At 50.7% G+C, this 71,721-nt stretch overlaps 1 long non-coding RNA gene across 2 annotated transcripts; it reads right to left on the minus strand.

Annotated features, from left to right (window-relative positions):
* Nucleotides 1-5,032: 5,032 nt before the first annotated feature.
* LOC107521385 lies at nucleotides 5,033-55,818 on the minus strand. Of its 2 annotated transcripts, XR_004950026.1 has the most exons (5): nucleotides 55,663-55,818; nucleotides 55,251-55,427; nucleotides 44,570-44,681; nucleotides 24,031-24,130; nucleotides 5,033-6,323 (listed from the first exon to the last, which is right to left on the minus strand). It is a non-coding gene; the product is annotated as an uncharacterized LOC107521385 (long non-coding RNA). The 2 variants fall into 2 exon arrangements; XR_004950027.1 differs by lacking the exon at nucleotides 44,570-44,681.
* Nucleotides 55,819-71,721: the final 15,903 nt, after the last annotated feature.

Genomic DNA, 71,721 nt, shown 5'->3' on the forward strand with positions numbered 1-71,721 from the left:
CTGGCCCTTTATTGACACTTCCTCTTCGGGCCAATTTGGTTATGACTGCCTCGATGCAGTTGTCATCACATCTCCTGTGCTTGGAATTCATTGAGCTACTTGGATCCGTAGGTGGGTAGTTTTCATAGAACCTGGAAAATTGGGGGCCATATTTCTTGAAATGCCTTTCCTGTTTCCCTTCCTCCCCCCATTTCCAATTTTACTTCTGTTGGGTCAGCTGATGTTTTCCCACAGATCTACAAGTCTCTGTTCCTCCATTTTTTTTTTTTAATTCTTTTTTCTCCGCGTTTCATTTTGGATCGTTTCTATACTGTATCTTCAAATTCCTTAATCTTTTCTTCTGCATTGTCTAATCTCCTGTTAATCCAAAGTCTAATTTTTCATCTCACACACTGTAGTATTCATCTCTATAAGTTTAATTTGGGTCATTTGTATCTTCTGGGTCTCCACTTAACTTTTTAACATACAGAATACAGTTATAATAACAATTTTAATGTTCTTGTCCAAGTCTAACATCTGTATTTGGTTCTAGGTTCATTTTGATTGATTGATTGATCATGACAGTTCTCCTCATGACAGCTGTATTTTCCTGTTTCTTTGCATATCTGGTAATCTGTGATTAGATGCCAGACATTTTCGATTTTACCTCGTCGGGTGCTGGATTCTTTTTATGGCTAAAAATATTCTTGAGCTTTCTTATCATAACTTGAGGATGATATTAAGTTATTTGGAAAAAGCTGGTTCTTTCAGGTCTTGTTTTGATGATTTATTCGGTGGTTCTGGAGCAGAGTTCAGTCTAGGTCAAATGACCCCCACTACAGAGGCGAGACCTCTCTGAGGATTCCACCGATGCCTCATGAGGTCTGCATTTTCCCCGTCTGGCTGGTGGGAGCAGGTGCCGTTCCTGGTCTTGCACGCATACCCTGTGGGTATGCTTTTCCCCCACTTCAGGTAACTTCCTCACGTTTGTGTGCTGACTGTGGTCTGCTGAACCCTCCAGGAGAAACTTCCGCAGCGTTCTGATTCGCTCTGTGTGGCTCTCTGCCCTCCAGGGCTCTGCCCTGCACACTCCAGCCACCTTGGTCTCCCCACTCTCAGCTCTTGGTCCTCAACTCAGCAGGTCAGCCGGGCTCCCTCTGGGTCCCCCAACCTGTGCAGCAGCCTGGACGCTCTGCCAAAGCTGTAAGCTCGTTCAGGCTTCTCTCCTTCCCCCGGGGTCAGTGTCTTTACTGCCCGATATCCAGCGCCTTGAAAACTTTTGAGGTAGCTCTTATCTGGTTTGTATTTTTAGTTTTTGATTGTTTCAAGCATGAAGATAAATCCAGTGCCTGGGACTCCATCTTGCATGGAGGCACAGGTATCCAAAGAAATTGTTGTATCCATTTTGAGGATTACAGGTATAATTTACATATAATAAAATAAGCCCATTTTGGGTTTCCAGATAAATTTTCCCAATGTTAATGGGATGAGTCTCCACAGCACTTAGTTCTTTAAGTTCTTCATAGTCTAGATCGAGGATTTTGCCAGATACGCATGATAAATATTCTCTCCCATTCTTTGTCTCACCTTTTCATTTTCTTCCTAGTGTATTTTGAAAGGCGAGTTTATGTTTTCGATAAATCCCAAATTAATTTTTATAATTTTCGATTTGCATAGACGTGTCTTATCTAAGAACCTTTGCCTACTCCAAGGTCACAAGAGCTTTCCACTGTTTTCTCCCAAAGCTTTATTCTTTCAGAGTTTCGGTATTGGTCTATGCCCCACTTGGAGTTAATTTGTTGTATACATCATGTGACAGGAGTGTCATGTGGCTATCCAGTGGTCTTGGCACCATTTGTTGAAAAGTTTTTCTTTTCCCCCATTGAAATTTGGTATTTTTATCAGAACTCAACTGACCACATAACCCTGGTCTATTATGGGTATCCCCAAATCCTAAGCTCACTTATTAATTCTAGTAACTTTAAAAATAGGTTCTTTGGGATTTTCTTCTTACGTGATCAGTCACCTGTGAATACACATGGTTTTATTTCATCTCTTCCTATCTGTATGTCTTTTATCCCTTTTTTATTGCCTTTAAAGATCCCACAAAATGCCGAATAAAAATAGTGAGAGTGGACGTCTTCGCCCTGTTTCGCATCTAAAGAGGAGAACATTCGGTCTTTTACCATTAAGGATGACGCTGGCTGTAGAATTTTCAGAGAAGCTCCTTAGCAGGTTGAGGAACTTCCATTCCTAGTTTACTGAGAGTTTTACCATGAATAGTATTGGACTTTGTCAAACACTTTTTCTGAAGCTATTGAGGTTATCATAATAGTTTTTCACTCTGCTTTGTAAACATGGTAAATTACATTAAATTTTTTTTAAAGTTAAGCCAATCTTATATTTCTGCGGTAATCCCATTTGATCACAGTCCATTATCATGCATTCATTATATTGCCAGATTTTATTTCATATTTTATTAAAAATTTTTGCTTCTAAGTCATGACTTTCCTATAAAGACATCATTTGGGTTTGCTATTGAGCTAATACTAGACTAAAATGAGCTATTTTCATCTAGTTATTTTTCTGAGTTTGTGTAGGTTCGATATTAATTATTACTTAAATGTTTGCTATAATTCATCTAGGATGCCATACAAATTGGAATTGTTGTGAAAGTGTGTTATTACAAATTCAGTTAAAGTAATAGATATACAGCTATTCAGTTGTTTTATTTCCTCTTAACTTAGTTTTGATTACTTTTGTCTTTCAAGAAATATGTCCATTTCATCTAGTTGCAGAAGGTATGGCCTAAAGTTGTTCATTGCATTAACTGGTTATTCTTTTAATGTCTGTAGGATTTGTAGTGTATTCCCCTCTTTTACTCTTGATATTAGTAATTTGCATCTTTTCTTTATTAGTCTTGCTAAACCTCTATTAATTGATCATTTCAAAAGAGCCAGCTGTTGGTTGCATGGATTTTTCTCTATTGCTTTTTATGATTCCTATTTCATTTATTTTTGTTTTTACTTTTCTTATTTACTTTGGTTTCGATTTTCTCTTTTTTTTCCTCTAGATTAAAGTGGTAATTGATTTAGGATCTTTCTTCTTTGTTAATATAAACATTTTAAATGATAATTGTTGCCCCGACCAGTGTGCGTTAGCTGCATTTCACACATTATAATACATTGTGTTTAGATTTTCACACTTAAAAATATTTTTAATTGCCCCACTGTGATTTCTTTTTGTCTCATAGGTTATTCAGAAGCACGGGTGATGTTTAAAACTCTGACATTTCAGAGACTTTGAAGATTTTTCCTGTTACCGATTTATAATTTAATCTCGTTTTGATTAGAAAACATTCTGTATGTTTTCTTTCCTTTTTTAACTTAATGAGGTTTGCTTTATGACCCTGGATACAGTCCACCTTGGTGACTATTCTAAGTGTACCTCATGAGAATATGTGCTATAGATTTTGGGCACAGTGTTCTGGCAATTAGGTCAAGTTGGCTGATAGTGTTCTTTAAGTCTTCTCAATCTCTATTAATTTTCTGTTACTCTTTCTATCAATTACTGAGAGAAGAATGTCGAAATCTCCGACTGTAGTGTGACTCTGCCTATTTCTCTTTCCAATACTTTCGAAAGGTGCGCTTCATTTATTTGGAGGTTCTGTTAATAACTGTGCGTAGGTTTAAGATTTTTATGATGTCTTACCTAACCAACACTGCTGTCATTATGAAATACAAGCCTGTTGCTCCTTGTTCTGTGGCCTCCTCTGAACGGCACTACCACACTCAAGCTTTCTTATGATTTGGATTTGCGTGGCATATTTTTTTCATCCTTATATTTTTAACCCTCCGTGTCTTCATATCTAAGCTAAGTTTGTTAAAGAGAATATAGATGGGTGATCTTTATCAAAAAAAGAAGTTCAGTCTGATACTCTCTGTCTTTTAGTTAGAGGCCTTACAGCATTTCTATGTAATGTGCATATCAATTATATTATTGACATAATAATATAATTGCTCTGTGTCCCATTTATTTTTTGTTTTCTTCCTCTTTCCTGCTCTTTTGATTAATTTTATTTTAGCATTTTATTTCTTTTTGCACTGTAGACATATGAACGATACTTCTTTGTTTTACTCTTTTGGAGAAATGTTCTATAATTGGCAGTATGTATCTTTACACAGTCGCTTTCAAATAATATTATACTACTTGACATATAACCTAAGACTCTTATAAAGGTAAACTTTTATTTCTTACCTCCCTGTCCTCTGTGCTTTTGCTGTCATAAATTTTACTCCTATATATGTAATAAACCTCATAATTCGTTGTTGTTTCTTTGTTTTAGTCAATTATATTATTTATAAACAAATTTTAACATGAGAAAAATGTTTATATGTTCTCGCACATTTGCTATTTCCATCATTCTTCATAATTTTGTTTAGATCCGAGTTTCCATCTGGTATTGTCCTTCTTCTGCTTAAAGAACTTGCTTTCACATTTCTTACAGAGAAGGTCTGCTTGCCACAGATTCATACAGGTTTTGTTTGAGGTTTGCAGGCAAAATGCCTATTTCGACTTCATTTTTGAGATATATTTTCTTTGGTTATGCAATTCTGGCTTCACAGTGTTTTATATGGTTTTCTCTTAGCACTTAAAGATGCCATTCCGGTGTCTGTAACATGCATAATTTCTGATACGAAGTCTTTCCTAAGTGTTACCTCGTTCCCTTATATATAGAGTGTCTTTACCTCTGGCTGCTTTTATGTAACATAACAGGTGTGTGAACATAAGCAGCCCTAGGTATTTAAAACACATTAAAGATGCTCGCTAAGCAGAATAGGCCAGAAGAAGTCCGAATGGCCACCAAAAATGCTCGTTCTAGGGACAAAGGGATGAAGAGCGCGTCTCTTCTGAGAAGCCGGCCAGATCGAATACAGAGCTTTTTCACAGCCACTTTCAAATGTTATTACATTTATTCCTTAATATTCACATCATATTAATGTTGTCGACATTAATAATTAATATGATTGAGTATATTCTACGTAATCACACGTATGATGATGCATGCACGTATGTATGCATGCACGCACGTGGCGGTTCGCTAGCGCGTCCTTCGCACCTCGGTTGACATGCACGGATCTCTTTGCCAAGCATCGACTCCCAGGCTCCTCCTTCGGCAGCCCGGTACTCCAGGGCGCTCTGCCTGACACAACTAAACACGTGTAACTCTCACGCTCATAAAACGAGAGAAAAGAAAAGCGGCAAGCCGCCCCCTTACCTACCGGACACGGTCCAGGCTTTTCGGCTCGGCATCCGCGGTCCCCGTGAACGAGCCTCATCCGAGCTCCCCAGTCCGTCCGCTGCCGCTTCTCCATGACCCGGCACGGGTCGGCCTTGTTCCTCTACGGGAACCCGTGCTTTTCGTCGCTGCCAGTTTTGCCGAGGCCCCTCTTAACTTCTCTGCTTTCCAGGGAACTCGAGAGCTCATCCGGGTGGCAAACAGCGGGCGCGCGCCTCCGGCTCGGCCCTTGCCAGGCGGAGCCGTGAAGACTGGGTCACCGTCGGTCCCCTGAGAATGCGTGTTGTAGGAGGCAGGAACCATATCTTCTCAACGTGTGGCGCCTCAGCCTCCGGCCGGGCACAGGACCAGCGGTCAGTGAGCGTGGGAGGAAAAGGGGAAAGGAGAAGAGCTACGGACTGAACGTGTCCTCACCACAGCCCCCCAAATCCAGACGGTGAAGCCCTAACCCCCAGTGGTGACAAGGCTGGGCGAGGTCATGAGGGCGGAGGCTCCAAGATGGGACTCGTCCCTTACAGAGGGATGAAGAGGCCAGAGCGCTCTGTCTCCCCGGGTGCAGACGCAGCAGGAAGCCGGCTGTCTGCGAGCCGGGCAGGGAGCCCCCACCGGAGCCCGGCCGCGCTGGCGCCTTGATCTTGAACTTTCGGCCTTCGGACCTACGAGACACACACTTTTTCTTTACAGCCACCCAGTCTATGCTATTTGGTTATAGCAGCTTCGCTAAGGGTGTGTGTGTATGGGGGGAGGGGGCGGGGCACACGGGGTGCCACAAAAACGTCCCAGAGACCAAGCAGGGCGTATCCAAATGCACAACGTGATGGTCCACTGGCTCGTCTCTCATCAGGCCCCAAGTTCGTCAGAGATGAACCTGATCCCGTTCTGTAAGGCCGGCTTTGGGGAGACCACGTACCTGCACCCCCCGCAGTCTAGCCCTCGCTCCCCATGACCTGCAGAGACGTCTTCAGCCCGTGTGGCCTCAGAAGCTCCTGCTCTCAGCAGCTTGAATTGAGTCCAAGAGCAGAACAGGCAACCGTTGGCTCTGAATCTAGACGTGGCATTAAATAAGCATATGCAAAGAAAAAAAAATTATATAATATCTAGAAATCAGTCCAAGAAACAGGCTACAGTCTCAGCACCACGGTTCTCAAGTACAGCATGAGCCTGAGAACTAGCACATCCCTCTACCGCGGGCGTCCACATTCACAGCTAAAAGGTAAACCAATATTTGTGAGGGATTTCAGCTGTCACTCTAAACAAACAGCTCCTGGTAGAAACGATTTCCATCTCCCCGTTTCTCTCCACCTTTCTCGTTCAAGGGTCTCAGCCTTATCTTCAAAGAACAAAAATCTTAAATACCAGAATGATTCAAATGCTGCAGGTTGAAGACTGATAAAACGGCGCCAGGCGAAGGTGCTGGCGTCTCCCCAGGGCCCCCTGGGCACGTGCCCAGCTCCAACGAGACTCCACACACAGCGAGACCTGGTTTGTGGAAGGAGATGGAAGAATGTTCCGAATGTTAGAGGATCCACATATAAAGAGTTTCCGAGTGAGAAGGGAACTGGGACAGAAAGGCATCTGACTTTTTTTTTAAAGTGTGAGCGTCAGGGACGCTCCATCGATGTGCGATGACGAGGAAAGCACGTGCTGCCCTGGGCACCGGCGGAAACCCGCGGTGCGTCACGTGCTGCCCTGGGCGCCGGCGGAAACCCGCGGTGCGTCACGTGCTGCCCTGGGCGCCGGCGGAAACCCGTGGTGCGTCACGTGCTGCCCTGGGCGCCGGCGGAAACCCGCGGTGCGTCACGTGCTGCCCTGGGCGCCGGCGGAAACCCGCGGTGCGTCACGTGCTGCCCTGGGCGCCGGCGGAAACCCGCGGGGCGTCACGTGCTGCCCTGGGCGCCGGCGGAAACCCGCGGGGCGTCACGTGCTGCCCTGGGCGCCGGCGGAAACCCGCGGGGCGTCACGTGCTGCCCTGGGCGCCGGCGGAAACCCGCGGGGCGTCACGTGCTGCCCTGGGCGCCGGCGGAAACCCGTGGTGCGTCACGTGCTGCCCTGGGCGCCGGCGGAAACCCGCGGTGCGTCACGTGCTGCCCTGGGCACCGGCGGAAACCCGCGGTGCGTCACGTGCTGCCCTGGGCACCGGCGGAAACCCGCGGTGCGTCGTTACTCCCCCAGGCGCGTCTGTCCCTGCAGTCCTCGCTCGCGGGGACCCTGCTGGACCGGCCCTGTGTTAACAGCTCCCCTAAAAGGGAGGAGAATCGGCAAACAACATCTGACCAAAATGTGGTGTGGGATGATGACCTGCCATCATCAGATGGCCCCGGAAACAGGATGAAGCTGCCCGAGCGGAGGCCACGAAAGGCCTTGCCCACTGAGGCGCCTTCCGAGGGGGGAGGAGAGCGCCTGCATGCCTGTCGGCCTCCCGTGTGGGTCCAGCAGACTCTGCATTGTTGTAACGCGCTTTTTGAACATGTGCAAGAGAGAAAACTTGCATAACCCTTTGGACCAGTTTGCTAAGGAGAGCAGAAACCTCAAACGTCGACTTGCAGCTGATAACGACCAGACACTTCTTTGACAGGCTTCCCTTTGGAGGCTGGCCTCAGGACGGCCAGGCCGAGGCCCGTGGCAGGCTGGTCGTGCCCCAAGAGCCGCTGGTCTTCTCAGTGCTGTGAACTTCCTTAGAATCAGCGTTCGATCGTTTTGACCTTGAGGGTATCCAGCCGCGCCTCGGGTGAAACAAACCAGGCCTTCCACAAACTGTGTCCGATGCTCTTTACCAAAGTCTCGGCCTACGCTGTGCCAATCCCGAGGACTTCTTACATGATTTCAAAGTAAAGGATTTATATATAAAAAGATTAGGCGCATCACCCCTCTGCTTTCAAAGACGGGTACCAACTTTCACGGGCGGCAAGGGGCTTGCCCAGGGCAAGATCTCGGGCAGCGTGTCAGTCAGGGCTCGCTCGGCGATGCCGAGGAAAGACTGTCCCCAGTCTGAGTGACTCGTGGCAGCTCACATGTACTTCACGGGTGGCCTGGGAGCTCTGCTCTGAGTCAGCGTCATCCCGTCTCCATGGGACTGACCACGGCCCGCATCCGATCGCTGCAGGTCCCCGAGGAAAAGGGACGACATGGCCTGCGGTGTGCCAGCATTTCGTGCCGCTGCCTGCAAATGTCTGGCGTCACCCCTACTCGCATTCCACTGGGCACGGCCACCTCACAGTGGTTGGGAAAGGGCCATCCTACCAGGTGCTGGAGAGAGCCAGGACGCCACACCTGAGAGCAGGTGTCTCAGACCCAGAAACGGGACCCGTGCCAACTGGATCGCATGGCCAGCGTCCTTCCCACTACACCATGCAAAGCCTGCAGCCGCACTGTTGTTTTCAATTAGAAAGTTCAAATATGACACCTTTCAGCTCCTCTTTTTAAAAAGATTGAGGCATAGAGCCTACGTGACTCTTAACCCAAACCTGGCTTTACCTCATGTCCACAGCGTCCCTCAGAGAAGGACTGTCACGTAATATACTAGATACTCAGTTAAATCAGAATATCAAATAAACCCTAAAGAAGCTTAGGCTGTATGAATATGTCCCAAATATTGCACAGGGCCTACTTATACTAGAAAAAAATTATTCATTACTTATTTAAAATTCAAATCTAACCAGGCATCCTTAGTGGGGGGGGGGGGGATTTGTTTTTCCCTAAAATCTGTCAATCCCACCTCAGAGGTGGGGCCATCGTTCTAACCCACAATGGATAAAAGAATGAGTATTTAAAAATTACAATCACTGAAAAACACGCAAGGCCAAGGGACCACGAAGACCTGCAGGGCAGCCAGAGGCTGTGTCCCCAGTAATTCTGCAGACTCAGAGCAAGACCAATCGGAGGGTGTCTGTGCTCCCCGCGGCTCCCTGCTCACCATAAACCCTCTCCACAGACCCCGTCTGCCGGGTCTAGTGAGTGTGCTTCCGAATGAAGCGCCAGGTGGATGGCACCCCTATCCTACCAGCACCCCCATTCTATGCCATGCGGCCTTGCAGAACCCAGAGAGTTAGGCCGACTTTGATTTGACTGCATTTCCCAGCAACCTGCACGTGACCTGGTCCTAAGAGACCTTGATGCATGTTCACTGGACAGAACCTTAGTGAAGGGAAAGGAGGAGGAGGGAGGAGGGAGGGAGGGAGGAGGGAGGGAGGGAGGACCGGCGATGACAGCGCAGGATCCCGTTTTCACTGAATCTGTCTGAAACCCCCTGTACGCCCACCAGGGTGCTCAAGAAAGCCCTTGAAAACTGCTGATTGAATCCAAGCAGACGGCTCCCGCAGGGCCATGTGGGCCCTTACAGCACCTGCTTGAGCATCAGTAAACGGTGTCCCCTTCGGGAGGACACGGCTCCCAACACAGGGTCACTGAGCACACAAAGCCTTTGACTTGCGCCCGCAAGGCCGGAACACGCCCCCTCGCTCCTGGGGCAGCTCTGCCCAGGCCCCGCAGCCCCGCTGGCAGAATGGGGGTGGCCTGGCGCCCCCCCTGTCGCTCCGGCAGGTCGGTGCATCCCCAAGGTCCCTCCCCTGTCCCCGGTGGGAGGGACAAAGCCCTGGCAGGGGCCCTCAGAGTGGACTTGTGCCCTTTGCAGAAAGTCTTTTCTGTTCATGTTTCCCATACCCACCAAATTGCTCCGAATCCGAGAGCAAAACCACCACCGCCGAGCACGCGCACACCCGCGCATGCACCCACGCACGCACACGCACACACGCACGCACACGCGCACGCACCCGCGCATGCACCCGCGCACGCACACGCACACGCGCACGCACTGCGCGCAGGGCGACGGCGCCACCGGGGTGGCGTCTGAGCGCGGCGGATCCAATCGCAGCCGCAGAGGGCGCGGCGGGCCGAGTGTGCACGCGGTCTCCGCGCCGAGGTTCACTTTCCCTCCGTCTTCGTGGTGTTTTCGGTGCCGCTTCACACCGATTTAATGAGACAAAGAAGACACCACCGGGTCGCGGGTAATGAAGGGAGGAGGGTCGCGGCGAGGGCTGACATATATTCTTTAGCTAATTCAGTTGTGCCTAATTATCCTGTTGCTTCGCCATCCAGCCTCCTCTCAGCCGGCGCCCGCTTCGGGAACACTGATAATTGCAGAGCAGCCGCGAGGCGCTATCTGAAAGATAAGATGAGTAATCCTCCACACTCTAATTTTTCTGCCATGTCCCTGGATGCCTCTGAGCGCGGGCAAGAGAAAACTTCGGGATCCAGCTTGTTCTCGGAGGCTCGGGGGACAGCGATGACTTGCATTTCCCATCATGCTTTGCCGCGAATACCCAGTTGTCGGTCTCTCTTCGTCCCCGTAGAGAAACGATGGCCCGTTTTCCCCGGACCACTCTGAGGACTGGGCAGAGATGAGATGAACCCTTTATAAGTTACTGGACTCTGAAATCTCCACCGAAGAAAATGCACCCGGGCACGCGTTGACCTGGAGTGACCTTTGGCTTTGGGGCTGTGAGTCGATGGCTTGATTTCTCCAGCCCGTTAGTCCATGTTTTTACCAATTTTCCTCGGTGCCTACGCCGTTTTCTGTAATTAGAAAATTTTTTTTTTCAAACACTCTAAAACTCCTCTGAACTTCAAAATTATAACCTCGAGTCAACTTTGCAACAAAGTGGGACTTCTTTGGGTTTATCTTCATTGTAGCTTGGTTTGGGAAAATGTGGTTTACAGTCATAGCCAAGAAAATTGTCTTTAGAACCTGAACTGTCTTTGGTGAAATGTCATTTTTCACCGAATGTGCGTTTCCACGAAATGTTTTCTAGCAGTTAGGAGGGTCAATCGGATGAGCTCTGCACTAAACACACGCCTGGGTGTGCCGCATGCCAAGCCCATGGCCGTGTCACGTGACTCTCGCTTCTCGGTCCTAAGAGCGACCTTGTCTTGCAGCTGTGCAAACTGCCCAAGGAGCACGTCAAGGGAAGAGCGAAGGATTTTTCCCCACGACGATCGTGTATGAACGAGCACTCTGCGACAGGCACACGCGGCGTCAAGGAAAGGGACGGAGAAGGGGGAAGAAAGGTCCCTGCCGAAGAGACGTAACATCAGATCACGAACAGCAAAAGCCGAGTCGAGACAGTCTGAAGTAGTGCCAGGACACGTGGACGCCCCTCTCCGATGTCGCTGCATCCGGAATTATCCGTCGCTGGGTGGAGAAGTGGTTCAAAAGAGGAAGGAGCCATGAAAAAGTGAAGCCCGCAGCCCCCGTGCACACCTGAGGCAGGCCTGAGGACGCGAACCCACGCGGCCGGCGCGCCAAGCGCAGAGCGAGGCCCCCCAGCCGGGTGGCCTGCGTTCGGACTCCGGCTCCGCCCCTTAAAAGCCATGTGACACTGAGCAATTACTTAACTGCTCTGTGCCTCGGTTTCTTCATCTGTGATGGAGCTAAAAACGACAGCTTCCTTGCCGATATGCAGAAAGCACTCATTTACGTTCAATTAGCCATGCAACTTTGGGTGCAATCCCAATGAAATCGCTCTTCAGTGGGATCTTCTTTTCTTGACCTGGAATCATGCAATTTTAAGATTAACGAGACTGGCATCCTTTTAGCTGGGCGCAAACGCCCCTGCTCGTGAGAGCACCCAGGCACTGCTAGCATTCGCGAGCATTGATCGAGACCTTTCCACACAATACTCCTGGAAGAACGTGCTCTGGTCCCATGTGGCAGAGAGGAAGTGCAGGCACAAAGGTGTTATGCAACCTGCCTCCGCAGCCAGAGAGGAACGGGGCCAAGACGTGAACGCCCACCTGCCCAGACCCCGCCCCTCCACCTCCGGGCCACCCCGACGGCGCGCTGGACACATCTGTTCTGAGAAGGCGCTGAGCACTGTGATTTAGTCAGAGGAGAGCGCTTTGCAGAGCTCTCCAAATAGGCGAGGCCCACAAGCAAGCGCAGTGATTCACACAAACAGCTTAGCCACATGCCTTCCCTGGAGCCACACAGGTTGACAGTTGGGGACAGGAATCACATGTCACCAGGGACTGAAGGCCAGCCTTCTTGCTCTGGGGATGACACTCTGAGGCCCAGAGGCAGCAGAGGGCGAGACCCCACGGGGTGCCCTTGCAGCTGACGCAGTGGCCAGTTGGAGCTCGGCCTCCCAAGGGAACAGAAGGAAAGCAAAGTCCCTGAGCTGGGGCCTCGGAGAGGCTCGCGTTGGCTGGAGAAGCGCTGCGATGAGGGTGGGAAGGACCGAACTGGGGGATGCTTGCTGTTGGCTCGGGGCTCCCCTGCAGACCAGACCCCAAGCATCCCATGACGCCCCAAAGCAGAGGGCGAGGCACGAAATAAACCCTCTGCACAGGGCTGACAGTTGGCTGTCTTTCTGACCAGAAGGCCCTCCCTTCTCTGCAGCGAGCCCCCGACTCCCACAGAAAACGCAGGGCCGCTCTCTGCAGTCTCCCTTCCCTTCGCCCTATATCTGGAATTTACATAATCACAGGCAAATAAAATGATAAAAGCATACTCTTTCATAACGGGCATATTGTTACTATTATTATTCTTAAGGCAAATTAGCTTCTGATTATAGAGATTAGTCAAAACCATGATTCTGCTGATTGTGAGGTGGGACTGTTTTTTTTTTTTTTTTTCGTCTCTAACTGGGAGAAGAGCTTTTGTTTCAATGTTAAGAAATTACATAAAATGGCACTCAGAGGGAAATAAAGTTTCTGAGAGTCATTTAATTATTTGTTCTCTCTGAAGAGTTTAGGCATTGCAGCCTCTCGGCTATTGTCTGTCTAGTCAAATATTTTACCGTGAAGTTGATTAACTTTTTTATGGCAGATCAACCTCCTCCTTTTCCAAGAATCTGCAACTTTAACATATGCATTATTTCAGACCCTTGCGTGTGTTTGCTGGAGTCTCTCCATCGTTTTAGGACTGCATGCCTCTCTGGAAAGAATACTGAGCGTCCTGGCTGAGGAAGGTCTCCTCACCTGGCAGGTGGAGGAACGGGAGCTCAGGATGGGTCAGAGGCGATGCAGAACCCACCGCCCGCAGGTAACAAAGCCCAGAGAGGCCGGCGTGGGAGCTGCTGGCTGCACGGAGCGCCGGCCCTCAGAGGCACATGCAGACCTGTCACCTGGAGAGGCACACCCCATCGCTGTGGGAGCTGCTGGCTGCACGGAGCACCGGCCCTCAGAGGCACATGCAGACCTGTCACCTGGGGAGGCACAGACCATCGCTTTTCCCTGTGCTAATTCTGTGGTTCCCACCGCATGGGCCGGGCGGGGGGCGGGGGGGGATGGGAGGGGTTAGTGGCGATCTATCAGGAGACACTTTGGATTGTCATGGAGGCGGGGAAGACAGTGTTTGCTACTGGCATCCAGCGGGCAGAGGCCAGCAATGCTGCTAAACATATGATGCTCGGGACAGCACCTGCCCCGGCCCCCAACGCAGGATGGCCTGGCCCCAAATACCACGCCACCCAACTGAGAAACCCTGGTCTAACTGATCTTACTGCACAAACATGGGAGTGTGCGTGGGGGGCGGGGGGGCACGTTTGACTCCTCCTCCAACCTCGAGTGCCCAGCAGGAGTTAAATGCACACGGAGACCTGATTCTCCCCTCGTCATGATGCTCCAGAACCCCAATGTCATTTTGGGTAGAATCACACAAGAACAAGGCAAAAACCATATAATTGATTATAGCTATATGTCTGAATTTAGGAAAAATTTCCAAACAAAAAGATCCCTTCTCCAAAACGTATAGATATGAACTTTTAGGGACACAGATAAAATCACCAACTTTTCTACGCGATTTCCTCATGTACTGGCCGACATCCCAGCTGTTCCGTCAGGAAAAAGCCGATGGCCTATTTCACCATCTTTTTAGATGCCCTCTTAGGTTTCACTAACATGCCGATTGGTATGCATTAAAATGCTGGTAATTACCCCGTGAGACAATAGTTCCTGTAACTTTTACAGAGCATGTTACAGCTAATAAGTTTTCCTCCTTTGAGCACGTTGGAGTAAAAGAAAAGCCTAATTACATGCCCCGATCCTCAAAGAATTAAATTTTTCAGCATCTCTTACAACAGGATGTTGGCAACGTTTCCTGTAAAGAGTCAGATAGTAAATATTTTTGGCTTTGCAGGTCACATGGCCTCTGTCGCAACTTCTGGACCCTGCTTGGTAGCTGGTAGCTCCCAGCAGCTTTATGCAATACGAAACAAGGGGCTTGGCCGTGTGCCAATAAAACTTTATTTACAAGAACAGCTGTGGGTGGGGCTTGGCGCCGGGACCAGAGTTCGCTGTTCTGTCTTGCAACACAGATTTCCTGAAAATAATGCATTTAGGCTAAAAGAATAGGGGAAAGTTCACAGTGAGCCATTACAGAGGACTGGCACCCGTCCTCTCTGCCTTATGACGAGCCGCCCTGTATGACTTGCTGCTCATCCAAGGGACGGAGAGGCGAGCTGGGACCTTCAGAAGGACTTGAAGGGCACGCAGAAACCTGGGGGAGCCGAGGGGGTGCGGCCGCCCCCGTCGGCGCTCTGCGTTGGCCCTTTCGCTCCTTCACTAGGCAATGCTTCGCATTCCGGCGCCCCTCCGGCCAGCGCCCGGGGGAGGCCAGGGGGCCAGGGGGCGCCGAGCGGCTTGCGTGACCCCGGGACGGCCCGGTTTGCAGGTCAGAGGCCGTTGTGACCTGGACACACACACACAGCTGGGACCCGTGGCCACAGAGGTGGGACGGGAGCACGGGGGACTCCGGGGAGCACGGGGGACTCCGGGGAGCACGGACGCGCTCCCTCCACAGTCCACGGGCGCCTGGCGCTGAGCCAGCCGCCATGCGGGACGAGGGGGACCGAGTCGCTGGCTCGTGACAACAGGTGCACACGGCGGGGACCCTAAAAGTCCCCTTCACAGACGAGGAACCCGGGGGGGTTGGGTGGACAGGGCCGGCGGGGACTCGGGCCAGGCTGCAGGCTCGGGCTGTGCACCCGACCCCCGCAGGGGGCGCTGGCCGAACCCCCGCCCAGGGCCAGTCGCTCGGTCTCCTGTTTATTACGGTGAAGTAGACAAAACATCAAATTTCCATTTTAACCGTTTCTCAGAATTGTCCCTTGGACTCCGCCCTTCTGGGGTTGAGGGTCTCTGCTGGGGTGTTAGCTCCCGCGGCCAGGAAGAGGCAGAGAGACCCAGGAGGCATCGCTGTGCCCGGCAGGCGACCGCTGGGTGGCATCCGCGGCGGCTGAGGCTCCGCGTTCCGGGGTCTGCTCTCCCCCAGGGCTCTGAGCTCCTGTGCGGCAGGGCCCCCCACCTCTGGAGGGTTGGACGTGAATGAGCACACGGATGGCTCTAATGGGACCCAGGCTAGGGCTTTGGGGAGAAGGGGTGACAGGGGACTCTGGAAGGGCAGGAGGAGGCAGCAGTGGGCTGGGGTGTGGCGCGGCCTCTGGGTCTGTCCCCCAATCACCCCCCCTCCACCGGCCATCTCTGCGGGGAATCGCGCCTTGCCCAGAACCACCTGCCACCCGGGGGGAGGCTCTCCGGTACCCCAGCAATGACCCAGAGCCCTGACGACACTCCAGATGACACTGACCAGGCTGGGAGAGGACCTGGCTTGTCGAACCCGGGCTGCAGCGCACAAATCCGCCAGCCTGACCACGCGGGCAGACCAGCGACTCCGCTCCCTCGGGCCTGCCCTGGGCCCTGTTCCGAAGAGTCCTGTTGCACCCTGTTCCCATTCAACTGGGTCAACATGTGCCTGCAACTCCCTCCCGACGGGGGAGGTCGCAGCGGCGGCGGCAGCAGCCCCAGAAATGACAAACAACTCAAGTATGGGGAGGCCACTGCCAAGTGCTCAGCGGTGCTCAAGTTGCCCCAGGAGGAGAAATCAGATAAGAAAAATAAACCGAGCTGTGCGCATATTTCCTTGACTATGTGTCCCGTTCTGTGGTTCCCCCGGCTTCGGTGTGATGAGTGTGTCTGTTTGCCGGGGTCGCCGCAGGCGGCCCACGGCGCTGCCTGGGACTGGCGAGGCCCGCCGGCTGGTCCCCTTCTCCAGAGCACAGAGTGGGGCCAACGTCCAGAACAGGGAGCCACTGACGACCATTTTCCCAGCGGCCCGCTTACTAAATTACTCCCCGGCTGCGGCCAACCCATTTGCCTGAGCTGCAGCCTCTCTCTTGCGTTTGAGTTGGCAAACCCTGTCTGCAAACTGCCTCGTCATCCTTGAGTGGAAGAGGCTGGGTGACGTTTGCCCAGCGGATGGCCCAAGGAGCGGAGGGCCGTCACAGTCACCCATCTCCCCTTTGTTGACACGACTCAGCTCCACAGGTGAATGGCAGTGGGACGGGGAGACCGGGCCGACGAGGGGAGCCGTGAGCCGAGCCCCGTGGGATGCGTGATACTTGGCGTCTGCAGAAGCCACACTTCACTCAGCAGCACACTGCCTGCCCAGGGCACCAGCGCCTCCGCCAACCTTGGGCGGCCACTCTTGGCATAACCATAAAAGCCACAGCCACAAACACTGACGAGGCAAGAAAAGAATACGGTGAGAAACCAGCTTGCCTTCGCTTCTCAGACTCCTCAGAAGATTCTAGAAAGGCATCTCCCTATCCCCTGAAAGGAAAGGCCGGATTCCTCTATCGTTCCATCAGGAAACACGGCCCGGCATCTTAGGGCTGGGGCCTGCGCCTACAACCTGTCTTCAGGGTGCTCACATGCCATGACTTACCAACACTGGGTACACAGAGTGGCCCGCACAAGACCCCTCTGTGGTCCAGGTGGCCTAGCCAAGGGCAGTGGGACCAAGAGAAAGAGGGTCTGAGTCTAATCAGTATAAACACCAGGAACGATGGGACCTCACCCAGGAGAAAGCCGTCCGCTCTCTGCCTCTCCTTCCTGCAACCTGTGCTTTCCGGGAGAAGGGGCCGTGACCTGCTCCGGCAGGCACCCACATTTTTTAAATTATATCCCGGCTACAGAGAACAATACCAAGCACCCTTTCTTCTCAAATCTGAAACTCCACCATTGCTGCGGCTTATTAGGTAGTTATGGTTACTCTCAATAATGCCCATTAGAGAGCCGGGCGGCATCGTGAAGAGACGTTCGGCCCATGACAACGCTGTCGCTGCCCCCCCCAGGGCAAACAGCCCTCCGAGTCCGAGTCCTCGTTGGTTCAAAGCCGAGCCTCGCATCTCCGCAGGGTCACACATCCACCTCGCCCCTTGCCGTTGTCTGCAGTAACATCAGCTGTTGAGGCTTTGAAGATTCGATTCTGTGGCACTTACTTAAGAATAAATTGTTGGCTTCCCTTGAATTTTTTTGCCGAAGAACTGTGCCGATACAAGTCCAATCCAAGTGTATGTAGCCTTTTTAAGGAAGGCTCGATTGAGATGGAAAGGCCGGGATTTTTCTCCAAGCGGAAATAGAGATTTATTATTTATGAGATCCCCTAAATATTGTTATCGAGGTTTTATAAAGATTCACAGGTTTGTTTGTTTTTTTTAAAGCCAATCCATGAGTTCTGTACCAATTATTATGTTTATCCCGGGTAAATTACCAATCCATGAATCACGTCTGTGTACATCGCCCTGCCCAGGGCGAAGAGACGCATCACAAGTAAGCAGGACCTGGGAAAGGCTTTTGATGATGCTCATGACGCCAGGGGCAGGCATCGGGGAGCCTCAGAGGGATGCTCGCCACTTCTTATAAACAATCCCTTTCTGTCATTTCTAAAAGGAAAACCATGATTTTGTCGAATGTTAAGTAGCTTGACCAGCAAGATGAACCCAAGACAGAAATAAATGAGGAGCTGGTCTTCTCAACGGAGCAAGAGGGTAAGGAAACAAGGGCATTATGGGTAACTGGGTGCTCGTTCCCAAGGGATGGGGAATCATACACGATTTGACCCATAAATGCCCTTTTTTAAAATAATTTTTTATTTTCAACTACAGTTGACATACATTGGTTTCAGGTGTACAGCACCGTGAGTAGACATTTATATCACTTACAAAGTGATCGACCTGATAACTGTGGTCTCCATCTGACACTATCGTTATTACAATGGTATTGACTATATTCCTATGCTATATTTTGCATCCCCGTGACTGTATCGTAACTCCCCATTCGTGCTTCTCAATCCCTTCTCCTGTTTCACTCAGCCCCCTAACCCCCTCCCATTTGGTAACTGTCAAAATGTTCTCTGTATCTATGAGTTTGTTTCTGTTGTTTGTATGTTTCTTTCTGTTGTTTGTATGTTTCTGTTGTTTGTATGTTATGTTGTTTGTATGTTGTTTGTATGAGTTTGTTTGTATGTTTTGTTTTTTAGATTCCACATATAAGTGAAATCATATGATATTTGTGATTCTCTGTTGGACTTATTTCCCTTGGCATAATACCTTCCAGGTCCATCCATGTCATTGCAGATGCCGGATTTCATTTTTTTAATGGCTGAGTAATATTCCATCATATGTATATACCACATCTTCTTTATGCATTTATCTGCTGATGGGCCCTCAGGTTGCTTCCACACCTTGGCTACTGTCAATAATGCGGCAGTGAGCATATGCCTTTTTGAATTAGTGTTTTGGGTTTCTTTGGATAAATCCCCAGACGTGGGATAACCGGGTCCTTCTCCGTCTCTTCTTGAAGGCTCCGTTGTAAAGTCTATTTTGTCTGGCGTAAGTATTGCTACCCCAGCTTGTTTCATCTCTATTTTCATGAAGTGTCTTGTCCATCCCTTGGCTTTCCATCTGAGTGTGTCTTTTGATTGAAGTGAGTCTCTTGTAGGGAGCTCATGTTTTCTTGTTCATTTAGCCACCTTTTGTCTTTTGTTTGGAGGATTTATTTCATTTGCATTTAATTATTGATAGATATGTAGTTACTGCCATTTTATTATTCATATTTTCATCTTTTTTTTTCTTCTTCTTAAAAAAGTCCCTTTAACATTTCTCGTAATACTGAGGTTTGGTGGTGACGAACTCTTTTAGCTTTTTCTGGGAAGCTCTTTATCTCTCCTTTGATTCTAAAACATATCTTTGCTGGGTAGAGTAATCTTGGTTGTAGGTCCTGGCTTTTAATCACTTTGAATGTTTCATGCCAACCCCTTCTGGCCTGCAAAGTTCCTGTTGAGAAATCAGCTGACAGTTTTATGGCAGCTCCTTTGTAGATAACGAACTGCTTTTCTCTTGCTGCTTCTGGGATTCTCTCTTCATCTTTAACCTTTGGGAATTTAGTTATGATGTGCCCTGGTGTGGGCCTCTTTGGGTTCATCTTGTTTGGGACTCTGTGCAATTCCGGGGCTTATATGTCCATTCCCTTGCCGGGTTAGGGAAGTTTTCTGTCATTATTCTTCAAATAGGTTTTCAATTCCTTGATCTCTCTCTTCTCCTTCTGGTGCCCCTGTGATACAGATGTTGGTACACTTGACATTGTCCCAGAGGCCCCTTAAAATATCCTCATTTTTGAAAATTCTTTTTTCCTTTTGCTGTTCTGACTGGATTATTTCTGCTACCCTATTTTCCAAGTCGCTCATTCGATTCTCTGCTTCGTCTAATCTAACACTGATTCCCTCTAATGTATCCTTCAGATCAGTTATTGTAGTCTTCATTTCAGTTTTTTGTTTGTTTGCTTTCCATCTCCATTTTTATGTTTCCCATCTCTATTGAAGTTCTCACTGAGATCACTGAGCAGCCTTATAACCAGTGTTTTTAACTCCGTATCTGGTAGATTGCTTGCCTCCATTTTGTTTAGTGCTTTTCCTGGAGTTTTCTCCTCTTCCTTCATTTGGGATGTGTTCCTTTGTCTCAGTTTGGCTGCCTCACACCTTGTTTCTATGAATTAGATAGAGCTGCTATGTCTCCCAGTCTTGGTAAGTGGTCTTACATAGTAGGCATCCTGTGAGGCCCAGTGGGGTAGTCTCCCTGGTTACCTGAGCGGGGTGGCTTGTGCGTGCCCTCCAATTGTACTCGAGGCTCAGCTGCCGTTGGCAGGTCAGTGGGAAGGACTGACCCTCGGGCCGATTGGCTGTGAGGACAGGTGTGACTACAGCTGGGGCTGCTGGGCAGGGCCGTCACCCTATGGACTAGCATTCACTTTAGCAGGGTCTTGTGACTTTCCCGTCTGCCCTGTGGGTCTGTCACTGGTGGAAGTAGTCGGGGGGTCCTCTGTTGTGGTCTAAAGCTGACCATCAGGAGTGCCGGTTCTGGGGCCTCTCGGGAGGGGCTCTGTTGCCTGCCAAGGTCAGCCGCCACCTGAGCCCTGCCTGAAGCCACTTGATTTGAGCTATGAAATGATCAGAAAATGGTGGCCACTCGTGCTGGACTTGGAGGTGCCTAGGAGAGGCTCAGCCGTGAACCGAGGCCAGCTGCCACTAATACCAGGCTTGGGGCTACTTAGCAAGATGTGAGGGGCACGCTGAGGCCAGATGCTGCTTGTCAGGGTTTTATGAGCCTTTGAGAGATTTTAGATAAGTCTGCAGCATGAGCCAGAACAAGCCATTTGTGTGGAGAAGCCACTGGAAGCAGCCTGGGCGGACTCACAAGTTGGGTGTCAGGAAATCACAAGATGGGGTGATAGTGTTAGTGGGGTAGTAGAGACTCAGATATGGCAGCCACTTGTGTCTGCACACTGGAGGCGGGGAGGGTTCAGCAAAGGAACAATGAATTCTGCCAGCATTTCTGGCTGGGAGAAGCTGTTCCTCCAGCCCTTGTCCTGAAGCCAGACAACTCGGTCCCTCCCACTGGGTCCCAAGTGCCTGTCGAGCCACAGCCCCAGTGCTGGAGCTCAGAGTGAGCACATCTGTCAGTGCCAAGTCCACACAAGGGCCTATTAAAATGAGCACCTGGGACCCCAGCTGCCTTCGTCTCACTCAGCCACCGTCGCCATTTCTTTTCATGGTCACAGTTATGGAGGCTTCTCTTTCCAGCAATGGAACCCTGGGCTGGGAGCCTTGTGGGGGCTGGGACCCCTCGCTCCTTAAGGGGGACCTCCATAATGAAAATATCCCTCCGGTTTTTAACCGCCACATGTGGGCGTGAGATCAGCCCGTTTCATGTCTCCAACCCTCCTCCCAGTCTCCACGTGGCTTCTTAGTATGTCCTTAGTTGTAGGACTTCTGTTCCTCTTGCCTTCAGGTGATTCTCAGGGACAGTTATTCCGTCATTTGGTGGTAATTCTGATGTGGTCTGGGAGGAGGCGAGCACAGTGTCTACCTGCTCTACCATCTTGACCAGAAACCTCTTCTAAATGTCCTTTAAGGAATAATATTGTCAGGTTTTCAATGATTGTACTTTCAAATAATTATCAAGGTTTAATTGAAGAAAAAGAAAGAAATCATTTGAAGGGCTGCTCCAATGAGGAACATCTCATGGACCACATTTGGAAAGATACGAAATAGTCCTTCAGTGCTTCACAATGTACTGGAAGTTTCCTTTGTTGACTCACAGTAGAAGGAAGATCGGAACTGGTTTTCCTTCAAACATCCCTCTGGGAACTACTTGTCTTTTCTCTGTTGCTCAGATTTTCGTGCACACTCACACACAACGTGAGCAAAGAGGCTGAGCCTCTGGCCCCCTGTCCTACCGAACATGCCGTGGGGACCCCAGACAAAAAGGGCATTGCATATACAGATCTTTCTAAAATTTGGTGATAACCTGCTATGACTCGGTGGGGGAATGTATGTAAGACATTTTTAAATATCTTTTTAAAAATTAAATCTAGAAGCCATAGAATTTCATTCTTTCCTTACCTAGAGACATGTAATGTTACTTAATTTTCTGTTTGCACTGGGTGGAATCGTGTTCCCCCAAAACGCATGTCCACCTGGAACCTCAGAATGTGACCTTCTTTGGAAGTGGGGTCCTTGCAGATGAAATTCTTTTCAATGAGGTCACATCGGATTAGACTGGGTCTTTCTAAGTAGAGGCATGAGCAGGAGAAAGTCACCTCTCCTGGGTGTGTCTCCTCCACCGTCACGTGACTTCCACCATCACACCACATCCGACACCAGGTGTGTGGGGTCTTCTCCCCACACCAAGCGACCCTCCGAGTCTCCAGCTGGATGTCCTACAATTCAAGTCCGACACTAAGTCGAGAGGGCGCATTCCCCACAGAGTAAGAGCTCACGTCCACGAGAGTGATCCCCGCTTCAGATGCCCATCGCAAGTAGCAGATCTCCAGGTCACCCACACCTTCTGTCTGGCTTGGCTACAAATCGGAGGTTCGTTCCCATGACCCCCTCCCTGCATTCAATTATTTGCTAGAACAGCTCACAGAACTCAGGGAAATACTTACATTTACCAGTTTGTTATGTAAGGACATAACAAAGGGCACAGATAAACAGCACAGGGCGAGGTCCGGGAGGGCCCCCGGCCCAGGGGCATCTGCTCGCACGCAGCCGGATGCACCATCTTCCTGGTGTGTGGATAAGTTCTTGCCTACGTAAGGAAATCCCCATAAAACCTCCAGCATGATGGGGTTTGCAGAGCTCCCAGTCTTGTGAACCAGCTTCCATCCAGGGTCCCAGCCAGAGGCACCTCGTTAGAACAAAAGACACTCCAATCACTCAGGAAATTCCAGGAGTTTTAGGAGCCGTGTCAAGGAAGGGGTCAACGACCACAGAGCACAACAAAAGATGCTCCCGGCACTGTCATCACTTCGGGTCTGACCAGCTCCGGGCCGGGAACCGAGGGCCGAGACCAACAAACTTATTTTCCACGGTTTTACGAGGAGACGGACAGACGCAGACACACAAAGGGGAGAAGTCCGTGCGACGATGGAGACAGAGATTAGCGCGGCGTGACGACAAGCGGAGGAACACCACGCATTGTTGCCCCCAGTGGGAACTGCACGGGGCAGGAAGGACCCTGCCCTGCGCCCTCAGGGGAGCGGAGCTGTGGGGGCACGAGGAGGGAATCGATTTCTATTGTTTTCAGCCACCTGGTCTGTGGCCATTGTCACGCAACCCTGGGACACGAATGCGCTGTTGAAACATGCCTTTAGTGATGTGATTTATCTCTGTTCCCATAACTGGACAAAGAAATGAAACGGCATGCTATGACCAAGAGCATCTGAACCTTGGGCGGTGGGGGGCAGCCTCGGCTACGTGTTAGAACCGCTGGGGGCGTTTAGATGCCCCGCCGCCCACGCTGCACCCCAGCCCCGTTAAATCAGAAGCTCTGGAGGTGGGACTGAAACGCCAGTGTCTTTTACTGCTTCTCAGGTGGTTCCAACGTGCCGCTGAGGTCGCAAGAGCCGCCGAGCGACATGGTGCAGCAACGAGGTTTTCCGGCAAAGCCTCGGGCTTCGGAGCGAGTCGGGTGCTGGTTTCACGCCTGGCTTTGCTGCCTACGAGCTGTGCCCTTGGGCAAGTCATTTAATGTACCTGGTATTTACTTTTTCAAATTGAAAATCGGATTGTGAAGATTAGTCTTTTTAAGCATGTAAAATACCTCAAAATGCCAGGCTCAGAGCAGACGGCTAATAAATGTCACTTTCCTTTCACACAGAAAGGCGATTTAGCAAGATGTGTAGGAATCCGGGCTCTCGAGCAAGACGGTGAGCAAGAAATTCTGACTCCGCCACTCACTAGCTGTCAAACCTCAGACACGTCACGCTCAGTCTCCTTATCTATGATGCGGGGCCTCAGAGAGTCATTATGAAGTTTACGTGGGATAATAAGGTAATTTGATATAGCTAAAGCACTTAAAACAGTATCTGGCACATTTAACTATTCAATAAATGCTAGCTCACATTGTAGACATTACCTGATCGCACACCGCACACCTCCACCTTGACGATGATACGGAACTCCGTGTGGTAAATTCTCGCATGCTTTCCTTCTCAATCAGAAGCCATGTGATTTGTCTGAAAGAGGTAGATGAGGCCAGGAGTCAGGATGCTGGAGCTCTGAGCTCAGCCGAGATACCACTAAGCCTGAGCACTTAAGTCGAGTCCCTTTTCCCTGTCCTCCGTTCCTGGGCTCAATTTGTAAAAGGAAGGGTTAGTGATCCCTATGGTAGCTTATAGCATTAAAATATTGTGATCATCTGAATATTATAAAGCAATAAATGGAATTTGGGGTGTGTCTGGCAAACAATCCCAACGCTTTCGTGACGTTTTGAGGTTAGAATTCACAAAAATCCAGCATTAATAGAAAAAAGAATCAAGTTCCATTTTATCATAGCAAAGGACAATCCTGGGATGTTTTTCAAGACGTTTTTCTAGACGCTTCAGCCACAGGCACGCAAGTCCACCATGGACTGCCGATCTCTGCTGGAGAGAAGACAGCGGCCTCGCTGCATTAGTTTGAAACCTAAGAAATAGCCTTATGTGGGGATATGAATTGATACAATCTCTCTAGTGGGCGATTAGGTAATATGTGTCTATAATCCAAAATATACACTATAATTACATTTCTAGAAACATGTCTTGAGGAAATAGTGTTACAGTCCGTCCATTTTTCTCATGCTTTTGGAATCAACATTTGGACAATCTGATTGGTACACTGGAAAGTCAATTATATAGAGAAATCATAAACAATGGCAAAAATATACAATAAAGATTTTATTAGTTACAATATAAAACTGGATTAATTCATCAAATTTATGATGAAGGACCAAGGTCTTTCTCAGAGTTTTGATCCCCGATTAGATGCTGTGACATCTTTCTTGCACAAATCACACCCGTATAATTCATGTCCTTAATTTTAAAGTGTAGAACAAAAATAAAAATATTTAGGTTTCGGTATGAAAATAGACTCTTTCTATCACTTATAATTTTTTCTCAAATTGTTTAGAGTTGCCTTGCTCATAACCTTATTGTATAAGTGGTCTTATTATTACCTCACGTTATTGAGTCTCCCCAAAGCAGTCAACATCGTTTTTATAGTTTTTAGAGAAACAACCACCTTCTCTCTTTTTCCACTCATATTTCATAGGTTAGTATACCGTTCGACTAAATCACAACAATAATTGGCTTAAGGAGGTTTGGGAACAGATAGGATTGGTCCCTGGTAAGCTGCATCCTAAATAGCAGAAGCTGAAGAAAAGCAAGTTCCCTACGAAATCAGCATTGCAGAAGGCAGAGAAAACAACTAATCTAGCAAATCAATTCACTGAAGGAATGGGTAAGCGATTTCTTCTATACTCAAAAATATTATCAAAGATTTATATACAAACAGTTATTGGAATAGTATACACCAACAAAATATGGAAACAGAAAATATATACATATGAAGAAGATATATTACATAATATATAAATATATATACTGAAATGGTAGATAAATATTAAAAACTATATTTTTTAACTATTTTGTATGTAAAATGCCCATAACATTATCATAATGCTTATTCGCTCAATAAAAATTTACAAAGCAATAGAACACTTTATAATTTTGAAACAAAATTTGTGTTTAGTATCTTTTTTGTAAAGTTAAAAGTGGGCCAGGACTTAACAAATGGGATTGATGTCATCTTGAACTCTTCACTCATTTCGACCTTGATTAATATGGAATTTAAGAATTGCTTTTAAGGAAAAAACATGTGTCACGTAGGTTGTCTAAAAATAAAATGCATTTTAACCTTAATAAAAGGGAGGGTGGGGACTTTTTCCTCCCTGTATGGCCAAGTAAGCTTCTCCTAGCCCCAACCCCGCTGCAGATAACAACTGTCAACTCCGAATAAAAATATAAAAGAAGGGCTTTGTTTACTGAAGGATGAGCACAAGGTAGTCCAACTCTAGAAGAAGTTGACATTTAGAAGGGAAAAAAAATAGCATGAGATGAAATTCCCATTTTAATAGCTTTTAGCCTGAGGAAAATTCAAAATTGTCACCACAGAAATGGCTAAATCACCAAAAGAAAATTCACAGTTTTTCTAACATGAAGAACAAAAGGACAGAGTTCAGGGCAAATAGGGTCACTGGAGAGTTAAGGGGTGATTCTGAGAAAGATGGAACCAGAGAAGAAACACCCCAAATTCTCTAGGCAACACCTGAAACGCATGTGTGAGAGGTAGATTTAAAGCAGCTAAGCTAAGGATAAAGAACCGAGCTAACATCTGAGCTATTCCAAGAGAAAAAGTTTGCAGTTGAGTCCAATCAAGTTAATAGTCTGCTTTTAAAAAAGGTCAAATCAAATCAACATTCTTCAGTGAAATATAACAGAATCCAGATGGCATTCATAATGCCCAGATATAGTCCAAAATTATGCAACACAGAAGAACCAAGAAAATGTGACCTGTCCTCAAAAAAAAAAATAATAATAATAGATTGAGACCAATCCCAAAATGATCTAAATGTGGAAATAATAAGACAAGCACTTAAAAGCAAGGAAAAAATGAAAATAAGCTCTCCGTGCATGTAAAGACAGGAAATAGCACCAGATAAATATAAGCTATAAAAAAAAAAGAATCAAATGGAAATTCTAGAGCATCAAAATACAATATATGAAATTTAAAAGTTCTTGTGTATTCCTAAAAGCATAATGAATATGACAGAGGAAAGAGTCAGTGAGCTTGAAGAAAGGCCAACGCCAACAGAAATCATCCAATTCGATAAATATAAAGAAAAAAAATTAGAAAAAAATTAACGGAGCCCCAGGAACCTGTGAGACAACACCAACAAATCTATCATAAGTGCAATTGGTGAAATGAGGAAGAAAGAGAGAATAGGATGAAAAAAACCTTTGAAAATATAATGGCCAAAAAATTCCCAAATGTAATGAAATACATTAATTTTTAGAGAATCTCAAGAAGAAAAACTACAAAGAAAACCACACTCTGGCACCTATAGTCAAAGAGTTCCAAATCAAAGACAAAGAGAACATTTTGAAAAGAAAAAAAAAAAAAAAGCTGGACTCACCTACATGCTGTCTACAAGAGAGGCTCATTTTTAAATGTAAAGATACAGATAGGTTGAAGGCAAATGATTGTAAAAATATGTATCTTGCAAACAGTAAGCGTAAGAAGGCTGGAGTGACTATACTAATATCGGATAAAATAGGCTTGAAGAATGTAGTGTTGACAAGATAAAGAAGAGTATTTCATAATGATAGAAGTATAAATTCATCATCAACATAATAATCCGTAAAGGTGTCAGCATCTAACAGCTGATCCTCAAGTATGTAAAGCAAATCTTGATAGAATTAAAGAGAAATAGATAATTCTACAATCATAGTTGAAGATTTTAACACCCTTCACTCAACTATTAATAAAAGACCTAAATTTTTAAAACCAGTAAAGACACAATTTGAACAACGCTATCAGCTAGCTACCCTGACCTAACCGATATTGATAGAATATTACATCCAAAACCTGGATAGTATATATTTTTTTCAAATATACTTGATACATTCATCAAGACATAAGTAAATCACATTAGAATCATACAAAATATGATCTCTTGCCACAGTGGAATTAGAAATAAAAAATAATAAAATATCTAGAAAATCCTAAATATTGAAAAATTAAACACACTTTTAATAATGTGTGGGTCAAAGAATAAGTCAACGGAAATTAGAAGTATTTTAACTGTATGATAATATAAATATGTATCAAAATTTGCGGAGTTGACCTAGAGCAGTGCTTAAAGGATAATTAATAGCTTTAAATGCTTATATTTGAAAAGAACAAAGCTCTAAAGTTTTGGTTCGAGATTCCAAAGAGGAGCAAAGGAAACTTAAAGTAAGTAGACAGAAGAAACAGCAAACAAAAGAACAGAAATCAATGCAACATAAAACAAAAAGTACAGAAAAATCAATGTAACCAAACCTTACTCTCTGAAAGGTAAACATGATTAATGTACTTCCAGTTATTCTGATCAAGAAATAGGGAAAGAACGAAGTAACAATATCAAGAATGAAAGAGGGACATCAGTACAGATAGTACAGATACTAGAGACTATGTCAACATTTTTTGTTTTCTTCATTCATTCATTCATTCATTCATTTGAATAGAATTGGATTCAGCATGGTCATTTGTTCATAATACACTATTGTCATTGTTTCATGAATGGCACTTATTTATTTTAATTATTTATGCTTATGTATGGACAATGAATCTACTACTCACTCAAGAATTAATACATTACCAATAAAATATCTACCTGTGCATTTCTTTTCTGTTTATTTTTTTGTTAAAATATAGTTAATATACAATATTATATTAGTTTCAGGTGTATTACATAGTAATTCCAAATTGACATACACAGAGACGATGCCAACTTTAAAATAACAAATTGGACAATTTAGATAAAATGGAGAAATTCTTTAGAACAGATGATCTCAACTGTCATACATGAATAAAAGAAATTGGTTTATCAAACACATGTCCATAAAGAAAACTGCAGACCCTGATAGCTTCGCTAGTTAACTGTCAAGATTTGAGAAAATAATAGCACCAACCACACAAAAATTCTTTCTAAAAATAGAGAGTGAGGGAACCCTTTCCAGCTTGTTTAATGAGGCCACCGAAACCCTAAAATCAAAGTCTGACAGACGTTGTAAAACAAAATTCTGTAGCAAGATCTCTCATGAATAAAGATGCAAAAATTCTTAATAAAATACTAGTAAACAGAATACAGCAAGACATAGAAAGGATAGTACATTATGACCAAGCAGGAGCTATCCCAGAAACTTAAGGTTGCATTAACATTAAAAAAAACCAACCAATGAAATTCGAATGGTTAATAGACTAAAGGAGATAAGCCATGTGATCATTTTGATAAATGTATAAAAAGCATTTAACAAAATTCAAAACTCATTCACGATGAAAACTAAAAAAATAACATCATACATACAGCTAATATTGTATTTAATGATGAAAGAGTGAAATTTTTTCCCACTAAGGTTGGTAACAAGACAAGAATGTCCATTCTCACCGTTCTCACTCAGCTACGGCGGAGGTTCCAGCCAGTACAATAAGCCAGTAAAAACAAATAAAGAATTAAATAAATAAACGCCATCCAGATTGGAAAGGAAGAAGTAAAACCATCTCTATTTTCACATGTCTTGAATGTTTACAAAGAAAATCTGAAGGAATCAACAGAACAGCTCCCAAACTAGTGGATCTAGCAAGATCGACAGAGAGGAGGTAAATACACAAAAGTAAATGCAGCAAACAATTGTAAAATCAATTTTTAAAAAATTCCTCTTACATCATCACCAAAAAAATAAAATACTTGTTTATTTTTTAAAACAAATTTTAACAAAATATGCGCACGACCAGTCTACCGAAAACGACAAAACATTGTGAGAGAAAAGACGGCGTCCGTAGACAGAAAGACACACCACTGCGATGAGCGAGGACACGGACCATTACAAAGATGCCAGTTCTGCCCAAATTGATCTTTAGATCCAGTGGGGTCCCGGGTATGACAGTAATGCCTTTTTGGGTAGAAACTGACATGCTTATTCTAAAATGCATATGGAAGCACAAGGGACCAGTGATTACACCGTGCACTATGGCAGCCGCTGACCACGCGAGGCTACTGAAATGTATGTTTATAAAAATTAAAATGAAATTACAAGTTCTGTTCTTCGGTTTGCACTAACAACACGTAAGGCTAAATTCTTACTTGTGGCTAGCGGTCACCATTCTCAAACAGTGCAGACTTATAAGATTCTTATCATTGAAGAAGGTTCTATTGGATAGCAGTGACCTTGAATATATGAGATGACCTCTAAAAAATAAAATAAAATTAGAGGACTTATGGCACCTTACTTCAAAACTTGCTGTAAAGCTATGATAATCCAGAAATTATGTTATTTGCATAGGAAAACATAGGAGAATGTGCTCATGCTTGATGATAGGCAAAGGTTTCTTTGACAACTGACATAAAGAAATAAACATAAAAGAAAAATTGGAAAATTAGTTTTCATAAAAATTAAATGTTTCTGTTTATTAAAAGAGGTTCTAGGAAAAAATAATAGGCAAGCCACCAGATGAGAGGAAATACTTTCAGAACAAATATCTGACCTAGGACTGGTATCCAGGATATATAATGAACCCCTACAATTCAACGATCGTAATAAAAGCGCAAACAACCCCTCTCCTCAAAAAGAAGGGGAAGCAAAGTTTTTAAAAAGAAACTCTCCCCCAATAATGCAAATTTCAAAAAGCACAAGAAAAAGTACTCAACGCCATTGGAAATCAGGAAAATATAAATTAAAACCACAATGATATACTACTACACATCCATTAAAATAGCTAAAATGAAAAAGAATGAAAATGCCAAATGCTGGTGAGGATGTGATGCAATTAGAACTCTCCTACGTTGTTAGTGAGAATGCGTAATGATACAGCCACTATGGAACAATACCTGAAAGTTCCTTACAGAGCAGATCATACACTTATCCTATGATTTAGAAATTCCACAATTATGTATTTACCTAAGAGAAATAAAAACATATATGTTCATTCAGAAAAGACTTAGGCAAAAAACCGTTTACTGCAGGTTAGTTCATAATGGTCTAAAACTAGAAACTGTGTTCATCAACAGAAAAAAAATGGATGAATAATAATATATTCATATCAAAGAGTAACAGTCAACAACAGAAAGACCAACTACCGATACGCACAGCAACACGGGATAAATTGCGAAAATATTATACTGAGAGAAAGAAGCCATACACAGTATGTTCCATTTATGTGAAACTATAGAGCAAGAAAAAGTAATCAATGATGTAAAAGGTATCAGAAGAGTTACGGTTTGAGTGAGAGGGTCCATGAGGCATACCCTCCTTGGAAGATTCCTCTGTTTGATGGAATAATCTGACCTTTTGATCTTTTGAATTTTAGCAACAGGTTATACAGTCCCGCCCTCAGATTCTTCTCGAGACCACGCTGTCTTAATTGCAGTACCTGCTGTCATCTGGAAAGGCTGAGAATTTTCAAAATCACCCATTCCTACTTCCTTTTTGTTTACTAGTTCTTCCATCGGTTTATCTCTCTCCTCTCACATTTTACCACAAACAGCCAGAAGAACCTAGGGGAGGAACTTCCATGCTTTGCTTGCGGTTTCCCTGAGCTGCACAACTAAGCTCGTTACCCACCAGGTCTGCTTTCCACGTCACCATCACTGGACTTTCTGCCGCCACGTACCGAGGACGCCCCTTCCTCGAATTTCCAAAGGCCCGCGCCTCACTCCCTCAGGAGCCCTCACCAGCAGAACCCGTAACAGCCCAGTTTCCGGCGTGAACATAGTCTTTCCAGGAAGACCTGGGCTTTCCGTGTCATGCTTCTTGCCCACTGGGGAGTACCCCACATTTTGAGGTACTGGTTACAGCAGCACCCCACTTCGGGTACCGATACTTGGATTGGTTTTCTAGTGCCGCATAACGAAGTCCCACATACTTAGCCATGGGCAACAACAACACGTGTTAATTTCCTCGGCGTTTCTGTAGGTCAGGAGCCTGGATGTGACTTAGCTGCGTCCTCTGCTCACGGTCCAGCAAGGCCCTGGCCTCATCCGGAGGCCCGCCTGGGGAAGAATCCATGTCTAAGTTCGAGTTCACGCTCTAGTTGTTTAGAGAATGACTTTTCTGCCACATGCTTTTCACTGGCTCTTGGCTGGAGGCCACTCTCAGGTCGGTCTTAGCTCCTCCCCCCGTTCCTCGTCACGCCGTGACTTACTTCATCAAGCCCACAAGAAGTCTCCAGCTCCGGTCAACAACAAGATGGAGTCTTAAATAATAGAACATAATCCTAGAAGGAGTAGCCCACCAGCTTCGCCATGTGCTATTGGTAATAAGCAAATCACAGGAGATTACGCAGGGTGTGAAAGCCAGGGGAGCATCATGGGGAGTCACCTTCATGTGCATCCAACACACTCAGGGCATAAACGCTTACGATGTGGCCATTTCACATCAAAATGAAAAGTAGACTGGCGCATGCCGAATTGTTGAAAAGCGTCAGAACAATAAGCCAGACGGGCGGAGAGAGAAGGGGCAGTAAACACGTGATAGAGCGACAACGAGGACTCGTTAATGGCGACATCTGGGTGTGCGCGCAGGTGCGCTCACTGCAACTGCTGGCCGTGCGTTTGAAAGTTTCCATAATAAAATATTAGAAAAAGAAGCATAAGCTTCTTCAAATAATGAGGATAAGTCTTATCTATTTCTTTATACTTTTCAGCATTTCCTCACGTTACTACAATACGCATGGATTTTGTGTATAATCAGGAGTTGGGAAAGTGTATTTAATGTACGAAGCAGCTACTGTATCAGGCTAGAGACCTCCCCAGGCCAGCAGAGATCACTGTCCTCCCAGGTGTCTGTCTCCAAGAGACCGCGACACAACGCCAGCATTCCTGAGCCGCCCTAACAGCCAGCTCCGGACCGATGGATCGTTCGCGAAGTCGCCTCGATGCCCCCGAACCTCACGTTCTCAGGACGTGTCACCTGCTGAGCATAACGGCTGTGTCACGGCGCCGCGAGTCGGGCACAACGCTCCTTTCGATACGCCCCGAAACCGCGTCGGTTCTCCTCTCTGTCGCTCAGAGTTCTGAATTTGGCAAATAAATCTTAAGTCCAGCTAACCCCAGTAACTCAGATCCTACCAGAAAAACAAACCCTATGCAAAACTGCAGCACTTAGAGCTAAATTAACAACATACCCGGTATTATTAGTGTCATGCTTTCGTAGGTAAGTGAACTAGGCAGTATTATTTAAACCGCATCCTACCACAGCCAAGAAAAACAGCAGACGGCTAGGGAATGAAGTCATTCACCGGTACAAACAGGCATGGACATTCCCCTTTTCATTTTCTCTTTTTACAAGAGGAAATAGTTCTGTCCAGCCACGCACGTTATTAAGATACTGTTTAATAAGTGGGTCCTAACCTATGGAAGAAAGTTCTAAGGCTACTTAACGGCCGTTTGTGGATTACCCATGCTCCCCACAAAAATCGTTTAATCAATAAGCATTAGTCACTTCCTCTGTGCTAAGTCTGTGCTAGAGGCAAGAATAGAGAAAGAGAAAATAAATACACGAAATCATTAGCAAACAATACATTGCAGTAAATCCCACGCAAAACAACCGATATTTTATTTCAGCATTTGTTAAGCCAGACCGGGAAACACAAAAGTGAAACATTCTTCCTGCCTTCAAGACCTCGCGATGCCAAGCGGGACAGAGCTGAGATGTCAGCCCTCCAGAACTACTTGCTAAACTAAAGCAGACCCAGAAAAGCCACTGAGTTTACGGGGACGGGAAGAGTTAGTGGGCAAGTCAGCCAAGTTCCTTAAAAGATGGGTGTTTGGATTGACATAACGTAAAATGAAAAAAATGGCCTTAAATGTCACCTTTAACTTGGGGGTAAAACAACAACGACAATAACCTGGCGGCCCCCGGGGTGCAGAAGAAGCTCATGCTGCAGCATGGAGTCCGCTGGGGGGGCGCCGCCCCTTGGGATGCGGCAGATACGATGAGGACAAAGGACGAAGTAAACCATCAACGAGGATTTCTGGGTTCCTAACCTGTGTTCCCCAAGAAAGTTTCACGGGCATCGTGGAAAACTGCAGGGAGAATCGTTTTTGCAAACAGTTTTGTTTGGGAGGAGTTATTGGAAATTTTAACAACCTAATTGACATAAAATGGACATATAATAAACTGCATATGTTTAAGTGTGTAATTCACCACAATTAAGGTAATAAAAATATTCATCGTCCTCCACCCCCCAAAAAAAAAAGTTTCCTGTGTCCCTTTGCAATGCCTCAAGTGACCTCCAATCTGCTTGCAGGCACGATAGATCGGTCTGCATTTTCTAGAACTTCGTAGAAAGGAGCTCATACCAGGTGCTCTATTTGTCTGGCTTCTTCCGCTCGGCATAACTAATCTGAAATTCAACACAGATTATAATCATAAATTCAACATATTGCACCACGTGCTAGTAGTCCGTTTCTTCTCGCCGGTGAGTAGTAGCCCATTGTCTGGCTATGCCTCAGCCTAGCCATTCGCCTATGGATAGCCATGTCGGTTGTTTCTAGATGTTGGCAGTTACAATAAAGCCGCTGTGGAGATTTGTGTACAAGGCTTTGTATGGAGAGATCTCCACACAGGTGTCATTTCCCTTGGGCGAAATGGGATGGCTGTCAAAGTGTTTTCTTTGCGAACTGGTGTCCTCATTTTACGACGCCGCTCGCAGGACACGGGCCTTCCAGAAGCCCCGCATCCTTGCCAGGACTTGCTACGGTGGGTCTTTTTAATTTATCCATTTTAATGGGTGTGCAGTGGTAACTCATTCTGTTTTTATTTACGGTTCCCTAATGATTAATGATGTAGCTTTTTTTTTTCATGCTCTTATTTGCCATCCCTCTATCTTCTTTGCTGAAGCACCTGTTCAAAGTCTTTGCCAAATTTTTTATTATTTTTCTGATCACTGAGTTTTTAAAATTTTTTATATGTTCTGGGTACGAGATATTTTTCCCAGCCTTCTCACTCTCCTAAGAATGTCTTTTGAAGAGATTTTTTTAATTTCGATGAAGTCCGATTTATCAATTTGTTCTTTTATGTATCATGCTTTGTTGTGTCTTAATCTTTGCCTAATACAATGGCGCAAAAGTTATCTCTTATTTTCCTTCTACAGGTTATATAGCTTTAGATTTTGCATTTAGGACTAGGATCCACTTTGAGTTAAATTTTTGTATACGTGTGTACCAAAATCCTAGCACCAGTTCTTAAAAACATTACCCTTTCTCCACCGACTTGCCTTTGAACCTCTGTGGAGTTTTCCGTTTACGCGTGGGTTTATTTCTGAACTTTATTCTGTTCCACTGTATAGTTGTCCATATACTGCACTCACTGCCTTGATTGCTGTCATGTCATATCTTGAAATCGAATAAAGTTAATCTTCATTTTCAAAGTCGTTTCGGCTCTTTCCAGGTCTTTTAAACCTAGAAGTCCCATGGGAATTTTAGCAACAGCTTGTCAAGTGTTACAAAAGAACCCGCTGAGATTCTGATCAGGACTGCATTAAATCTGTACAGAAATTCAGGCAGAATTCACCTGTGAACGATAATGACTCGGGGACAGTACCTGTCTCCATTTCTTTAGGTCTTCCTTGATTTCTCTCAACAACGGTTGTAGTTTTAAGCACACAGACTCGCATCTTTTGCCAAGTTTATCTTTAACCCATTTCACGTTTATTATAATAAAAGATATTTCTACATTTTGATGTACGCTTTTTCTTGTGAATATACAGAAATACAATGGATACTGTATCTTCCGACCTTGCTAAGATAACTCATGAGTTCTGGTAGCATTTTTGTAGATTCCATCAGGGTTTTAACACAGACAATCACGTCATGTGTGAATAAGGTCGGTTTTACTTCTTCTTTTCCAGATTGGTTGCCTTTGATTTTTTTCTTGCCTGATTGCCCTGGCGAGAATCCCCAGTACAGGAATGAAAAGCAGTGATCAGAGGACACAGCCCAGTCTTGTTCCTGATCTTAGAGTAAAAGCACTTCGCCTGTGACATCAGCTGAAGGCTTTTTGCAGATGCCCAAAATCTCATGGAGGAAATCCTTTCGATTCCTGGTGTGCCGAGAGTTTTTACTAGGAATGGATACTGGGTTTTGTTGAATGCTTTTTTGGGGGGGAGGGGAGGAGGCACCTCTGTTGAAATGATCATGTGGTTTTTCTTTCTCATTTGGTTAATATAATGATTTTCTAATATGAAATCGACAAACACATTCCTGGGATAAACCGCACATGGCCATGACGTAGGATCACTTACCCTTTCACTCACTGTTTCAAGAATTTAAGACTTCGCTTAAAACTCTTGCATCTATGTTCACGAAAGATGTTGATCTATAATTCTCTTTCTTTGAAACATCTTTGTCTTGTTTTGGTATCAGAGTAGCACTGGCCTCATAAAATGAGTTGGGAAGTATTCCCTCCTCTTTAATTTTTAAAAAATGTTTGTATAGAACTGTTTTTTTTTTTTCTTCTGTAAATGTATGGTAGAATTTACCAGTTAAGCCATTTCAGCTTGATTTTCTTTATGGGAAGTTATTTAACTACAAATTCTATTTCTATAATAAATACAGGGCTATTTAGGTAATTTAACTTTTAATGAGTGACCTTCGGAATTCATGTCTTTCAAGGTATTTGTTCATTTCATCTAAGTTGCAAATTTACTGGCATAGAGTTTTTCATATTATTCCCTTATCGTAGTTTGAACAACTGTACAAACTATAGCGATGTCACCTTGGTCATTTCTGTTATTGCTAATTTGTTTCTTTTCCTTTTATTCCTTGTCAGTCTATGTGGAGGTTTATTGGTTTTATTGATCCATTCAATGAATCAGCTTTTGGTTTTATTGATTTTTCTCTGTTTGTTTTTTTTTAATTGATTCACACTCTGATTTTTTTAATTTCCTTTCTTCTACTTAATTTGAGTTTACTTTGCTCTTCTTTTTCATACTTATTAAGGCAGGAATTGAGGTCATTGATTTGAGATCTTTCTTCTTTTCTAACAGGGTTTCATGCAACATATTTCCCCTTAAGTATTTGCTGGCAGCATCCCATAAATTCTGATATGTAGTATTTTAATTTTCATTCAGTTCAAGGTACTAAGTTCCTTTTGTTTTCTTCTTTGACCCATGGGTTATTTACAAGTGTGTCATTTAGTTTCCAAATATTTGGGGATTGTCATCTTTCTGTCGCTGATTTCTAGTTTAATTTCACTGTGATCCAAGAATATTCTTTGTATGACTTAAAACCTCTTTAATTTATTGAGACTTGTTTTATGGACCAAATTAAGCTCCATCTTGATAAATATGTCATGGCCAGTTCAAAGAATGCACATTCTTATGTTGTGCTTGGCGTGAGCTACAAATGTCCCTTAGGTCAAGTTGTTCAAGTCTTATCAATCATCGAGAGAGGCGTATGGGAATCCCTACCATAATTGTTGATTTTCCTATTTCTCTCTTCAGGTCTATCAGATTTTGCTTCATTTGTCTTGAAGCTGTTTTATCAGACATGTGAATTGTCTTGCTGAACTGACACCGATATCATTGTGAAAAGACATTCTTTATCCCTGGTAATATTCTTTGCGCTGATATCGACTTTGCCTGACATTACTTTAGGCACTCTAACTTTCTTTTGATTATTATCGTAATAAATCTTTTCCTATCTCTTCATATTAAGATGCTTTGTTTTGTTTTTCGCAGGCACTATAGAGTTGAGTGTTGCTTTTTTATCCAATAATCTCTGCTTTCGATTGGCGTATTTTCACTACTTACATTTAATATGAATATTGGTATGGTTAGGTTTAAATCTATAAACTCGCTATTTATTTTCTAGTCATTCCACCTGTTCTTTGCTTTTTTTCCTCTCTTCTTTTGAATTAATTGTATATTTTTCATAATTCTATTTTATCTCTTGTTAGCTTATGAGAAATATGTCTTTGTTGTGCTATTTTAATAGTGCTTTGGGACTTACGGTATTTATTTTTAACTTATCACTGTCTACCTTTAACAGATATTAGAATATGAACCTTAAAATAGTATACTTCCAATTTTCCTCTGCTGACCTTTATGCTATTGTTGTCACGGATTTTATTTTTATGTATATTATAAACCTCACACTACATTATTTTTTAAAAAAACAGTCAACTATTTTCAGAGGTCTAAATAAAAAAACATCTTAAATATTTGCCCATGTAGTTATCATTTTCAGCGCTATTCCTGTTTGTGATCCATATTTCCATATGGTATCAATATCCTTCCGCCTGGAGGAACTTCCTATAACCTTTCTTATAGCCGAGGGCTGTTGGTGATTAATCCCTTCAGCTTTCGAATGTGTTTATGTTTACCTGAGTCCAGCATGTAACTCCATTTTATGCATAAACACAAAGGGTTTGGGGGACGCAGTTTTAACATAAAACTGATTCTGTAGGAATCTATTATAGTGAATAGAGGTAAAATACTATTTTTGTTCTTCTGAACTCAACCAAGGATTGATCACCCTTTGAGAAAGTCACCCCACGGGTGGCCGTGCCACTCACGGTGTCCGACCCGCCATCGGGGCAGCAGTCTGGCGATTCCAGGTACATTCATTCGACGGCCTCGTTACGGCCTCGTTACAACCGCCCGTGCAGCTGGGCTCTAGCATTTGCATATCATTAACCATAAATTCCTTTCCTACGTTTCCTTTTGCATTACAATTAAGATATTACATTGTTTAAATTAACATATGTGGTAATTTATATAACCTACGATGCGCAAAGAAAATAAACAGCATCCGTGTTCCGTTGGCACCTGTCAAACTACCCGAACCCCAGTGACTTCAAACCCCGACCACTTCTTCACTCGCAGGTCTGTGGGTGGGTGGCGGGCGCAGGGCTCTGCTAGATGGGTCACCTCTGCATGCCGGCTGAGGGCACTGTGCCTGTGTGACAAGCTGGCGGGCCAGCCAGAGACTGGCTGGTCCTGGAAGGCCACATGTCGGGCAGTTGACTGTCAGCCATGGCGCCTGGATTTTCCTTCCTGTGGCCTCTCCAGGTGGCTAGCTCGGGCTCCTTCACACGGTGACTTGATTCCGAGAGGGAGAAGCGAGAGATGCGGCACCTCTGGAGGTCTCGGCTTTGCAGTCACCCAACATCACTGCCACTGCATTCTAAGGGTCACAGTCCATCGCAAGGCCAGGCCGAGTCAACGGGTGGATGGACAGGCCCACTTCCTGGTGCCGGGGTGGCGGCAAAGGAAGTGAGCGCCCTGCACGCACGGGGGGCGGGATTGGCAGCCATGTGCTGTCATTTATCACAGAGCATCACAAAACACGTGTTCCCAAAAGGGACATCGGGTCTGCTAGGACTGAGATCCGCTGCTGTAAACAACGTTTTCTCCCTTTCAGCCCTTGCCCGTCCCCAGGGACACACATCCTTTCTCAATTCCTCACGCGAACACAGAAGAACGATTTCTCCGTGTACCCAGGGGCGCGTCGCCCCCTCAGGGCGACGGCAGCGGCCCGCCCGCCGGCCTGCCAAGCGACGGGGCTGTCGTCTGCCACACTTGGTGATCTTCCGTGGCTTCTTAAATTGTCAACAAGAAGCAGTGATACAGGGGTTTTGTAATTACCCTTTTCTTGCTCTGTTTTGTTTTTCTGGAAATAGATGAACCAGAACACTGATAACCGGTAGTGAATTTTCACGTAAAGGGTCTTTGTTATCAGACGACTGGAAAATGGATCAGATAGCTGACAGGTTCATTAGAGAAACGACACACTCCCGCTGCAGTGGGGGCTACGCTGCCTTGACCTTGACGTTCGACCAGCGGTACCCGCCGCCCCCCCAAACACATCCTTGCTCCTGCATTAGAGGCGGCAAGAGACAGGCACCCGGGATTCTAAAGAGCCCGGCCAACGAACACGACACCTGACCCGAGGGATGGGACCAGCCAGGCTGGCCTGGGAAAATTCTGGACGGTGTGTACTGTGCTCTGACCAGCTGTAGGACATTGAACTCCTCCAAGAGGACAAACCGTCCAGACCCAAATTTTCCTAGCCTGGCCTTGTTTTTCCTGACCCTCTTTCCTCACGGTCATGGGTTACAGCACACACAGCGAGAGCGGGCACAAGACCCAGGGAAAGCCAACAGACGCTGACGCAGACAGAGGCCAGGGAGTCTGGTGGCATTAACTGTGCGGGGGGGGGGGGGGGGAAGCTGACGGTCAAGGTGTTTTCTTCTCATTCAGGAGAGCTCCTCTCCACCAGTATCATGTCCATGGCCCTTCCTGTTCACATTCCCGTCTGAATGGGGACCTCCCCTGGAATGCCGCCGCCTCCCAGTAGATCCTAGAGAGGGAGAACAACTTCAAACGTGTGGAGCCTGCAAAATATTTAACCAAGTCCAGTTCCTGATCCACAGTGACCTCGATGGCCCTGATAACAGCCGCTGGCCGAGGACGTGCGCCGAGCGACCAGAGGCCTGGGGACAGCCCTCCCTGACGCCGCTGGGATGTACCAAGGACAGCCATCCCGTTCTGGACGAACTAAGGCACACCTATTCCCCAAACTAAGTCTGAAACCCTATCCGGCAGCAGACAGCGATACATTTTCTTGCCAGATTCCACATAAAAGGTGACATTTGTGTGGCGCTCGCGTCATATATAGACTGTTAAGAGATGAAACGGTGGCGGCATATGATTATTTTGAAAGATGTGGGGAGCCCGCCCCCAAATAACATACTCCGAACCCTCAGATTCCCTATTGGAATCAACTTAGGGAACAATTAGTCCTCATTTCATCCCCCAAGAGAGCTGGGACCTTGGCTATGAAATGTGACTTCCGTGCGGGGACACGCCGGTGAGCCGCCCGGACACCGTTTACCAGGTCAGTCCGCCTGCCCCTCAGCCGCTGAGAGCGTCGGCTGCTCCTAGCTGCCTCCTTCAGGGGGTCCCCCTCTGCCACCCAGGAGCCACCCCCTGAGAGTGAACGCCTCTCCCCAGAGGTGGCCAAAGACCGGCCAGGCGCTCCCACCTGCCTTGCGGCAAGACCAGGTACGAGTCCTGCCCACCTGCGGCCGGCAGTCCCCGGGGGCGAACAGAGTCACGGAGCCGCCGGCGCCTCCCGGCCACGCGGCCTCTGTTCGCTGCTCCGCTGACCGCAACGTAAGCTTAGCGGCCCCTACTACTCAATGTTCACGGAACAGTTCCTCCAGCAGGAACAGCCCAGTTTTTTGACAATGACCCAAAATAAGAAATACACCGTACGGCGTAGTACGGTGCACACACGCGCGAATCTGTGTACACATCCGAGACGTGCTTTTTACGGTGCAATATTCACCTTTACTACGGTTTCCCACTTCACGTTTTTAAATGTTAGTCACGACTCACTAGATTTACTAACCCTCTAATGCGTGTGACACACAGTTTGACAAACACTGTCCTGAGCCTCGTCGCCAGGTCCCCACACCTAAGCAGTCCTCAGGAAGGAGTCGAGTGATTGGCTGGCTCGGAGACCGTCCCAGGAGCAGTCTGGAAGGGTCTGCATCTCTACCTGTGGGTCTTTGGACCTTTCCAATTTGTTGACTTAGTGGCGAATTACATGATTGACCTTCACAAGCGGGGGAGGTCCCCAAAATGGGCCCTGGAGGAAAGGCAATTGACACAAACGGGCCATTGGCGCTGTGTTTACCCAGGTCCTTGGGCTCCCAAACAGATCCTGTAATTTCAGTAATATTTAAATGGCCACCAGCTTCAAGAGGGCCAGCAATGACCGAAGAGTAGCTCAAAGCATGAGCCCCGGAAAGCAAACGCCAGAAAACACCACAGGCAAATGAAACGGGGATCATAAATGAAAGCAGAGAATAAAAACAAGGAGAATTAAAAACAGCAAAGAAGGTTCTGAGGGCATTCGGCATTCCTTGGCATGAGATTTTGAGCTGCCGAGCGCGATCTGCAGGCACTGCTTCCCTCAGTGGGTTTCTGAGGACACACGGGGTCAGGGAGACTGGACAGTGACCTGCCTGCTTCACTGGCAGCTGGCCTGACGCACGGCTCCTCCCGATGCACCACAGCGGGCGTAGGTGACTCAGGGTCCCATCGAATGTAAAACACGTCACCGTATGGTTTGTTCGTTTTTTTTAAAACTATGTGTTGGCTTTTCAAAGATATAAAAAAGAAGGAAGGAAGGAAAACGGCACAGGAGGGCAGCTCGGGGAGCTGGGCCGGGCTCCGCCCACAGGTGCCCGCTGCAAGGGGCCACTGCCTCGCGCCCTGCTCTCCCGGCTGACCGTCCCCACTGGCATCCGAGCGCCATGAGCATCCCGGGCCCTGCCCTGCCGCCGAGCCTCAGTGGCTCCCCAGCATCTCTGGGTCTGCCCGCCCAACGACCCCCTTTCCCGCAGAGACCTGATGTCATACATCGCCAGCTAACGTTCCCAAAACGAAGCAACCTGCATTTTGACTGCTACCCTGTACTGCATAGACGCCTGTGACCTTGAATGGGGGGAAAAAAATACGTCATGTCTTTCTTTATTTTCAGTACCAGCGGACGTGTGTAAGGCTCCCTCCGGCTGGGAACCCAGGCAGCGGACCTCGGCGCAGTGCGTGAGCAGTTCCCGGGGCCTTGTCACCAATAGACATCGCGGGTATCTCCAGACATCGCTTACTCTCATTCCACTTCGAAACTATGGCAATGGCTAGATTTATTTAAATATTAATTAAACAGCATGCATAGTACTCTACCACAAGCCTGGTCTTTAATACACTGTAATTCTACTTCAATAGAACGGCTTCCTTTGTAAGCCTTTGCATTCTAATTTTTTTTTTTTCATTTAAGAACAGTCTGAAAAGGGATCTGCGGGCTTCCCCAGACGGCCAGCTGCGGGCCACCACTCAGGTCGCCGGCGCAGGCGAGAACCTTTGACGAGCGCCTCTGGGTGCTGAGCCGCGTGCAACACGCTCTTCTCGTTTTCAACCGCTTTGCCTTTTGCTTTTCAAAAATACTTATTTACCGATCGTCTCAGACTACGAAAGTGCTTTAAGCCTATTCAACAAGTGAGACGCTGCCCGAAAAGATGACGCGGAGGCGGACGGGTCGCCTCCTGCGCGGCCCCCGCTTCCGGCCCCTGCAGAAGCCCGGCGGCCGCCCCGTGCTTCTGCAAGCACACGCGAGGGTGGGCTCGGCGCTCGCACCAAAATAGACTCATTCTACGCACATCGTTCCGTGATTTACATTCGTCATCTGGCAATTGCCATTGTCACGCAGACATTCCCGCCAGTCTGGGACTGCGCGTGTCTCCGTTTCTCCGTGCGCGGTCAGATACGGCGGAACGTGAAGGAAACTGCATCGCGCGCAGCGCGCTGTGTTAGCGCCGTTTCCCGTCCGTCTGCCTCCTCCCCTCTGCGACTCGCGTCATTTACCTAGTGCCACAGAACGAAGAAACTCAAAACTTCGTAGCTTAAAACAATAAACATTCATTAGCTTAGAGTTTTGGAGGTGAGGGATTTAGGGGCGCTGAGCTGGGGGGGGGCCTGGGAGAGGGTCTCCCATAAAGGTTGCAGTCTAGGGGGCGACTGGGGCCGGAAGCCCTGGTTCTGAGATGGCCTGTCCCCTCGCGGGCGGCCCGTGCGCCTCGCCTCGCGCGCCTTTCCACGGGGCAGCCCGTGCGTCCCCGCGGCGCGCAGCGGCGTCTCCCAGCGCAAAACCTACGAGCGTGGCGGAAGCGGCTACGTCTTTAATGAGCTGGCCCCGAAGTCACCCGCCTGCTACTGGTCGCCCAGGCCGCGTGATTCACTGCGGGTGGGGACTGCACGCGCGGGGGCTGCGCGGGGGTGGAGGGGCCGCGTGAAGGTGCCGACGCCAGGGCGAGGCTCGGAGGGCGCCCCGCCCCTCCCCCCGGGCGGATCGGATGGCCCCGCCCCCACCCACCTGCGCCACCAGGGCCCCCAGTGCGCGGATTGGCTGGCCCCGCCCCACCCACCTGCGCCACCAGGGCCCCCTGTCCCAGATCCAGCAAGTGAGACACGGGCGCGCACGCTGCCGTCCGCTGCCGGTGCTCAGGTGGGCAGACGCGAGGAGGTCCCCACAAGTACCCACGTGCACCGCAGTCGCCTTACGAGTCCACCAGAGGCACCTGCTTCCACTGAGGAAAAGGAGAGCGCGCAGAGGAGCCGGACTCGCTCTGGAACCGTGATTCCCACCGCCTCCCTGCCTCTCACCTGCATCTCTCGGCTGCAGCGCTGTGAGCAGGTTCGAAGTGGGCCTCAGCGGCCCGCCACGCGGCCAGCTGGTGCCAAGCGGTCACGGGACACCCCCATCCTTGCGCCGGGCGCTTCGGGGATTCAAAGCTGCGACGCAGAAAGTGTCTGTCCTCAAGGAGCACGCGGTCCGTACTGAAGGCCGGCTACACACGCCAGGACAGACCGGACGACACCCCGAGACGTCAGCAGGTGCGAGCACAGGGGACGAGGCACCAAACCCATGAGTCTGCAGCGGCGGCAGGCAAGCGAGGTCCCCGAAACGCAGCTGGCCGTGGAGTCTCCCCCACTCCAGCCCCCACTCCAAGAAATGCCTTAGGCCCCCGGGAACGTGGTCTGGGAGTTGCCGAAACAGGGTAATCTGAGTTTCGCTCCAACCTCGGCAATTTAAAACATGCAGCGACAATGGCCGCGTCCTCCGTGTTCCCCTCCTTGGGTCGGTAACGGGATCCGATGTCTTCCTATCTTGGCAGAATTCTTTGTTTATATTTTAAAAAGTAGTACAACCACCAACAAAGATTTCACTTCTTTCTTTCTTTTTCTTTTGTACTAATAAACTTCGGACTCAGCTTTTACCTTGCTGGAGGAAGAACTTAATTACTTACAGGTTTTTCTAGAACAGTCCTCGGCTCAACCCCCACCACAGTTTACACTGCAGCCGGCAGTACAGAATTCCACTGGCGTCTGGCTCCTCGGGTCCCTCCTCACAGGGTAAGGCTGTAGGAAAAGCCAGCGGTCGGTCCCCCTGCCCCGAACACTGCAGACTGCACTCCACCCCCTCCCCACCCCGAAACAGGTCAGGGGTTAAGGACCCCCATTAACCACGCGAACAAATTATGTGCGGGCTCACTTGGACATCAGTGGCCGAGAGGCCAGCACCCGTGAGCCCAAGGCCTGTGGCAGACGTCGGCCCGGGAAGAGGCCATGGGAAGGCTAAGGAAATGGGAGAAACTACGGTTCTCATAGGCAAACGTCAAGAAACAGAACCTGACTTTCCCAAATTGCCGTTAAAATGATCCACCGACAAATTCCGGTTTCTTTGCAGTCGGAAGATGACCTCGCAGAGGTGAGCAGACAGACAGGCTTCTCTGGGTCACCTCTTCGCACCGACGAATCCTGGGCCGCTGATGCCCAGCGCCCACCACCGGGCCAGCTCGCGCCTGCCCACTTGAAATTACTGAGGTCCCAAAGCCATCGCTTTTGATGGAGTGGGTCTGCTCAAAGGTGGTGACATCCTGGCTCCCCATCCCGCTTGCTCCTTTCCTACAAACGGGGAATCGGGGTGGCTAAGTCCTGCCGACCCTCCGCTCCCCAGCCAGAGCCCTGCTGAGGCCAGACCATCGCCTCACAATGGTCGATGACCACCCTTCCCACGTCTGAATGGGCCTCAGAATCAGCATTTCCAAAGAATACCAGGACTGGCAGAGCCACCCCCACAGTAAAAAAAAAAAAAAAAAAAAAAAGGCAAACAAAAACAAAAAACAAACAAAAAAAAACTATTACGGATGACTAACCTGCAATAATGCTGCAAATGACCCGCCTGCAAAATCTTCAGAACCTGAGATCTAAATTACTCTAATTCTTCTCCCTCAAAATTAGGTATAATATTATAATTTCAAGTAATGCGAGAGCAATTTCTCCCTTCAGTGGATACCAAGCTCAAGATGTTACAGGAAAAAGAAATAGCTTTTACCGCTGATATGAGAATTTTAAAAGAGAGACAAGTGTGAGCAAACAAAAGCTGTCACATCAAATACTGTGGGGGAAAAAATCTAGAAAAAAAAAATACCAGAAATGCTCAAGTCTAAATAAAGTCATTTATTTGTTATTTTAACCCCTTCGCTGTCAGAGGCACTGGCAGAGGCGACTTAATTCTCGGTGGGTGCGGATACTGAAGACAGCTCTTGTATGCTCGCGATAACGGTCGTGTTGTGTTTCTCTGACTTCCCTGGTCCCTTTAAGGGTTTCCAAACACAAACAAAGCTGTCGATAGCCCTCTGGTCCTAACTCCTCTGTGGGTATCATCTCTTTAGAGAACTCAGTCTTGTCCAATTTCTATTACCTTCAGCAAGAAAAAAATAAAGAACAAAAAAAAACCAGACCACGCACTCCCTTGGGGCGGTGGCCACACACCATTCGTGTTTCTGGGGGGCGGTCGCTACTCCGTCTGATGTGGTGGAAAACATTTCTTAGTGTCCTAGGCAGCCAAGATGCAGCTCGAATGTAAGACGCCGGCGTGTGGGGGGTGGGGCGGGGGTGCGCCCTGGGGACAGCTGACTGGAAAGGAAAGCACAGGCCGGATGGATCCGGGGCCGGTCCCGTGCTCCTGCTTCGTCAAGTGCATACGCCTGTCTGGCCTGGGAAGAGCGAGCCTCTGTAAGGACTGAGTAGGTGAGGGGGGAGACGGCATGATGACGGTCCACCCAAGCGGAGGGAAGTATTTCCCACGAGGATGTCGTGACGGGGCGCTCGCTTTGTGCAGGCAGGTGGGCCCTGGGATGGTGAGTCACAGCCTCTGTCCCCCGCCTCCCACGCCCTCTGCCCGGCCAGCAAGGCATCTGTCGCCAGGGACCTGTTTTAGCCATGGTTCCCAGGACCTCACAACGCAGAGCATTGCGGACTCAGCTCCCACCACAGGCCAACGACCATTGCTGGTCTCCCACCCTTCTCCCAAGTCCTCATGCTAAAGGTCCCCTCGCTTTTCCCCAGCAGGAAGTCCCTTCACTGGGGCTCCAAGAGGGGAACCTCGGAGGTGACCCAGGTCCTTGCGCCTGCCCCACTGCCAGCCCCGACCCCTCGGCACCGCACACACGGCGCCCCCATGGTCGGGAAGTCCCCTGCCTCCGCGGCACTGCACCCCCCTCCTCAAATGCGCCCCGCGTCTGCTCAGCGCTCCCTCCGTTCTCGCTCACGCCCCTGGGCTCGCCCTGCTCCCGGTTCGGGGCGCCCACCCTACCTGCCTGTCCTTCCCTGGCTCCTGGCTCCGCGCGCATTGTGCTCGTCCAGCTTTGCGCACCTGCCCGCCCTGCTAGCCAAGGGCAGCTCCTCGAAATCCGACTGAGTGAGCGACGCCCACTCTCGCCGCCAGAAGATCTCCCCCCTGGGGTGGTAGCGGGTGCTCTCAGCTCCCGACATGTGCCTGGTTAGATGAGGTGGCATGACTTTCAGTTAACCACAAACAAGATGAACGTGCAGCCCCGCCCCGCCCCCGCCCCCGCCCAGAATTACTGGCTCCGGGGGCCCAGCAGAGCGTCTCGCCACGCGCCCCACGCCCCTTCCATCACCTGCACCTGCGCGTAGTTTAGACCTTTGCGGTTCCTCACCTCATGGGGATTGGCCATGCGTGGGAGACAAGGTGCCCCGCGGTGGCCAGCCCCGTCTCCAGCCTGTCCCGTTCTCAGCGGTGCCGTGAGCCCAGGCTCCTTCTGGTGTGTGCTGGAGGGAGTGGCTGCAGGCCACACGAGGGGCGCGTGGCCGTGTGTCCTCAGCCCAGACACTTCAATGTGGGTTTCCGTGTGGGAGGGTGCACACTCTGAGAGTCTAGAATTTGTGGGGTGTGTGATCTTACAACCTCATACTCAGAAGAGGTATTTTCATTTCCTATGAGTCGTGAATATTTACATAATCCAGACACCTTCTTAAACCAGATTTCAAACTGGGTCCTGTGGTCTGGGGCCAACGTCCTTAAGGGGACTTTGCTTTATCCGTCAGGTTTCGAGCCAAGTGTGTCCCAAACAAATTAGTTAAAACAGTTCACCCCGCATTAAAGAGAAAAGTCTGTCTTCCTCTCAAAGTTAATCCTCAAAAATTACTTCTGAAATACAAAGGCAGCATTCATATTTCCTGAAAGGCACTTGTATATTGAATGGCTTCCATTCTATCGATTCTTCCCTGTCGATCATTAAGTCACTTGGTCATCCATATTTTCAAGCATCTCCAACATCCCAGACCTTGTTCAAAGCACTGGGAGGGTGGGGTGACCAGGCAGAGGACGTCACAGACCCACAGGCGCCCCTAAGAAGCCAATCACGTGACCCATGGCTGATCTCACACTCACACTAGAGGGTGAGCGTCTCAGGAAAGACGCACAGAGGCTGCCAGCAGTTAAGATGTGCTTATCTTTTATCTCAGGGCACAAGTTTTTCTTTTTTTTTTTTCTCATATGTATTTCACATTCCCAGCTGGAAGAATATCAAAAGACTCATAATAGCACCATCTGGGAGTTACGCCATGGACTCCAGTGGGCAGGATTAGAACTAGGTTTCACTTCTTCCTGTAAAAGTGCATTTCTTCTGCTTCGAAACGAGCACAAACACGTGTGATTCCCTAAGGACACCCGCCCAGAGTCTAAAAGCCACGCATTCTTCACCTCCTGCCCTCCACACCCACAGCTTCGTGGGGTTCTCTGACACACAGAGACTGGGGGTGGTGGTCCCCTTACGGATATTCGATCGTTGGTGACCTCACTTAACCGATACACAAGTCAAATGTGTTGAAATACACAAACGTCAAAAATGCGACTCACCCAACGCGAGCTGGCCCGCTGGGCCCCGGGCTACGGGAGAGGCCCCGCCAGCCAGCCCAGTGTCAGGAGCGCGCGATCGCCAATCAGTTTCTCGTGGGGCGTCACTGTCCTTTACCGGCACGGTGGTCCCCCCTTATCTGCCGGCTCACTTCTGCAGTTTCAGATACCCGTGGTCAACCACAGTCCGAAAATATTAAATGGAAAATTCCAGAAATAGGCAACTCATAAGTTTCAAATGGTTTGCCGTCCCGATGAAAGCTCCCTCTGTCCTGCCGTCCCTCGTGGGACGTGACTCATCCCTCCGTCCACCTCCTGCCTGTTAGTCACTTTGCAGTCGTGTCTGGGATCAGATCGACTGTCATGGTCTCTCCGTGCTTACGTCCAAACGATCCTTATTGCACTCAGCCGTGGCCCCAGAGTACAAAGGCAGTGAGGCTGCCAGCTGGGACGTGCCAAAGAGAGGCTGCGACGCGCTTTCTCTCAGTGAAAAGGCAAGCGCGGGGCAAGAAGAGAGAGGGAGAGGGAGAGCACATCCACACGACTTTCGTTACACTGTGTTGTCAGAACTGTTCCATTTTATTATTGGTCACCGTCGTTCATCTCTCACCGCGCCTAATTTGTAAGGTGAACTCTATCATAGGCGTGTATGGAGACGAGAAACATTATATATATATATATGGAGTTTGGCACTGCGTGAGTTTTTTGGCTCCCACTGGGGGTCCTGGACATGTCCCCTGCACACAAGGGGAACAGCTGTGTCCCCGAGTTTATGTTTAACGTGTTCCTTTTGGAACTACTGGTATTCGTAAGAAACAGAAGATGGTTATTTGAAAACATTCACTTTTCATGTCTCCGTTACATCACCTTCAACTTTATAAGTCTTTTTCTGACCATCCGGAATGTTTTCTATTATTTCCTGATGTGGCCCTCTCCCCAGCCCCTCGCCCGTGAGATATGCTCGATTAACGGAACGATTTTTTAAATTAAAATCGTATTCATAACTCTCCCCTCGTAACTAGTAGTTACCGTTTTGCCTTGCAGGTGGAGCCCATATTTACAATATAAGATTAGTTGTCCTTTAAATTTTCACAGGACAAATTCAATCTGGAAACGTCTCCAAGTGTCGCCCAGTGATTCTATCCAAACCAGGTGCACGATCTGAGTGCCACCATTGCACCGGGCTGCCCGCTACAGAAGTTCATGACACTCGCCATGGTGAACTCTGCCCGGCGGTCCTAATTTACACCCGCTCCAACTTATCATTACATAGTTTGCGATATAAAAAGCTGTCACTGAACAGGAGGAAGCCCCGGTGCCCCCTGGGCACTGAGAAGCAGGGCTGACCAGCCCCGAAGCACGCAGGCTGGGGAAGTCTGAAGCGCCCCCCACCCCGGCCGAGGGTGAGCATCGCTGAGCTGCCGTCTCCTCATGTGCAGAGGGAGGCGACAGGGGCGCCCCGCTGGCCAGGCCGACACCGGGAATAAACCCATCAACACAGGCAAAGCCCTCAGATCGGAATGGGGCGCAGCCCACAGCAATCGCCATTAGCTCTCATGAAACCCCTTTAGCTACGAGACAAAGTCACGGAAGACCTGCAGAACTGCCGGAGTTTAGCATGCGGTTCTCTGGGGGGGGGGGGGGGGGGCAGGAATGCAAGCGCAGTTTTCATATATTTTATATTATTGTGTTACACAATCCCTACTCAGAACTTCAACCAAAATGTTGTCTTTTCATAAGCGAGACTCACATTTAGACTCTGTCTATACACACGAGCCAGTTTTAAATATCACCCGGAGGAAATCGACGGTTAATTAACAGCGCGTTATACAAACCGGTTTACGTTTATGGACTCGATCCTCGAGCATCTTTACCACGTTTTCTTAAATATGTCATTGGAAAGGTTTGCGTGGATGCGCCAAAACCTAATTTTATAGCTTGAAAGTAAATTAATAGTATATTGCATCCACTTTCTAAAGTACTAGATACATAAGCTATTTTCACGTCGGGCCTAATCTAGAACTGATAAAATCCTCAACATTAACACTACAATCCAGCCCAGTTATTGGGAATAAACCAAGTAGGTAGGGAATTGCCTAGATTTTATTTTCAGATTTCTCGGGCCCTCACATAATAGGAGACTTTGGAGAGCCTCGGTGTGGGGAAGTGATTCATGGTGTAGCCGACTTCCTCTTTCCTCTGCGGGGTGGGAAAAACTCTAGGGAAATAGCGCCCTCCACAAAAAGAGATCCATAGATGTCAGGACTGGACAAGATGGTTGGCCCCGTCACCGCCAGCTCATCTCGGACATTCTATTGTTTTTTCTGCCTCCAGCATTGATAAAAGTGCACTGCTTCAGCAAGCGATTGTCTCTTTTTCATCCGAAGGCCGTGTCATTACACCGAGGAGCATCCATCACCTGCCCACCACGCCTACCAGCGGGGGAGAGCGCGGAGTTCTTGCTGCTCATCTTGATGAGATGAGATGAGCACATGGCAGAGGGAAGAGGCTCTGGCAGGTTCCGACACTCGCCCCAGGCTGAGCCAGATCTGTCCGAGGCCATCGCCCCTCCGTGTCCCTCCCCTTCCACCTTGCCCTTGCCTCCCTCTGCAAGGGACAGCTGGCACCAGATCACCGCCCGCAGGGTGCACCTGGGGCGGCGGCCAGCTCCCGGGCCCCAGCTGCCCCTTCCTGCCGGGAGGAAGAGGAGCGAAGCCTTCCTCCCGCATCCCCGGGGTGCTGGAGGGGAGCAGCCCCTGAGATGCCCACTTTGCGAGCCAGTCCGCCGCGGGACCCTGCGCATCCGAGGCCGCCAGGGAGGCGCATGCGCGCACGGCTTTGGGTTCCCACCGCCTGTCAGGTCCTCAGCGCCTGAAGGCTAGCTGCGGCCACCCTCCCCAGCTCGAGCAGGGATGGGGCAGACACCAGCCCTGCCACCATTTCACTGCTTGTAAAAGGCTCAAGTGGCCAGATACATTTAACGCGTGTGCACCTGCACGCGCACACGCGCGCACACACACACACACTAACTTGATAACTCCAATGGCCAACAAACCTTCAAATCTCTGTAGCACTCAGATACTGAGAATGTCCATAATGCTAGCCACAGGTGATAGGCTAATACTCTTAACACATCATTTGAAAACACACCTGCATCACTCATAAGGCAAATTTTGGCCGCCTTAACTTTTCTAATTTGGTTTTCGTAAGGTCCTTCCTGCTTCTCCTTGCCGACCGACTACATCCGCACACACCGAGCTCAGAGTCAGGTCCCGCACCAGGCACTGTACCTGGGTCGGGGCGGGGCCGGGGAGCCTTCCGATGGTTCTCCCATGGGAACGCTGATGCCCCATCGTTTGCAAATAAGGAAACCCAAGGCGTAGACACACTGAGCAGCCACGCTGAAGGCCCAGGGCTGGACCTGAGGTATCCCGTACTCGTATCAGGCTTCTTCTTTCGCAAAAGTCGGGACAACTTAGCAGCCTACGAGTTCACTGGCCTTGTCCACAATGCCCGAGGGTCGTCACAAGCTGATAGTTTCACATGAGGAAGGCGCTGTTCCCATCCACACTGATCTATCAGGAACTACATAAAATATGTATGTAATAAATCAGTAATCGATAGATGTAGTATGGCTGACTTAAAAATGAGTTCAAACATTAGAGTAACTACTTTCCATCCTTTGTGGAGCCAGTAATCGCTCGTTGAGGTTTATTATTGGTCAACATGAACGTTGGACTCTGGGAGAAAAAAATAAAAACTACAGGGTCCTTTCGCATCCCCAGAAGGCAAAGTCGGGTTGCATAAATAAGCCTCACATTCTAGAAAGTTTTGCTTTTCATGAAGATACATCAATTCAATGCTAGAAACTCACTTATCAACAATGAAGACAGGAAGGATGAGAGTATTTCTTGGGGGGATAAAAACACTTGAGCTTTTCATACCCTAAAGGGGGTCCCTTATCCTATGGCCAAAGAAAAGACTATGGCTACGCGGTTCACTCCTGGAAATAAACAGGAATTTGGCTGAACCAAAAAGCAGATGCAACTTTGCATAAAGCCAGTAATATTGCTCATGCTTTCCTAGTCATAATATGCTATAAACCTGTTTTGTCTCTTCAAAGAAATTTTTTTACAGGTTCAATAACTCTGCTTGAACTTAAAACCAGTGGGGTAGATATGGCTCCTCTTCTTCCCGCGGGCAAGTTTGGGAATCATCTTAAAAGCAGCCGGATCCCTCAGAAGTCGCAGTGCGGACTTGGGCGTTTGCTGCTGGGCCTGGCGAGCACCGCTCTGAGCACCGCGCTGCAGTGCGGTTCACCGCGTGGAGTCCCGCCGCCCTTCCCACGGCTTCGTCTGAGAGCCTGACGACAGTGACAATCACAGGACTAGTTTTGCTGGGTAAAACTATTCTACCTGCAATTTCCTCTGACAGGCTCCACAATTTTAAAGTGCAATTAAATCCTAAGAATTTTCCCAAAGGGGTAAAAAAAAAAAAAAAAATTCTAACACATTTTTTAAAAATTATTTTTTTAAGAGAAGGTGAAAAAAAAACACAGTGGAATTGAACAACTAATTACTAACTGGTTGTTCTTTTTAGAAAAGAGAAAAGTATTTGGCTGAGCCCAGAAATCAACTTCACTGTGTAGACAGGCAGCTTTCTGGTCCTGAGAGAGAGAGAGAGGCCTGCGGGGGTCACAGGCATTCTGACTGGCTGCTTCGGTCACTGCTGGCGTCCACTTCTTCAGGGCGAAGGGGGACAATATGAAACTTGCAGACAGCAGCCCTGAGAGACCGCTGTCACCTGACTCCCCTCTGCGAGGACGGAACAGCCTTCTCTAAGGCAGGTGGGGCGGCTGCCCCCCTTCTGCCGGGCCCACATTTGTGCCACCCTCACGCCCCTAGGGATGGGATCGGCACACGGCACAGCCAGCGGGAGGTGGTCTTCCCTGTAAGGGCCCAGGGGAGGCCTCCGTCACGTAACTGGCCTGCTGGCCTTGTGAGATGCCAGTTGCATTTCCAATCCGCAGCTTGAGTCACTGTTGTCCCCAGAAAGGACCCGAGTCCCTGCCCCTTCTTGGAGTTCCACACTTGAAATCTTCATTCAACAAGAAGCGAATCTGACGCCCAGACGCTACCCAGGCTCCATCTGGGAAATCAGACTTTTCTTTAAGCGATGTCAAATTAGACCTCATGTTGCGGAACATTTTATATAAAACATGCACCTGATCAGGGAGAAAACCTTTGACAGAACATCTTGAACCCGCATAATTCTCATCATTTAGGAGCTTGCAACTCAGCAGCCACAGACGAGCTCCGGAGAAGCCAGCGCCAGCAACCCCGCCCCTCACCCTGCCGCCCCTCCTCCCCCAGCCCCAAGCAGGGCTCACTGTCCCCCAGAGACACGCGGCTATTGGGTGGTGTTCCCTCTTCCTGGAACACCCCACACACAGCACCACCCCCTGCTCGCATCCCCCGAGATTCTACCCCTGGGGACTCTAACGACCTTGCCCACTCTTCCCTACCAGGCCCTGAACTCATCGAAAGCAGGGGTCACGTGGCATATTCCCTGGCACCTCGCGGGGCTCCCGGCCGGGGGCAGGGCTCCCAGAGATGTTTGCCAAAGGTTCCTTTCCTTCTGACCTGCTAAAACGGCGGGCGTTACAAAGCCCCCCGAGTCACATGTTGCTGCCGCTGTTGTGAAAAGTCTCCCCCCGCTGCCCACCCGCCCGCCCCCCAGACTCGAAGCCCCACGAGGGCAGAAACCACACCCGCTGGCCCATCATTCACCCCCGTGCTTGGGACTGTGAGACACTCAAGAAATTTAATCAAATACATGAATTAAAGACCATACCGATACAGAGATCCCAAGCGTACGCAAAAAAAAAAGAGAAAGGTCTGCAGATCAAAACCAGCAGGCGTCCATGCATAGAGAACGTTGGAAAATTGTTTCTCATAAATGAAAAATCGTTTTCTCCTACGAGCCGCCTGGGACGCAGGGAGGCTGGCCGTCGGGCCCCTTCCGCTTCCGCAGGGTAAGCCGTCATCTCCACGAAGCCAGCACCTCCGCGGTGCACTTACTGAACCTCAAGTTATTTGCAAGACCCCCTAAAAATGTGCACGAGTGAAACGGGACCGTTCCGCTTTGAGCGCTAGATGGGTTTCCGAAGGTCAAGTGCAAAACCGAATCCGGACAGCGACCCTCCCTCCCCCCACCCCACGACTCCCATGTCCATTTCAGAGCGCGTGCCTACGGGCCGAACACTCGTGTCCAGCACAAAACAAAATCTAATGAGGAATTCCGACCTCTCCGGAGACTGCACACAGCCCATGTGCATTTAATTTACTCATATATAAAAAAAAAAAAAAAAAAAAAACTCAAGCCAATTCACAAACAGCGCGTGACCTTTCTTATTAAAAAAGGACTAATGAAAATATAAAATATACATCACGTTCGCATTGAAATTGGAATGCTCACTGTTTCTGTGCGGAATGTCTGTTTCTCGAAACAGCCGATGGCTACGAGGACGCACCAGAGGTCACACGGACCCACCGAGCCCACATCGCGTGGGACGGTAGAGGTCACGTCGCCCAGCCCTGTCCCCCTGCAGGAACCCCGCCCACGTGCTGGTGGCTAACCATCACCATTTTAAGAACCTCTTAGCATCTTAGGTTCTCTTAGTCATGTGCATGCAGTTCATTCATGTTAGAAAGATCAGAGGCAAATAAAGGGCCTTGCGGCTTTTTTAAGGATGGGAGACTTACCTAGTGGGGAAGGGTGAGACACGGCCATCGGGGGTCAACGGCTGCCCTCGATGCTGTGTCCGGCCAGCAGGATGCCTCCTCATCTGGACATGTGGAGATTCACCTCGGAAATGTTGACACGTCGCTCTATTAATCCGCTTGAGCGTGATCCTTCGTCCATGACTTTCTGTGAATTACCTAAAAATAGATACGCCTTCTTTAAACAAACAACATTGAAATACCTGTGCTACAATTAAAACTGACCAATGGGGAAAGGCCTTGAAGGCCCCTGGAACCAGGGCTTTTTTTTTTTTTTTTTTTTTAAGGAAAAGAGAAGGGTCCTATACTGCAGGCCCACAATCCCTTACATCCATGTCCAGAACTCCAAAAACACTCTGCAAACCAAAAGCAGTTTCACAAACTCAGTGCCTACCCTGGTGCGAGGCTACCAATGAACAGTCTCCACGGACACCCTTCGGCATGAATGCGCCTACGCTCGCCATCAAACGTCCCTGCTTTGGATTCGGGCATACTCCGGCTGCAGAATCCCATAATATGCCGGCTGCATGCTGGATTCCTCTTCTAAAATCTAGGGAGGAAAAAAAAATCTACATTCTAAAAAACATCCAGCCCCAAAGATTTTGTGGACTGGTGTCATCGAAAGTCTGGCTTCAGAGGGGCCTGGCACTTAATTAAAATAAAGAAACACCTAGATTTTTGAGAACAAGAAGGACGATACTGAGAATTAAAACCAAAACTCTGGCCTTGACCCAAAACTGTCTTTAACACACACCCGAACGCAGCACCTGTTCACAGATGGTTGGTGCAAACCCAAATGTTCATTCAGTGTCGAACCGTAAATCTGAAGCGGGTATTTTTGTTTTGTTTCGTGTCTTTCCTTTTGCACCCCACAGGGACACCGAGTGAACAGATTTAAACCGAACCCGAACCTACATATTTTATTAAACTATTGAATTGGAACAAAACGAAAACATCACAATGTTCTCCAAAAATAATGCGAACAGAATCAGTGTTTCACTTGGTCTAAATCCCTGGTTTAAGAGACACAATGAGGAAAAAAAAAAAGTCAGTGATTACAGAGAGAGGAAAGGCTTAAACCACCCCTGCGTGTGTTAAAACTTTTCCGCGGGGAGAAAGAGAGAAAGTTTTCAAAACGGCCTGAAGATAATGCCTCGAGTTCACGTCACCGGCAGACCTGCCATCCAGCTCTGTGCTTTGTACACCTGCTTTGAGGGCGAGCTGAGGATCCGAAACAGAAGGAAGTTCAGTTTCTCAGCTGCAGCTGAGGACTCAGGACGGCCCGAGGGGAACCACAGTAATCTCTAAGCGCTAACGCTTGTGATTTGGCGAATGCGATGCCTTGCTCAAGGGACGGACTGTTTACACACTTTCACTGAAGTCTAAATGCTAAACGTTCCTCCTTCAAATCCCTGTGCATTTCCGTCATTTTCATTTCTTCCCGGACCATGGCAACTATTCGGCTCTTTGTTCCCTTTTTTGTTTTTGTTTGTGTGTGTGTGTGTGTGTGTGCACGCGCACGCACGCACTCCTGAAGAGTTTTTAAAGTGGCTTTGTTCACTTTGTTCTTATCTCAGTACGTTACTCACGCACCCTCCACCGGAGTAAAATCTGCCATCCTCAGAGCAAAGCCCTGTGAAGCCCTGTGGCCAGTGTTTGGGCAGGACCCTGCGGAAGCCACACTCCCCTAAACGAAGCACATGTCCTCTCCAGGTGGGTGGGTCGGAGTCGGAATGGCACTTCTTCCAAACCATGCAGGGCCTGCGGGGCTGCAAGGCCACCTCCAGGGTGAGAGGCCCGTGCTGCAGGCACCCGGGTGCCCTGGCAGAGCCCTGGGCCGGACCGGTCGGCAGGTTTGGGATCTCTTGCTGTTCCCCGGGAATCTGCTCCTGGGCGCGGGTGGACCGAGGACCCAGCGCAGGCCCAGCCGTCTGGATCCCACCTGGGTTTCGTTTGCTTTTCCTCCACTTCCTATTGCAGCCTGACTGAGTCATTTTAAAAAACAATTTAAGATTCTGTTCCATTTTAGTCGTTTTATGTTGTTTGAAAAAAAGTCCAGCCACGGGTCCTGTGAGTTCGACGGAGACGGGGTGCGTTCGTGCCCGGTCCTCTCCTTCCTGCGAGCCGGATCGCCATTCTACACACCGGCGTGCGGGTGATGAGGGTGGCCTCCTTTCCCGGTGCCGAGCCCTGACAGCCCCGGACGTGCGTAAAACGACACCTGCTCTCGAGGACCCTCCGTCCTTTTCTCCTCAACCAGAAACCCTCCCAAAGTCACACTACAACACGAGAGAAAGCGTGCAGAGGGGACGTCAGGCTCTAGATGCCGAGTGGTAGAGGCGGGGCCGGGCCGATGTGGGCGGAGAGGAGCCATCCGGACAGGTGGAGAGGAGGGGCCAGGCGCTTGGCGATGTGTGATGGGAGGAGTCAGGAGGTGGGGCGCGGGGAAACTTGTATGGGGTCAGGGAGGAAACCAGCGTGGCAGAGGGCTCCGAAGGCAGGGCCGGAAGGGCCTGAGGCTGGATCTGGGGTCTGGGCGCCCGCCGTCCTTTCCCACCCAGGCCCCGGCTCATCCAAGCAAAGGAGACGCGGGACGATCCACGGCCGAGGGCGCAGAGCGCATGCACGACGCAGGGTCAGAGGCCAAGGAGCTGACCTTGGAGGAGGCAGGGCCAGCAGGGGCAATGAAATAACAGGAAAGGGGCACATTTGAGAACGATTTCAAAATACTTGATGACTAATCCAAACTCTTCGACAATTAAATATTCCATTTTTGCCGACTTCTTTTTAATTACCCCCGACGGATTTAGTCACCAGCCTGTTTCCCCCATTTCATCACCATCTAAATTATCATTCCTGCAGTATGAGCCTATCGCCTATCCTCCTTTCCTAAAGCGAACCCAGAAAGCGCCAGAGACAGACTTCTGGTTACTAAAATGAACGTCTGTGAGGACACGCCAGGAGCAAAAGCCTGACTATGCTAAACCCGGCACTTTGACAGCCAAGTACCGACTCCTTAAAAATACTTTATTCTTGTAAAACGCCTGCTTTCTGTCCCTACGGACTTCTAAAGGAAGGGATTCATTTTTATGGGGCAGAACAGAAGTCACTCTTGAAAACAGCAAAGGAAAAGCTACGTTCTGCACACGAGTTGCCTGTTACATTAAATCACACACAAGGAAATCAACGGAAAGCCACACATGAGCCGGGCCGGTCCCGTTTCCCACGTGAAGGCCGCAGCAATCCTCTCAGTCCTTGCGGACCGGCTGCTGGTGGAGGCTGCCATTCTGGCCAGCCCGGGATGGCTGTGTTTCCACTGGAACTGCCCGGCCGGCCTCACCGCCTCGTCTCCCGCCCCCTCCCCCTTCGCCCAAGTCCAGTTATTCAGCGTGTTATAATTTGGCACTAAAATTCAATTAAGCTCAAACTTTGGTCATACGTGGTCTTTCTCTCAGCAAAGCATAATTTCTTTGACCCATTTTCCGAACGTCAGCAGATCGATTTTGAAAGCGGAGAGAGGTAAAAGTTTATTTCAATCGAGCTCACATTTCTAGAAACGGGCTGGAATTTTTTTTTTTTTGAAAATTCAAATAAACAGTCAGGATGTGGCGTTACCCGTCCTGAAGTGCTTGAAGGTTTCATAGCGCTTGTCAAAGGGAGACCCGAAATGCTCTGCAGACATTAATTAATGTTCGCTCTGGCCCTTGGGCCATTTTACCAATGGAAATTCCGATGAGAAAGGAAGGAATGAGGGGTTCAAGGCCGCGCTGTTGTGAGTCAGCTGCGGAACTAGGATTGAAACCCCGTGGTTCCCAATGAGCCAGCGAAAGTCTGTCGAAGTATTGAGCACCCCTATTGAGGACTGTGGGAGTTTCGGCGGCTTAATGGGGTTGTGTTCGGTGCTTCAGACTCTCCTTTAAAAGGCTCCATGGCACCGACGAAACCCCAATAAAAGGGCCTCTCTAATTGCTTTCTGACTTTCTATGAAACTTTCTAAGCTATACTGACATCCTCGAATACAACTATGAATTAAAGAAAGGCGAGACAAAGTGGTGTGCGGAGAGAAAGCGGTTCTCAGCGGAGCGCGTGTGCGGTGGGGGGTCACCGGGGAGGGCGGCGGGGCGGGTGTGAAGACTGTGCCGCCGGGAAAGAAAAATATGAGTGTTCTCCTTTGTGTGCGGACAAACGGCCGAGCGCGGGAGGTCGGGGCCCGGGTCACGCGGCTCGGGCTGCAGCTGCCGCCCCGGGGCGGGGGTCCCCGGCGGCCCCCGGGAGCCAAGGCCGGCGGCGGCCTCAGCATTCCGGCGGCGCGGGCGGCCGCTGTCCTCGCACGACCCGGGCCCGTCCAGAGCGCGCCTGGCTCCGACCCTCGGGTGCCCAGCGCGGGCCCAGGGGAGCGCGGGGCCGGAGGAGCCCGCAGCAGGTAAGCCCCGCGGGGGGCGGCGCATGGGCGGCCCCTCCTCGCTGCCCGGGGCCGGCGTTCCGCCGCGCGGGGCCGGCCTCGCCGTTCCCTGGTCTGGGTTCCCCGCGCGCTCGGGGCCCGACGCCCCAGCCGGGACCCCCGGGAGCCCCGCTGCTGCGGCGCCCAACCTGGGCCTGGGCCGGGGGTGCCGGCTGGCCTTACTCCGGGAGCAGGAGGTCTGGGCCCGATGCGGGCTGTCTGGCCCTCTCGGGAGCCCAGGGGAGCACCGGTGACCTGCCCGGGCCGCCCGTGGCGGGGGTCACCCTCCCTCGGAACCACTCTGGACAGCGGCCTTACCAAGGTCCTAGCCAGGTGCTCGAAGTCCGCGGGCCGGCGGCGCATCCCCGCGACCCTGTGCCAGCCCCCAGCGCCCCCCTCGAGCGCGCCCGGTGCGCACGCGCTCACTCGCCCGCGGGGCCGGCCGAGGTCAGGCCTGCGCCAGGTGCGCGCGCCTCCGACGCCGAACTGCGGGCCTCCGGGTCACCCGAGGGCGATGGCACACTGGGGCATGGAGGGGGCACAGGGATGTCGGCACCAGCGAGGCCCAGGCGCGGGCCATCAAAGGCCGGGGATGGCGGCCCGCCGCGTTGCCCATGGCCAGGCCCAGGGCATGAAAGGATCTTTATCCTCGGGTGACACGGAGGCGGTTTCCTCCGGCCTCCCCCTCCCGCGGCCCTAATTGGGGCCGGCTGCTAATGTGATTAAAGGCCAGTTAAATGTTTCTGGGGCAGACGGTGGGAAGAGGCCGAGACCCCTGCCCCCTCCCCGGGTCACGCCAGGCCCGTGGGCAGGGGTCGGTAGTGGTGCCAACCCCAGGATGGCCTGGCCGGGCGCCCGCCGACCGTTCACCCCAGGGCGGGGAGGCCGCGGGGGGAGGGAGGCTCCTGGGGCTTTATGTAAGCCGGTGGGCTTCGGGCCCGGCCGGATTTGGGGATTCTTTTCGCACAGTTTCCATTTTCTGGCCTTTGGAACAGCGCCCCGGCGGCCCTCCCCCTCTGGTGCCGGGAGTCTGTGGGGCCCAGCCGGGAGGTAGGCGGGGGGTGCAGGGCGTTGGGGGTCTGCAGGCCCCGCAGCAGGTCAGGTTGGGGTCTCGCCATCTCAGGATGGTGGTGCTGGTGTGGAATGCCCGGGCCAGGCGGAGCCTCCGACCCCGCAGCGCCCCCAGGCCTCGGCGATGGCAGGTTCCCACGTTGGCGGCGGCGTGGGTGGTCTCGCCCTCCCAGGAGGCCTGGGCGTCGCGGCCCGGGCCTGGGAGAGCGAGTCTGCACTGCGCTGCCCCCTGCGCCCGCCGCGGATGTCGCTCTCGGGCTGGTGCCCTGCGTCCAAAGGCCCTGGGGACCCCTCCCCAAACCTGCCCGACCTGGGCGAGTCTGTGCGGGGCCCCCAGATAGCGCAGCTGGGCCTGCGCGGGGAAGGCCGCGCCAGCGCCCGAAGCAGCGCGGTTGGAGCCCCGAGCCCCGAGCCCCGAGCCCCGAGCCCGAGCCCGAGCCCCCGAGCCCTGTGCCCCCGCTGCCCTGCCCTGCGCTCCCGGGACTAATTGCTCAGGGGCCCCCTGAGGGATCAAGAGCGCGGCCCAGCTGAGTCCCCAGCCTCTGAAGTTGCAAATCTGGAACCAGTTAGGGTGGGGGAGCCGAGGGGCAGGAGAGAGAACCCAGGACGCCTGTCGGTGGCCCGTGCGCTCCCGCGGCGCCGGAGGCTCCCGGGGAGCGCGGAGCCGGCGAGGCGCGCGGGACGCGCGACCCCGCCGGCTCTCTCCACCGCTTCTCCGCGCTGCAGAAAGGAAAACGCCAGCAAACCGGAAGGCCGCGCGGGCCCGGGCTGCGGGTCCCCGCGGCGCTGCCCTCGAGAGCAGACCGGCCAGAGGGCCCCGCGGTGCCATGAGCGTCGCCGGCCAGTCCCAGCACAGCGCCGATTTTAAAGCTGACGCTTCCTAAGCAAGCGTGCTTCCGCGGACACTTGACTTATCTCTTGCTTCCTTTTTTCAAATATTTTCTGAAATTCTCTGCAGAACTTTTTCACATCTAACAAATGTCAGACTGAACAGGTCAGAAGTTACGAAAAGAAAAGAATGGTATTCTAATTTAAATGGAGCGAAAGCGGAAGGTATTTCTTAATGATATTGTTGTCAAAATGTATTATGGATCTAAAATTTTGTCATGTTCAAAATATATAATTTTTTAACATTTGAAATACACACTTTGTATATTTTTCAACCAAAAAAAAAAAGATTAAAAGATTTGAAAAAGCAAAAGCCAGAAACCAAGAAAAAACCGGAGAGAAAATGGGTGGTCAGAAACAGAAGCCTGTCTTTCTCCTGCTGTCCTATTTTTTTTTTTCTTTTCCTCCCTAATAGCCTGAAGGAAAATGCAGTGAAAATAAAATAATTTCACATTAAACTAACACATAGATGTAATTGATTTCTTTCCAGATGGGTCTAAGGGACTGGGCTGTTTTAGTGTGCTTAGAAAATGCTAGATCCAAGGTGATTTTCTTTCCTTCAGCAGCTCAGAGAATTGTAGGGAAAAGTAAACAGCCTCATGATTTTTTTTTTTTAATCTGCATATTGAGCACAGATAAAATTAGAATCGCCTTCCACTTGAGATAAAAGTTACACAGGAAAAGTTACAAATTTTTTAAGCAAAGGAGTATCTGCTTTTGTTTTGTATGAAACAGTAATATTTAACTAATATATAACAAACTGAGTGACCTTGGATTTGTTTAATCTACAACTTCCCTAAGGTCAGTAACCCCAATGATTGTAAAAAAAAAAAAAAAAAAACCAGAGAGAGAGATCAGTTTTAAACTAATCCTCCATTTGTTTTGAGGTGACGTTTCCAGTGATCTTGTGTCAATAACTGAGTAGTACAGAGCAAAACAAATAACATGTGTGCTCCTGGTAAATAATTTTCTCAAGTCTCAAAAAATAAAAAATACGTTAACTGCCGCTTTTTAGGAATAACCTTTAAACTGAACGGGGAAAAAGGGAAATACATCTGTGTTGACATTTGGAGGCAAAATGGGAGGAGAGTCGAGGTGCGATCAGTAGCACTGTTTCAGGGGACATGCGCCCGACAGGGGAGGTGTGCTGGGCGCCGGCCTGTAATGTCTGTTTGCATGCTGGCAGACACAGCGCAGGCCGCATGGCGACGTGGGTCGGTGACCTAATGAAGCAGGGCAGGTGGGGTGTGCGGTGGGAACGCAGGTGCCCAGAGCAGGTGGGCGGGACCCGCTCCCGGCCTGCCACCCCGGGGCCATATTTTGGTCCCACCTAGAGGTCCTTTAGGGTGTTTTGTGTCCTTTAGGGTGTTTTGTGTCCTTTAAAATCTCCCCGATGGCCTACTCGGCACCATTTCCACGTACACAGAAAAGTGACCGAAGTGTGCACCGAAACTCATGATCGACCGGGGGAGTCCCTGTCACATCCAGAGTCCACGCTCTCAAGAGCAAGCCAACCATGGGACACCTTTGTTCGCAGCCCACAAAGGCCAGGCGACAGAGCGTCCAGTCTCAGTCCTGGCTCCCGAGGCGGTTGCATTTACGTGTGTGTGAGCCCGTTCGGGATTTGTTTTGTTTTGTTTTGTCTTGTTCTGTTTTTCTGGGGAAACAAAGGTCCCTTTTGCGGCCCCTCGGGGCCGGCCAGCCAGCAGATGGGAAAGCGGGTGGGGGCGGGAGGGGAATGTGGCCTCGCGTTGGAATGCCGCTTTGCTTTGTACTTGTTTATTACAACTGAAGGTTTCGAGGTGCCTAGAGGTGCCCCGACTGGAGGCCTGTTCCCAGGACAGGCATGAACGCCTCGCTGCCTCGACCCCTGGGGAGCTGGGTCTGAGACCGTGCCACCGAATCGGCCCCCAACACCCTCCAAGGACCAAAACAGTGCTGAACATCCAGGATGTTAAACGATATTTAGAAAATTAGCAGCTGGCCTTGGAGACCTTAAAACTAGGTGGAAATAAAGGATAGAAGTGATAGTAAATTCCCGAAGGAGGGGCGGGGGAGAATGATGCCCTTCACAGGTAAGAAAGCTGCACCTGAAATGTACCTGGTAGGGTTTGCACTCCACTTCCAGGCCTCCCAGCACCAGCCTAGGCCCTCTGTGGCCGGAGCAGGGCTGGGTGGAGCAAGCCAAGCAGATGCATGGGGCCAGCCCCACGCCTCGGGCACGGTCAGTCACCTGACTGAAATGCAAATCTGATCACCCCGAAAGCCTTCCTCCGGGTGCCCGCTGCGGGCGGGAGGGAGCTCAGACTCCTTCCCCAGCCCAGCCTGGTGTCGCTTGGCCCCCGCTCTCCCATCGCCCCCACAGCTCTTGCTCCCCAAGACACTCTCCTCTTTGCCAGCGGGCCCAGGGGCAGGGGGGCCTCTCGTCTGCCTGTGCGCTGTGACCACACAGAGTTCACTTCTGACAGCTGGGCAGCCTGGCGGAGCAGCCTTGGGGCGCTGCTGGAAGATTTGGGGAGCACCCTGGCCCACGCAAGGAGAGGAAGAAGAAAGCGTTGCCAGGGCCGCGGGACTCCCCGTTCAGCAGCCGCCCTGCTGCCGTCACGCACTGACACCCCAAGTTCCCGGGCCCCACACAGCGGCGCCGCCACCTCGCCGAGCCAGCTGCATGGCGGGCGGGTAGGGGCACTCGGCGGAACCCGTCCAGCACATCCTGGCTCCCGTCCGGTGCCCGGCACTGGCCTTCTTGTTCGGAGAACAAAGGCCCGGAGGCCCCTGCAGATCGGGGGGAGCTGAGAGCAGCGGCTTCCAAAGCTGGCTGCCTGGGGCCCGGGCAGGAAACCCTCAGTGCATCCCGGCCGGCTCCGCGCAAACATAAGTCAGGGACTGCTCAAACGCGCGTGACCAGGACGTTCTCGCAAAAGCATGCTCATGTCACTGTGCGTCACAGACTCTGATGCTCGGTACCCTATTTTATTTCTTCCCAGTGATGGCGGCCACCTGCTAAAATGATCCCATGACCCCCGTGGGCTGCAGCTGGGAGCTCCAGGCCCATGTCTTCAGAGCTGAGGGTGTGTGGGGTGAGGAGCTCGGGGCTGAGCCGGGGGCACCCACAATCCTCATCCGATCCTTCCGCTTCCCCCATTCCAGCCCTGGGGTCAGACCACCCCACTGGGATTCTCGCCACTGCTGCCTGGCACTGTGACGCTGGGAAAGTCACCTCCCCGCACTGAGCTTCTCCCTCTCAGAATGCGGATGACAACGCTCACCTCCTAGGGTCACGGTGAGGATCAAACGAGATCACGCGCGCAAGAGAACTTGACTCAGAGTGCCCACACGCACCTGCCACTTCCGCCCCTCTGCCTCCCTGCCACGCCCCTGGTCCCGGCTGGGACGCCTGCCCCTCCCCGGAGCAGCCGCCACCCCTGCCGGCTTAGCTCCAGCCTCTTCGGCCCCCTCCTCGCCAGTCCCCACTGCAGATTCAGGGCTCGGGGACCCGCGTAGTCCAGCCGAGCGTCTGCAGAGCCCCGGTGAGTCACGCTGCCCCGTGGAACCCCAAGGCGCTACCTCCGACACCAGCATCCGCGGCGCCCGGCTGTCTGCCGCGGGCTCCAGCACCAACCCTAACGACAGCACGGTACTGCATGGGGGGGCGCTCTTCTCCCCATGCCGCAGATCAGGTATTTGGGGCCCAGAGCGTGAGGTTGCATGACCGTGGGCCACACAGTTAGTAAATGGCAGAGCTGGAGTAAGGCCGGCCCTCCTGGCCTGGACGTCCATCACACTCCTCCTGATAAGCATCCCCTAGGGTCCACGCCCAGCATTCTCCCTGGAGCCAGCACAGAGAATCTGTCCCCCTGGACAGTGGGCGCCACGGCTCGGGTTTTCGGCCCCCATGACCTGAAGCAGGAGCAAGGCCAGGTGCTGGCCTCTGCCTGAGGCCATCCAGGCCACCGCCATTGTTTTACAGATGGGGAAACCGAGGCGAGGAGGGAGGGTCTCTGATAAGACCACAGGGGCAGCGCTGGGCGCCTGCCACAGTGCCGCTGCAACGTCCCCGTGGAAACCCGGCCCTGATTAGGGCCTGAAGTAGCCTTTATGCACCAGGCTGCCAGGATACCTGTGGTCACCAATGGCAACGTCACCCTCTCAACAGCCCTGCCAGTCACAGAGAGCCTGCATGAGCTCCACCGCCCCTGCGCTGGGAGCCGGAGGCGCTGGCGGCGGGGCCAACGCCTGGGGGCCAGGCCCGCGGGAGGCCTCTCTGTCCCAGGCGGGCCTGGGGCCCTGTCCCGGAGTCAGGGTCATTCCGTGAGTGGTTTCCATCCCGTTTTTTGAGAAACCGCGGCGTTTCCAGCTTCCACGTCAGGGCAGCAGGGTGGGCCCTGGGTGGGAGGTGGGAGGGTCCTCTGCAGTGTGTGTGTGTGTGGGGGGGGGGGGGGTTCCCCTCTCCCTGCCTTGCTCTGCCTGCACATGAAATGGGGAATTGGACTAAAAGTGAGCCAGGGTCCTCAGCCTCCCATATTCTAGGACTCGTGGGAAGTGAGCGTGCACGTGCTGGGGGTGGGGGGCCACCAGCCTGGGGGCACGTTCTGGAGTCACGCTGTTTCTCGAGCTCCCTTCCCAGAGGCCTGATGTTCTCGGGGCGGTGGGGTGGGCGGGGGCAGAGAGTTTTTAACATGTCACGACTGCCTTTTCCTTTTTAGTACAGAAACGCACAATAAAGGAACGAAAGGCTTGTTGCCCTTATGCTGATAACCCCGGGGACATTTTCTAAAATAAAGTAATAGATGCTCCTGGGAAGAGAATGCAGAGAAAACAGGGAGGTTAAAACGAAAGCGAAAGCCCCCCGGCCCCGGGCGCCCCTCCCCCCACGGGGCCCAGGGCATCCCCGCCCCCCGCCGCCCGCGACCTGCAGGCCTCTCGCCTCAGCGGGCCTCAGCTTCGTCATCTGCGGTAATGGCCACCTACTTCCAAGGACTCAGTGACCCGACGGCGTCAAGGGACCCGGGGGGCCCTGGATGCTCGGTAACCGCGGCGCCGCGCCCCCCTCCGGCACGGGCCCCTCCAGGGCAGCGGGCAGACCGCACACCGCCATCTAGTGCTTCATCTTTTTTTAACTCAAAAGCGGATCGCGCTCTCCTTGGCCTCTTGCTCTCTTCCGCGTGCTTATTTTAGAGGCTCGTCCGTCCCAGCGCGAGCGGACGGACACACTGCAGCTCGCCGCCTGAGGAGCCTTTACGCCCACGCGTTTCGTTCCCGCATCGCGAGGTTCTTCGTCAATAAGTTCGATTCCCAGGAGCGTTGGTTCCGGCCCGAACTGTGTGCGTTTTCGGTTTTCGGCTGGATTTACACCTCCCCTGAGGAGGATGAGCGTCTGGTCCCCACCCGCCCCGGCCAGCCCCGGGCGCCAGCACAGACTGACCCCAGGTGACCACGCAGGTGCCACCTCGTGAGTCAGAGGCTGCACGGGCCACCGAGACGTGGCAGAGACCGGCTGGGCCTGGGCTGGGGGGCTCAGGGGGGCCTCAGGGCTCCGGGGAGGCCGGGCGGGAGCTGCAGCCAGCTCCTCGGTGGCCTTGGGACCGCCTGGCGCTCATCTCCCGGGACGTTTTTTAGAATGAGGAGCTGGCATTTGGCCGGGCAGTTCTCGGTCTTTCCTCGGGCGACCGTCTGCAGGCCGGCGTGGGCTGCGATGTCCCGTGGTGCCCTCTGGGGCGGTCTGCGGACACAGCCCATGCTGTGGCCTCCTCAGCTCTGACCTCTGAGGGCCAGCGACTGGCAGAAACAGCCAGACGCCATCCAGAGCGGAGCCCGGTGGGGATGCCGCAGGGGCCAACCTAGGTCACCGAGTGACCACAGAACACCGATGCCCGTTCGTCCCCCGTACCATTACCGGCTTAGAGAAAGTTCCAGAAGAGAGGCCGCAAACCTGTTTCCAGGAACAGTGGCTTCACTGGATGAGGAGGCAGCCTCCGGGGCGCCAAGGGGACTCCCTGGGAGAGGCTGGAGTTTAGCACCTTGGCTAAGAACACCCACCTGCCAGGTCTGGCCAGCTGCTGAAAACGGGACGAACCCCACCAGGCCCCACCCAGCCTGCGTCTCCGCCCCACCCGGCCTTCTGGGGCCCCTCGCTCCCCCCAGTTCCCTGTGTGGCCGTGTTTTATCTGGTTATCCACCTCCCATCCCAATGCTTGGAACAGGAGCTTCTAGAGGTCAAAGGTCATGTCTTTCCACATCTGTGTTTGCCTTGCTCAGAGCAGTGGGTGGCGGGGACTTAGAAAGTCCGGGGTGGAGGAAGGGAGGAGTGCGGAAGGTCCCTCGGGGAGGGCGTCCGAGGACGGTGTTGGACCCCGGGCTGGCCTTGGGAGCCGGGGTCTCCTGCCCCCTTTCCCAGTCTGTAAGGAGCGTTGGAACTCCAGGTAGCCGCATCCCTCCTAGTTCCTTTGCTCCTGGCAGGAGCTGGAGGTGGGCGGGGAGGCCAAGGGCGCCTCGGGCTGGGTGCTGGCCGCCCCCCTCCCCCGCACAGCTCCCCGACGCCACACTGTCCCAGGGAAGGCGGCAGAGATGGACCAGAGGGCACGAGAGGACACACTCCCTCCAGCCCGGCAAAGCTAGAAACCGTCAAAAAGTAAAAATTCCATTTGTAAACAAGATCGAATTATTTGATTGTGAAACCAGGGTCCGTGGAATTTAAAATAATTTAATATGAAACAATATCATTTGAAATGCTGGCCAGCCAAGGACCTGGGGGGCGGGGGCGGGGTGCGCTAGCCTCCTGTGGCCAGACACGAGGAACCAGCCTCAGGGAACCTTAACAAGCCACCCCTGACGGCCGACGGCCGACAGCCATGGCGGCTGCATGGCCACCCCCGTCTCCGGACGCGAGCAGCCAGCTCGAGGCTCCCTCCCGTCCCCCCGGAGTTTGCAGTTTCGATAGGCGGATGAGACGGGGGCAATTAAAAAGCAGGAGGGGCTCGGTTGGGTGGCACGGAGTCCGCGCCAGCAGGGAGGCCCAGGGCGAGCCGGGGTGCGCGCGGGCCACAGCGGACTCTCGGGACGCCTCTGGGGCCTCCGCGCTGCAGTGACAAGCTGAGGGCCAAGTGCGGGCGAGAGGCAGCACCCCAAGGGGACCGGCGGCGCAGAAGGGGTGTTCAGAGAAGAAATGGTGATGGGTCATTCCCGAGCCTCGGTTTGGTCATCCGCAGGATGGGAATAATGTGAGTCCCCACCCCTTCCTCACAGGGACACCCGCAGCCCGGGGCGCTCCAGGCTGAGTTGCCATGCAGCTGGCTGGGTGCAGCCGGCAGCTGGGGCGAGGGGGCGGGCGCGAGGGGGCGGGGGGCGAGGGGGCGGGCAGGGCCCTGTGCTCGCGGACTCAGACCCGGCGCCTGCTGGTGCTTTCTGGGAGGATGGCGCGGGCAGGGCCCGGCGGGCTTCGGCAGAGCAGGTGCGGCCTCCACGGCTCCTGCCACAACGTAATGTAAACACCACCAAGAATCTTCCAGGACCGTAAGAGCAAGGAAAACAGACCCAGGAAACGCAGACAGCGTGTGCGAAAGCTGACTTTCCTATCGCGTCCAGAAGCCATGTGTTCGCCAAGCCACCCGTGGGCGCGTAGCTCAGTGGGGAGGTGCGGCGCTGTCCCACGGAGAAAGCCAAGCTGGGGGAGCTGCTGCGGGTGGGGGGTCCGGCCGCCACCTCCCTCCATCCCCCCAGACACGGCTCTGCCGCAGAGCGCCCCTTGGGGCTGCCTGGGTTATCTGGGGGCACAGGCGCCCCTGGGAGGCAGGGGTGAGGGAGGCGAGTGGGACCTTCTCATCGCTGCCCACCACCTCGGACACCTCCCCCAACCTCCCCACTCCCAGTGGGGTCTGGAAAACACCAGGTCACCTGGCCAGTAAGTGGCAGACCTTGAACTCAAAGCCAGGCCCACCCCCCGCCACCCCCTCCACTCCCCAGCCCCTCTCTCTCTCTCTCTGTGGCCCCAGGCTGAGCTCACCTGGGCTGGCCATGCCGAGGGATGAAGTTTGGGGCCAGCACAGCTGCCAGCCCCGCACAGGCCGCACAGGCCGACAGACCGACTACCTGCGGCTCGGCAGGGCCAGCCGCCCCCCCGCCCCCCCTCAGACAGCAGCACCGAGCAGCGTTATTTTTATTCCTCCCGAGCCCTGCCAGATTCCATCATCAAGGCCAGCACTTTAGAGATATTTCCTTGGTTTCGTAATTCACGCGGTGACTAACACATGTTACATTTTGACAACCTCTCCTGGTAAAAATTTAAGCTGAATTGTAAATACATAAACGCCTCAGCGTTCGTGGGGTGCATGATCTCTCGGCGCTGTTTTGTAATCCCAAGATTCCTAAAGGATGTGGAATTCTATAAAAATGGATGACGAGCAGCGCCTGGAGCGGGCCTCTGAATCCGTCACTGTGGGCAGCAGCCTTCAATCTGTCCACTGTTACGAAAGTGACAGAACCACCTGGCACTTCCTGCCCTGGGTACCCCGCTGCCCGGTGACCAGAGTAGGGCGCGCAGAAGTCCGCCGAGGAGAACGAGCGCCCGTGCCCGCCTGGCCGCCCCCGGGCGCTGGACAAACCCCATTTCAGCACCCCTGGGTCTCAGGCGGCGGCGACATCAAGGCACAGAGACGGCGTGGCTCCGTCGGGGACAATGCCCTGACACGGGATGGAGCAGGACCCAGTCCCGGTCCTTGCGCCCTCTGCACCCGTGCCCTCCCGTGTCCCATGTCACCCACCCTGCACCTGGGACAGCTGACTGACGCATACGCCAGGCGGCCGGGGTCTCAGTTTCAGCTCCTGAACTAAGAAAGGAAAGAGGACGGCCAGCAGCAAGGCACCCACTGCCCCTTTGCATGCCAGAAGGACGGAGCCCGGCGGAGCCCGCATGGGGAGGTGGCGGTGGGGTGGGGAGCAGAAGGAGAGAAGCCAGGGGCTGCGGGGAGAGCCCCCCGGGCTGCATGAGGCCTGGGCCCAGGGCCCTCCCGTCCGAGGCAGCCGCCCCCACTTGCCAGCCCCTCCATCAGTGGATGACACATCCGTCACCCTGGCTTGTTTCACTTGCCCGTTCGGCATCAACCTCCACGCTGGACGGCAGACCCCATGCACCGAGCGGCCTGGCCGGCTGCCTCCCGCTGTGTGGGCAGAGCCCCCGCGTCTGGGCTCAGCAAGCGCGATCATTTGCTGGGATCAGACAGCTCAGAAAGGAGCAGGAGCCAGCCGCCCGGCCCCCGCCGTGGCCGGTTCGGGTGGCTGTTGCCACGAGGAGCCCCGGCACACAGAGCGCTGCTCTTGCTCCTTCTGTGACCTCAGGCGGGCAGTCTGGGGTGCCCTCAGGTGGGCGGTCCGGGGGTGCAGCGGGCACTTTCCTACTCGCCTGGGCCAGGAACTGCTCGTGCACAAGACGCGTTTACGACACGATAAACTCCTGGACAAACGTGGGTTTTTCTTCCGTTCAGGGTGGATCTGTCTGGTCCCTCAGCTCCCCGCCCACCACCGCCACCCCTGGCCTCCTGACAGGTCCAGAGACTCGGGCCATCAGAGCACGAGGCTCCTCGGCACTGTGGGCCCCGGCCCAGGCCGACCTCGCCCACGCTCCAGCGACATGGACACACCACCGCGCGGCAGCTGCTGGACGCTAACAGACGTGTCTGCCCAGTGACAAAACGTGGAAGGGGGCTTCGTGAAAAGGGGTCCTGGTGAGGCAGAGGGGGTGCAACCGAGTTCAGGAAGTGTGGCACGTGTCTCCTTGTGCTACTTGGGGGTGGCCTCCAGACACACAGAGCTGGGGGTAAAATGGACGTGAGGCTGACGCAGAGGTCAGCACGATACAGTGTGATGAGCGCAGAAACGAACATACATCCAGAGCCCAGAGGGGAGCGCGGCGAGGCCCCCCATCGACTTCCGGCCTCGATGAGGCACCCCCAGGATGGGCCCTTAGCACACTCAGCTCCCAGCAATACATTTGTCCAGGTCATCAAGGGATGCTCTTCAAAGTTATGCTTGCTTGCTTTCTCTTTCTTTCTTTCTTTC

Source organism: Rousettus aegyptiacus, unplaced genomic scaffold (genome assembly GCF_014176215.1).
Source record: "Rousettus aegyptiacus isolate mRouAeg1 unplaced genomic scaffold, mRouAeg1.p scaffold_m13_p_3, whole genome shotgun sequence".
Taxonomy (NCBI): domain Eukaryota; kingdom Metazoa; phylum Chordata; class Mammalia; order Chiroptera; family Pteropodidae; genus Rousettus; species Rousettus aegyptiacus.